Source organism: Bos javanicus, chromosome 11 (genome assembly GCF_032452875.1).
Source record: "Bos javanicus breed banteng chromosome 11, ARS-OSU_banteng_1.0, whole genome shotgun sequence".
Lineage (NCBI taxonomy): Eukaryota > Metazoa > Chordata > Mammalia > Artiodactyla > Bovidae > Bos > Bos javanicus.
This window is the reverse complement of record NC_083878.1, coordinates 66,365,809-66,437,897: the sequence shown is the minus strand read 5'-3', so window position 1 is coordinate 66,437,897 and position 72,089 is coordinate 66,365,809. Positions and strand designations below refer to the sequence as shown.

Sequence of the window (72,089 nt, the reverse complement as noted above, 5' to 3'; positions counted from 1 at the left end):
TTGCTACCGTCATCGTGTTGTGTAGCCACCCTTCTTACTCTGGATGAGATTAGGTTGCCAGGCTTCTCTTTCCACGGAACTCTTCCTTAGAGCTGGGCTCTACCCTGCAGGCCTTATAGGCTATATAATAAGTCCCTAGAAGGGCCTGATGCTGCTCCTGAGAGAACCTGGGGCATCGGGCACATGCTGCTCTCAGATCCGTTGGGACCTGCTGACAGCAGTCCTGTCCCTCATCCATCCAGGTGAGGACTCAGGGCTGCCAGAAAATGTCCCCTACCCCTCGGCCCCACACCCTGAATGCTGCCTGGAGTGTTGAGAAGTCCTTTGGCCTGTGGACTCCCCACTCTATCTTCCCTATGGGACTGGGCGGACAAGGGGTGGTGTGAAAACTCTTTTTTCTAGAATCTGTGACACTGTGTAGGGATCTAGAGAAGCCTGCCTCTGCTCAACCTTGAACCAGAAAAGTGGTGGGGTTTTTTTTTTCTGCACCACACAGGTTTGAGGATCTTCGTTCCCTGACCAGGGATTGAACCTGTGCAACGCCAGTGAAAGCGCCAAGTCCTAATTGCTGGACCACCTGGGAACTCCCACCAAAGAGTTCTTTATCAGAACAGCACAGAGGGAGCAGATGCAGGTTAGCCTCACAATCCCATGGCCATCAACACAGTGTCCACGGGTTTTGCATGTTTTGCATCAAACTTCAGGTTTGAAGGGAGGAATAGGATTTTGACTTTGTGTTCTTGCATCACAAAGGGAAATTCAAGATAAACATAACCTCTGCTCCCAGGAGGGAAAGCATACATGTCAGAAGCGGCTATGGCTCTGATCAAATACTGCTGCATTTATACAATAGTGCTAGAGCAATTTTCCTGAAGGATTTTTTTTAACAATTGAACTTTGCTTATGGTGTCTTGATCCAACTCTATCCTTAAGGATAATACCAGATCACCCAGTGCTGTCCTTCATACAGCATTCAATTAAATGTTGATTGTTGATTAAAAAAAAATGAAACAATGACAAAATGAGTAAAAATTCCACCTTATTACTTCTCATCTGTTTTTTCAAGATACCTCTATTGATACACAGATTCAGCTGCAGGTAACTGAGAACACAAAATATTTGTATTTTTCTTTTTTATAGCAATCCAGGGAGGTAATCCAGGCTGCTATGATGGCTCATAATAATGAGAGACCTGGCTCTTTCTCTTTTGTTTCTCCACCTTCCGCATGATCCATCTTTCTCCACAACACCCAGTGTGGCTGCTCCAGCTCCAACCATCACATCCATATTTTAGCCATCAGGAAAGTAATGCCCTGCCACTTTATAAAGAACACCACTTTTGCTTTCATTCCACTGAAAGGGGATCTTTATAGGCCATAGTTTGGTCATAACTAAAAGTAAGTCTGAGCAACATAGACTTTATTCTGTGCAGTGATATACTCAGCTGACAGCTGGCAGCTTTGGTACAAAGGACGACAGGGAAATGAGTATCAGAAGACATACGTGGATCTGCCACATAGTCAAGCGTAAACTCCCCCTGGCTAAGTTTTCCCATGAGGTGAAAACTATGGAGTGATCAATTCATGTGCTGCTGTCGGCCAGATCTGGGACCTGGAACCAATAGGACCATTGATTTGTCCTTCAGCTGGTATAGACAAGACATAGTAGAATCACTTGGTTTCCTGGCATGTTTAATCACTTTTATAATATTTCAATACATTCAGTGGAAATCTAGTCCATTACAAAAATTTCAAAGGAAAATTTTCCCTAAAACAAAACAAAAACACCTCTAATTTTCTATCCTAAATTTCTTGGGAACTTATTTTTACTCAGTAATTGCAGGCAGATTCTTTACTGTCTGAGCCAGCAGGGAAGCCCTTACTCAATGATAATTTACTATAAATCCTAAGCACTATTTCCATCCAGAGCCAGTCCAAAGACATGATCAGTAGAACATGAATGAATTATTTTACTTCGTGCATTTCTAGGGTTTCCCTGCTGGCTCAGCGATAAAGAAACCACCTGCAATGCAGGAGACACATGTTCAATCCCTGGGTTGGGAAGATCCCCTTGAGGAGGAAATGGCACCCCACTCCAGTATTCTTGCCTGAAAAGTCCCCTGAACGGAAGAGCCTGGCGGGCTACAGTCCAAAGGGTCACAAAGAATCAGACACGACTGAGTGACAGCCTGAGTAAGAGAGAATGCACTTCTATAAGCTCATGAAAGAAACTTGAAGGGAAAACAGTGTGTATTGGTACCTGCTTAAAATCACATTTGTTGATGATGTCGGTAGACAAATTTTGTATTTATATAGGAAACATTGTTTCTGTCAGTGTACACAAAATGATTTCAATCCTTTTTCTGCAGGAGAACAGCTAAGAGGTTTCTGGCAAACACTTAGGGCTTTCGGTTGTGCCAAGGCACCATCAGATCTGCCTCTTCACAACTGTAAATTAATTGTCCCCCCACCCCCACCCCCAGGCCCGGGAAGGAGGCAGTCTTGCCCAAAGCTGTGCATTCCCAATCGCGGGTTTTGCTGTTCACTACCCTGTGGTGCGCTGCCCCCTTGTGGTAAAATGTTAGTATTACAGACCTTTCATCACAGAAAATGGATTTCACCTTCAAAGGCAACTGACAAGCCTTCTCTACAATTCACAGTAGGCACACGCGTTACATTGGACCTTGAGAAAGACATTATCTTACAGAATTTTTTTTGACCTAACTTTATTTTCTTTTTAAAATTAATTTTTATTGGAGTATGATTGCTTTGTTGTTGTTGTTGTTTTTGTTTAGTTGCTAAGTCGTGTCCCACTCTTTGTGACCTCATGAACTGCAGCACGCTAGGCTTCCCCGTCTTTCACTATCTCCCAGAGTTTGCTCAAACTCATGTCCATTGAGTCATTAATGCCATCCAACCATCTCATCCTCTGTTACCCCTTCTCCTCCTGCCCTCAATCTTTCCCAGAATCAGGGCCTTTTCCAATGAGTCAGCTCTTTGCATCAGGTGGCCAAAGTATTGGAGCTTCAGCATCAGCATCAGTTCTTCCAGTGAATATTCAGACTTGGTTTCCTTTAGGACTGACTGGTTCATCTCTTTGCTGTCCAAGGGACTCTCAAGAGTCTTCTCCAGCACCACAATTCAAAAGCATCCATTCTTCGAAGCTCAGCCTTCTTTATGGTCCAGCTCTCACATCCGTACATGACTACTGGAAAAAAATAGCTTTGACTATACAGAACTTTGTCGGCAAATGTTAGTTTCTGCTGTATAACACTTAAGGAAATTTATCCCCAAAATGTGTGTTTATTAAAATACAAAACAAAACACTTTATCTATAACACTGCAGAGCACGGCTATGTTTATTATGCTTATTAAGCAGTAGATTTATTAGTCAAAAGTTGTCTAATTAGCTATATTACATGCGTCAACTTTACATTTAGCACACCATGAGTGCTGACTTCCGAGAAGAAATATCTGGCTTTTTATAAAGTGAGGGAATCATCTTGTAGAGTAAATAAATAATATGTGCTTCCCCTGCCCACCACTAGTTCATTCTGTAAGTGCTGATTGTAATGTGAAGCATTTCTTAAGTAAGGACTTCTTTATGTCATTACTTTACTTCCTGCAAATATTCTAGAATTTTCCCCCACCTTTCTTGCTCAGGATTTGCATGGGATAGTCATTGCTCTCACAAGCTATTTCTGCATGAACAAGCTGATGAGCATGAACAAGCCACTGTGGGCACCGTGGACCACACAGCCACACAAGCAACATCAAATCAGCAGTGCGGTCAAGAGAGACTCACGGTTCTCCTTCGCCAGAAGGCTGAAGATGCACTTCCTGCTCCTCATTTTAGATCTTCTTCAACTTCTCTGGTCGGTCTGTAGACTGAAAAAAAAAAATACGCAGTTGAAATTATGTTTTATTTGGTGGATTGCTGTGGACTCTAGTCCCAGGGGGCAGCCTCTGAAATAGCTCTGAGGGACTGCTCTGAAGAAGTAGTAAGGGAGGAGCCAGGATAGGAATTTTGGAACAAAAACCAGGTTGTCGAACTTCCCTGGTGATCCAGTGGTTAAGAATTCTCCTGCCAATGCATGGGATGTGGGTTCGATCCTTGGTCTGGGAAGATCCCACTTGCTGTGTAGCCACTAGGCTGGGGCACCACGGCTGCTGAGCCTTTGCTCTTGCGCCCTCCAGCTGCAACTACTGAAGCCCATGTGCTCTAGCGCCTGAGTGCTGCATTTGAGTCCACTCACCACAACTAGTGTGCCCGAGCGCTGCAACTGCTGAAGCGCGCGTGCCTAAAGCCTGTGCTCTGCAACGAGAGGCCACCGCAATGAGAAGCCTGCGCACAACCAGAGAGCAGTCCCTGCTTGCCACAACTAGAGAGTCTGTGGGCAACCAAGATCTCAGCCAAACATTAAAAAACAAACAAACAAACAAAAACCGGTTATTGGAGCATCAAAAGATTGCTGTTAATTAAAGAAAACCAGACATCTTAAATTAATGAATTTAGCACTTTTTTTTGTTTGTTTGTATGAGAGGATGCAGTAGTCACTAAAATCATCCCTTTGATATGCACCTTAACTATTGAGGGCCAGTATCCTGTTCTTCTCCACCCTGAATTCCCTCAGGGTGCACTCTAGGGGCAGCTGCAGTAGCTGATGGCCACAACACCTTGTGTTTCCTGATATGGCAGGCGACATTCTTCATCCACAGGCCCTAAGAATGCTCACTCAGGGGCCTTTCACAGCAAATCAGAATTGTCAGCTCTGGAAGAGGCGTCAGAAACGGCTGAGACCAATGCGTTCATTTGGAGACAGGCTGGGTTCTGCATCCCCTGACCCTGGCCCAGGGCTCTTCTCCGTGCACTGCCCAAGGAAGCGGCTCTACACTCCAGTCCCCCGGAACCAGGACACCTCTCGGGCCTCAAGCCAGAAGCTGAGATCAGATGTGCAAACCACACCATGCTCAGAGGCGATAAGAGTGAGCAAAGTGACTGGAGGAAGAAAGGCAGAGGCTTGGTGCTTAGCACCTGCAGATAAGTGAGTGACCTGGGCTGAACACATTGCTTATCTGGTGAGAGATAACAGTCACACTCCTGTGCTGTGGTAAGAAGCTGGCCTGCTCCTCACGGCCACTGAACAGCTGGCTCTGAAGGATAGACAAGGGGAGACTGTTAGCACCCACCCAGGGGGGCCCTGAACTCCTGGGAGGGCTCAGGAGGGGAGTCCTGGCAGCTAGGCTCCTTACTCATCATGAAGGGCCATCAGGCATGCGCTGGACTTCCCAAATCTGCTCAGTAAAGCTTCTTAGGAGAAACGTCCTAAGCCTCATCATATTTCTCGCTGTTCAGGCTCCCGAAGCTGAAGAAAGCTGTGAAGAATGAACCCAGAGGGAAAAAAAACATCATGAGTTTGTCTCTGGAGAGACTTGACCAAGGTAACATGAAAATAATCACATTGACAATAATCACAGCTAATATTTACTGCTTAGGAACTATGTGGCAGGCACTATACTGTCTCCCCTTCCGCAGTAACATGTTCACTCTTCACCACAAAACTCTGAGGTCAGCACTATTGCTGTGGACATTTGCCATTGAACAACAGGCTTCAAGAGGTTAGGAGGTTTACCCAAAGCCCCGCGGCCAGGAAGCAGAAGATCCAGAAGTACAGAAATGTGGTTCGGGGTCGGGGTGGGATGAATTGGGAGACTGGGATCAACACATATACACTGTTGATTCTATGTATAAAATAGATAACTAATGAGAATATACTGGAACTCGACTCAATGGTCTGTGGTGACCTAAACGGGAAGGAAATCCAAAAAGAGGGGAATTATGTATATGTATAGCTGATTCCCTGGTGGCTCAGATGGCAAAGAATCTGCTGGCAATGTGGGATACCTGGGTTCGATTCCTGGGTTGGGAAGATCCCCTGGAGAAGGGAACAGCTACCCACTCCAGTATTCCTGCCTGGAGAATTCCATGGACAGAGGAGCCTGTCAGTCCCCAGTCCATGGGATCGCAAAGAGTCGGATACGACTGAACAACTTTCACTTTCACAGCTGATTCACTTTGCTATACAACAGAAAGTAACAGGACATTGTAAAGTAATTATACATCAATAAAAATTAATTTAACAAATTGTGATGTAATTTACCTACTTTTAAAGAGGTTCCCTCTACACTACAATGGAAATGAATCAGAAAAAAAAAAAGAATACAGACATATACAAATATATAATTGAATCACTTTTCTGTACAGTTGTAACTAACACTATATTGTAAATCAACTATCCTTCAATCTTAAAAAATGATTTAAAAAAGAAATAAATGTAGCTTGTCCCTCTCTGGAACCTAGATTCTGAACTTCATTTTTTTGATGTATCGGTGGAAGCTGCTGATGCATTTGGGAGGAGTTCGGTGGGGAGAGGAGCAGGCAAGGAGCACGGTAAAGGGAGGAGGGAAGAAGGAAAAGCACCACTCACAGGTGGGCTGGGCAGCACTTTCCACCACACATAACAGTCCATACCCAGGGTTACCTCCTTCATCAGTGACAGAAGCCCAGTCTTTATCACAGTCTATAATGAAGATTACATTTGCCGGCCTCCCCTTCAGGTAGGTGTGGCCACCATAGGGTAGGGGTGGGGGACCCTGAGGAAGAGGGTAGAGCTTAGAGGATGAGGAGCCTGGGTCCTGATGACCTCAGAGCCGTGTTTCTTGTTTAAGCCAGTGACAGCTTGAGAGTCTCTTGTATGCATGGATACTAGTGCTAACTCCTAACTTTCACCCACTTTTTACAAAGGGGAACTCAGGCTCAGAATGAGTAAGTATCTTAATCCAAAGTTGTTATTATTACCTGGCAGAGTTCAGATTTGCTTCTGTCCATCTGACCCTAGAGTTTCTGTCTTTCTAGCACAGTCTATACTAACGAAAGGAACAGTAACATGCATGTATTTAGTGCTTTATAATTTAAAAACTTTTTTTTTTAATATTTTGAAAACATTTAAAAAACCATTAGGCAATGTGTATGGTTTGGGATTTAGGATCTGCAAGCAACAGAAATAGATTCTCCATCAGGAGTCCCCAGCCTCTGGGGTCTGAGGTGCCTGGTGACCTGAGGTGGATCTGATGTAATAATAATAGAAATAAAGGGCACAATAAATGTATTGTGTTTGAATCACCCCAAAACCACCCACACCCACGCCCTGCCCTGCTGGCTGTGGTCTTCCATGAAACTGGTCCCTGGTGCCAAAACAGTTGGGGACTGCTGCTCTAGATAACTTATACTAAAGAGCACTCTATTGGGAGGGTTTGGGATGGGTATCAGTTAGTGTTCCACCAGAGAAGCAGAGTGACTGCAGGCTTATTACAGGGGTTTGACATGCAATTGTGGGAACTGGTTAAGCTGGTTAAGTAGAGTCTGTAAGGCTGCTGTCCTCAGGTCTGATGCTGGAGCTTGGTGTCCACAGGGCAGACGGGGACCAAAAAACCTGTCTACATGCATCTGCAGTCTTGGTTGCCCAGCTGCTGCCCTGCTTCTCTGCCAACATAGCCTGACTTCAATGTGGGAACTACTGCAACCTTCATCTTGCTTGGATTTGTGGGCCCATGATTGGGCCTTGTTGATGAAAATAATTAATAAATCAATAAATAAGAATTCTGTAATAGAAATGCGAGAGTTTTATTTGAGCTAACTGAGGACTATGTGCTTGCGCTCAGTCGTGTCCGACTCTTTGTGACCCTGTGGAATGTGGCTCACCGGGCTCCTCTGTCCATGGGACTTTTCAGGTAAGAATACCGCAGTGGGTTGCCATTTTCTGTTCCAGAGGATCTTCCTAACTCAGGGATTGAACCTACATCTCCTTTATCTCCTGGACTGCAGGCAGATTCTTTACCAGCTGAGCCATCAGGGAAGCCCAAGGATTATGGCCTGGAGATAGCTCTCAGATGACTGAGGAACTCCTCCGGAGAAGCACCATGGTTCTATATCTTGTCTGAACAAAGAACATTAAATAAGTCAGGTACACATTCCATCAAGACGTCAAAAAAGCCAGAGCAGCACGTACACAGTAAGTCCCCACTATATTTTACACGGACATTCTTTACTTTGGGTCAGTGTGCCCTTTTCTCTAATAATTGAGGCAGATGTACAGCGCATGCTTCAGTTCAGTTCAGTCACTCAGTCGTGTCCGACTCTTGGCGACCCCATGGACTGCAGCACACCAGGCTTCCCTGTTCATCACCGATTCCCAGAGCTTGCTCAAACTCATTCCATTGCGTCAGTGATGCCTTCCAACCATCTCGTCCTCTGTCATCTCCTTCTCCTCCTGCCTTCAATCTTTCCCAGCATCAGGGTCTTTTCCAATGAGTCAGTTCTTCACATCAGGTGGCCAAAGTACTGGAGTTTCAGCTTCAGCATCAGTCCTTCCAATGAATATTCAGGACTGATTTCCTTGAGAATTGACTGGTTGGATCTCCTTGCAGTCCAAGGGACTCTCAAGAGCCTTCTCTAATATCAGTTCAAAAGCATCAATTCTTTGGCGCTCAGCTTTCTTTATAGTCCAACTCTCATATCCATACATGACTACCGGAAAAACCATAGCTTTGACTAGACAGACCTTTGTTGGCTGTCTAGTAATGTCTCTGCTTTTTAATATGCTGTCTAGGTTTGTGATAGCTTTTCTTCCAAGGAGCAAGTGTCTTTTAATTTCATGGCTGCAGTCACCATCTGCAGTGATTTTGGAGCCCCCAAAATAAAGTCTGTTTCCACTGTTTCTCCATCTATTTGCCATGAAGTGATGGGACTGAATGCCATGATCCTAGTTTTCTGAATGTTGAGTTTTAAGTCAACTTTTTCACCCTCCTCTTTTGCTTTCATCAAGAGGCTCTTTAGTTCCTCTTCACTTTCTGCCATAAGGGTGGTGTCATCTGCATATCTGAGGTTATTGATATTTCTTCTGACAATCTTGATTCCAGTCCAGCATTTCGAATGATGTACTCTGCATATAAGTTAAATAAGCAGAGTGACAACATACAGCCTTGACGTACTCCTTTCCCTATTTGAAACCAGTCTGTGTTTCCATGTCCGATTCTAACTGTTGCTTCTTGACCTGCATACAGATTTCTCAGGAGGCAGGTCAGGTGGTCTGGTATTCCTATCTCTTTAAGAATTTTCCACACTTTGTTGCTTGAAAGGCCACAAACAGGCTGTTTTAGTTGACATGGAATTCAAGTGAGCTCATCAATAAGCCAGAATAACTTTCTCAGACCTCAGTATGTGAACTTTTCTTTTATCAGCCTGAGTCCTAAGATGGAAGCACTCCTGCTCCCTGATCACTCTGGTTAGCTCAGGAGGGGCTGGGCCCCGCCAGGCCAGTGAGCCTTGGTCCCCAGACATCTGGCTCCATATCCCATGTTCCTTCTCCTACAAGCAGGCTAAATGACTCAGGCAACAATGAATCATTACTTAGAGCAGAGAGATCCCCTGGGTTTAATTGAGCTTTTGCCACACTTGATTCCCAATTGATAGGTTCTACAGCTCCCCATGGAGATTAAAAAGCAATTTTATTTGCTGTCTTTGTTTACTAGGAAAAGTGGGATTTGGTTCAGGACTCAGCTTACTTGTCAGACGCTGTATGTAACATTTGTCACCAGAAGGGCTCAAGCCCCTGCCAGGATCCCTCCAGGAAATGTGAAGAGAGTCACTCCTAGTTTGATATTGAAACTCTAACTAAAAACCTTAATTTATCTACCTAAAAAATATTTGTAGTATATAGTGGAACTATATGTAACCTTGTCCTATATTTTCCAAGTCTCCTGTAAATGTGTTATCATATTTTCATAATTTAAAAAATTTTTAAAAAGAGAAAAAAAGAATGTCACTCCTGCTTGATCCTCACCAGGGATAGGAGAGGCTCAGCTGCCAATAAAGGTCTATCAATCTTCAGAGGGCTACAGGCACCACATTTATTCAAGAGCAAATATGGATCATTAGGCAAAGCCGACCATAAGTTAGAACAGTAGTCTCTTAATTGTGCTATTGATATTCATCACTGTAATAAAATTGTCTAATTGAAAAAGTCCATATTGACAAACCAAAAAGAAGTGCATTGATTTAATAGTAGTTTTGAATTATTAACTCTACAAATTTTTATTCCATGGAGCTGTCACATTTTTTATCAGGCAGGTCATCTCTTAAAGGGGGCCAAAGGTTTATCCTGGAAAATTCCTGAGACTGGAAGATAAGGAAGTTTTGTGGATCCCAAGAAAAGCTGTTCTGTTTTTTGTATGCACTGGAGTGTGTGTGTGTGTGTGTGTGTGTGTGTGTGTGTGTGTGTGTGTCCACAGACTGATTTCCTTAGATGATCTGAGCCAAAGAGATGGGAATGTCAAGTTTGCTCGGTCAGTCCTATGGACTGAGATCACTTATGGGCAAGAAAGGATGGGGAGTCAGTGTATTAATACAAGCTCACATACCTGGTGGCCCTGACCTCTGTACGGACAGCCCAGTTTAGGGATGGGCAAGGGCATTGTGGTGATTATCCATAGCACTTGACTGGGCTCCTCATAGTAAGTACTCAGTAAAGACTGGCTTAATGGTTAAGTGTTTGGAAGCAATGGTATAACTTCGAGATTGCATTCAGTTGCACGTAACAAAGACCCAGACAGTCCTGGGTTTGTTCTCAACACAATAGCGGTCAAGATGAAGGCAGCCTAGGATTGCAGGGCGGAGCTCCGTGATGCTGCCTCCTCTCTTCTCCTCAGTGCCTGTACATGGCTTCTCTTCTAATCACTTCTTGGTCCAAGACGGCTACTGGGATGCTAGCATCTAACCACTATGCGGGTTGGAGGGAGAAATAAAGGCAGAAGAACCAAAAGACGACTAACTTCCAGGAAGCAGGATTTCAGAACGCTCCACACAACACTTGCATTCACAATTCTGTGGCCAGAAGGTAGCCCCGTGATCATATTTAACTGAAAGTGGGGCTGTGAAATGTAGGTTTTCGTTAGGTATACCACCACTCTGAAACTAAAAAGGAATCCCTTACTAAGGAATTAGAGGGAAATGTAGATTGTGTTGGTGTTAGTATCAATAGTTTCTATCACAAGCACTGTTACATTAGCATGGTTTTGGAGAGAGATGAATTGGTGACATCCATTAAAATGTGAAATATTCATACTCTTTAAACCCCCAAATTTATTTTGTAAATCCTTTCTATAGGTTCCTCTCACACATGTACACACATATACACATGATTATTATATCACTGTACTATTTATATAAGCAAATTGGAAATAACCTAAATGTGCATTGACTACTAAATTGTTAAAAAACACTGCGATAATATTATGGAGTAGTATGCAGCTATGACGGAGAAGGCAATGGCACCCCACTCCAATACTCTTGCCTGGAAAATCCCATGGATGGAGGAGCCTGGTGGGCTGCAGTCCATGGGGTTGCTACAAATTGGACACGACTGAGCGACTTCACTTTCACTTTTCACTTTCATGCATTGGAGAAGGAAATGGCAACCCACTCCAGTGTTCTTGCCTGGAGAATCCCAGGGACGGTGGAGCCTCGTGGGCTGCCGTCTATGGGGTCGCACAGAGTCGGACATGACTGAAGCGACTTAGCAGCAAGCAGCAGCATGCAGCTATGAAAAAAGAATGAGGCAACTGTAAGTATTGAGATGGATTATGTGCATGCTAAGTTGCTTAGCATGCTCTGCGCTACCTATGGGCCATAGCCCGCCAGGCTCCTCTGTCAATGGGATGCTCCAGGCAAGAATACTGGAGTGGGTGGTCATGCCCTCCTCCAGGGGATCTTCCAGACCCAGGGATTAAACCCACATCTCTCCTGTCTCCTGCATTGGCAGGTGAGTTCTTTACCTCTAGCGCCACCTGGGAGGCTCCCTGGGATGGACTATGATATGTTCTTAAACCAAAATGCAAGCTGCAGGATATTATACATCTTGTAATAAGTATAATATTATTCCATTAGTAACACCGTATTATATATGTTCCTGGAAATGTATCAGAGTCTTTGTAGACAGAGAAATGAGCCTGTGTAATTTGAAAGAGCTGCCAGAAATGCTAAAAATCAGTTAAAGACTGTGAGCTGAACTCCTGATAAAAATAAAAGAATCAAGTCTGTGGTCAGAGAAAGTGGAACCAATCTGGTTTACAGAAGAATTCTGCTGGGACCAAGTCTGCACCAAAATGTTGGATGGGCCAATCAGATATGAAGTCTTTGCAGCACATTTTAAGGGTGAAACTGGAATGCTGCTGGCAGAACGGTGAACAGATGCCCTGATGTGATATTCTGATGGCATTAGTGTGGGATAACAATAGGCTTTGTGAATATACTGAACTCTCACAAGAAACAGAGGAAGGGAATTCCCTGGCAGTCCAGCAGTTAGGACACTGTATTTCTACTGTAGGGGACATGGGTTTGATCCCTAGTTGGGGAACTAAGATCTCTAATGCCTCGAGGCAAAGTCAAAAAAATATAGAAACAGAAGGAAATTTCCAGCAATAACAAAACAATAGGACATACAGATACATGCATAGTGAGCTAAAACTAGAATCAAGGGAGAAAAGCAAACTGCAAGGCTTGGAGGATCAATGTCAGTGTCAGCCTCAAATGCAGGGATTGGAAGCTAAGCCCTGAGCCTGCTGCCAGGGCCCATACTTCATTATGAAATTTAAAAGCATCCCCTGTTGGTAGGATACACGACTCCAGGAAAAAGTAAATGCAAATCTCCCTTTTGGAGGGGAGCTCACTCGTTCAGTTGTGTCTGACAATTTTCGACCCATGGACTCTAGCCCACAAGGCTTCTCTGTCCACGGGATTCTCCAGGCAAGAATACTGGCGTGAGTTGCCATTTCCTTCTCCAGGGGATCTTCCTGATCCAAAGACAGAACCTGTGTCTCTTGCATCTCCCACGTCTGCAGGAAGGTTCTTTACCACTGTGCCAGGAAGGTGTCAATAATTCAGGATTTCAAGATTCCCACAGATTAAAGACAACTAAATAAAAGATAAAAAAAATTACCAAACAGTTCCAGATATGCCACTTCTACTTACTTGCTTGTATGACCTTGGGTAAATCACTTAGCCTCTTCAAGCCTCAGTATTCCCACCTTTCAAATAGGGGCAATAAATTCTTATCCCCTAGAGGTTTATAAAAGATATCAAACTTGTAGAGCACTTAGTAAATGCTCAGTAAATGCAAGAAGTAATTATTATTATTACTTTTATTCCTGGATATCCCTTCCTCTGGTCACTGTGCAATCAAGTCCACTGATTAGCATGTGTCTGAGTATAATCCACTCACTTTCGTCTCTAGGTCCCCAGTGCATCTCAACTTTGATGCCAGCACCCCGACCCTCTCCCTTCCACGCCCCTCTCACAAATATAAGCATGAACCATATCCACATGTGGTGTGGTGTGACCAAATATTTTTTTAAAAATAAATAATAACACATATATGGAGGCTAAGAAGGGAATCCTAAATATAAAGGGCCAGAATCTTTGTGCTGGGGTCCAACAGATGTGGCTTATGCTTCAGAATGTTTTTGGATGGTTCTCTCTGACTTTTGGGGGCTTCCCAAGTGGCTCAGTGGTAAAGAATTCTCCTGCCAATACAGGAGATTTGGGTTCCATCACTGGGTCGGGAAGATCCTCTGGAGAAGCAAGTGGTAACCCACTGCAGTATTCTTGCCTGGGAAATCCCAAGGACAGAGGAGACTGGTGGGCTATAGTTCATGGGGTCACAAAGAGTCAGACACAACTTAGCAACACAACAACAAAGATGAAAAAGTGGACACTGAGAGTCTGGCTCGTCTTCAGCCATCAGTCAGGTATTTGCTTTCACATCCAGGGCACTTACTGTTCTGTGCCCCCAGCACTGTTCACCTAGGCAACTGACCCCCGGCCCCGCCGCCACACACATCTGGGCATCTCATGGCTCTTATAGAGGCTCACCCTCCTCAGTCACAATCTTGGGTGATTTAAAACTGCTTCACCATGGTCCCAGAACCCTTTTCGTTTTATTAAAAACCTGGCCCATTGACCCTGTCTATGGGGCCTATGCTTGAGCCAGCAAGCATATATGAGTATCTTTCAGGGTAAGAACCTCTACGGCTTCCATATGTTAATGTTTAATTGTTGGTTTACATTTAGTCTAGAGCTGAAAACAACATAGACAGTGTCTTGGGTAAAATTTCCTGGAAGCAGAGCTTGATGCAGGGATCTGAGTGCGTATGAGTCACTGACAGAGTGCTCATCAGAAAATAAAAAAAAAAAAAAAAAGGAGACAAGAAAGTCAGATAGGGAAGCAAGACAGACCTTTGTGTGATCCCTAGGGGTAGACTCTGAAGCAGTGCTGTCCAACAGGAGTTTTTGCAGAAGAGAATGTTCTATGTAACTGGCAAAATACAGCACAGTTACCACTATCTACCTAGGGCCATTGAGCATTTGAAATATGACTCGCGTAACTGGCATATAATTTTTAATTAAGTTACATGTGTACTTTAAATAAATAAATCACATAATTTTAAATAAATTACATAATTTAAAATAAATTATATAATTAAATGTGACTGATGGCTACTATCAGACAATTCAGTTCTGGGATATGAACCTCAAGTCAGAATTGAGAAGAGGGAGTGAGCTTCTTGTGGTCTCATTGATGGCAGGCTGCCCTGGCTTTGGTGGGAGGGCAGGTGGGGCACGATTTTCCAGGCAAAACTGTTAGCAGTGCTTTTCTCTCTACCTTTCTCCTCTTAATCAACAGATGCTCTTCTGTGTCTGTGAATCTATTTATGTTTTTATAAATAAGTTACAGAAAACAAATTTATGGCTACCAGGAGGGATATATTTGTAGTCTGGGATTAAAATATGCACATTACTGTATATAAAATAGGTAACTGACAAGGACCTACGGTATAGCATAGGGAACTATACTCAATATCATGTAATAATCTACAATGGAAGAGAATGTTAAAATATATATATATATATATATATTTTAACATTCTCTTCCATTGTAGATAAGGCACATTGTAGCCAAATACTTTGGCTACATCAGGCTACATGCGTGTAAATACTTTGGCTACCTGATGTGAAGCGCCAACTCATTGAAAAAGACCCTGATGCTAGGAAAGATTGAGGGCGGGAGGAGAGGGTGACAGAGAATGAGATGATTGGATTGCATCACTGAATCAATGTACACGAGTTTGAGCAAACTCCAGGAATCAGTGAAGGACAGGGAAGCCTGACGTGCAGTCCATGGGGTGGCAAAGAGTCGGACTTAGCAACTGAACAACACCACCAATAATGGAATCACTTTGCTGTACATGTGAAACTAATACAACATTGTGAATCAACTATATTTGTATAAAAATTAAAAAAAAAAAAACTTTTAGCAGTGGACATTCAGACAGTTGGGGGCTTCCCTGGTGGCTCAGACGGTAAAGCTTCTGCCTGCAATGTGGGAGACCCAGGTTTGATCCCTGGGTAGGGAAGATCCCCTGGAGAAAGAAATGGCAACCCATTCCAGTATTCTTGTCTGGAAAATTCCATGGACAGAGAAGCCTGGTAGGCTACAGTCCATGGGGTTACAGACAGTCGGACATGACTGAGTGACTTCACTTTATTCAGACGGTTGAGAGGGTGTGTGAGTGTGCGTACTGGTCAAGTAGAGAGGATTAGACACTATCACGCCCCCTGCAGATCACAGAATGATCAGCTGGGTCACTGTGACACCCTATTTTCTTCCCATCTCACAGATTCTTTGATAACTGAATTATAGCCATAGAATAACCTGACGACAACACCTGGCCACTGGCTTCATGGAGCAGAACAAGTTTCCCGGTCCCCAAGCTGCTGGTTCCTCTCCCACCTCATTCTCAGATTGCCCCTGGCAATTCTACTGGTTTGCTGGTCCCGAGAGGAGCGTCATGATGTATTGCACAAGTACACAGAGGGAATTTTTCTGTGGGTTTCTGATTATTAGCTGTTTCAGCCATAGAGAGGAAATACATTTAATTTTACACTGTCTACTGCAACTTTGAGATGGCTAGCCCAACAGCTCTAAAAAAAGAAAAAAATAATAACTCTGCCCTTTCTACACTGAAGTATCATAGATATGAAGTTATAAATGAGGAAACCTAGGTTCATGTTTTATTTATAACTATTACCTTTGATTTATGGTGTTGAAAAACACATTCAACCTAATTTATGCAGGAATTAACTTTGGTAGAGATTAATTTTGGATCTATGGCCCTTTCCTAAAATATATCATCTCTATTCATAATCTTGGCTTGCAGACAGAGATGGGAGTGAGGAAAAGAAAAAAAAAAAAAAACCTTCCAGAAGGGAAATACTTTTAAGTCCTTAAATGAGGATAACAGAATGTTTTTAAAATTAAGATCCCTTGAAGTTCAGAGCCAGAATTTAGAATGAACCAAACGGTGTTTTCCACTGAGTTTGGACATTTGGTAGAGCATTTTATATGAAAATACATAAAATAGAAGATAATAAAAAACAGGACCATGGTATACATTAATGCTTAATAATAAGTCAATAATAACTCTGAAATATTTAACCAGTATTACTCTTATGTTATCTGTGTCATATCTTATAGACTACTGAGCACATGTGTGTCTGAGTGTGTGTCTTGGAAGAGGAAAAGGATAGGAAGGAGAGGGGAAAAAAATCAAAGGGAAAAATTTTAAAAAAATCAAAGAGAAGTACAAAATATAGCTCTGAGCCTCAGGACAGTCAGGGGAAAAAGGCTATAATGAGTGTCACGCATAATACAAGAAAGCATGTTAGTTTGCCAAGAGGGCTTAATTTTCAGAAAGTCGCCTTTGTTTTAAAAAACAAACAACATAGTAGATAGTGTCTCTTTTGCTTTTCTTTTCTTAGACCCCCAACTATCTTTGCCGTTTGACACCTCACTGGCTGAGATGAGTCACTCACTGACATTACCTGCCTGACCCCAGTGCGCACTTGTGCTTGTGACCCCTGGTCCTGAGGCTGCTGTTGAAAGCTCATCATGCCTCTTCCTGTGGAAGCCTCGGGCCAGTCAAAGAGCCACCAGGTGAGTAGAGGAGGAGACAGAGGGAGCCGTCCCCCACCCTTCCTGTGTCAGGTGACACCCTGTCTCCACAGCTGTTGGTGCTCCTCTCCTGAGTCCCCTGCGCTGTCGTCGTCCCCGCCTCCAGCCAGCACCCACATATCCAGGCCCTCGCTGGTCACGGGATGGTGTACCACAGGAGAGTGTCTGGGGAGAGGCCCCCAGAGAGCCTCCCTCGTCGGTGGGGTTGTGTCTATTAGTTTTCACTTGTACGGGAATGCAGGGGCATTCCCCTTGGCTATGTGTCTTATTGGACCCAAACAGAGAGTATATAATATTAAGTCACTGTCCTGGAGATTATCTGACCAAGGGAGTGATTCCAGTTGGCTTTAAGACTGTGTCCTTGGCAGTGGCATGCTTTAGTTCTGAAAGGGAAAACAAATCTCTCTCCTCTACCAGCCTGCCACAAAAAGCATTGTGCAAAGCTTAGTCAAGTGCGCAAATCTCTACTGTGAACTTTCCTGCCATATCTGGGGGAATTACCGGGCCTTGAAAGCTCCCACCAACAGATAAGGAGCAAGGTTATAACATGATTTGACACGCAGTTTTGAAGGCCCCACTCGGAAAAGTGGAGAGGGCGGCTTTCAAGGCACCATTTCAGGAGATTAAGATTCGAAATTGTGTTGCTTTATCTTACTGTTTTCTTTCACAGGCTTTTCCTTAGGTCTTTCTGGGGAGTCTTTTTTTTTTTTTCCCTTCATTTTTTCTTTCCCTGGTGTACATATGAAGGTTTGTAACGCTTCATGCTTGAAGACTAAAGGAAAACTGAGTAAATTCGATATGACCGACTTCAGAGTCACTGGCTTCACATGCATTTACTTGCTGTGAAGAGAAAACCATGTGAGGAAAATATATTGCCACTGCAGGAATGGATCTGTCCCACGTGTAATAGCTCATTTTTATCCACCCCTCGTGTCTTACCAGGATAGGTTACTAAAGAGGCTGGCCCTGCAGCACGGAGGCCTCTCAGCCTCAGTACTGTGGGATGGGCCTCATCCCCAGGCCTCCCTGCCTCCCCTGGGCAGACCCCACCTCCTTGACATTCTGGAGCTTCTTTCAGATCTATTTTTGTTTTTGGTTGTGCAGGGCCTTAGCTGCGGCACTCAGCATCTTTGTTGCGGTGCTCGTGATCTAGTTGTGACCAGGAATCCAATCCAGCCCCCCTGCATTGGGACTGCAGAGTCCTAGCCACTGGGGCATCAGGGAAGTCCCTTTTCACAGGTCTTGAGCCCCTGTGCTGTTGGCAGCTGAAACAAAAGCTGAAAGAAACCCACTCAGATCTGCCATCAGTGTACTGAAGCCCCATCCACAGCAAGGGGCCAAATCCTTCCATTTTTCATCCTGCAGAGGCTGGAGCTTCTGGGTTCAATCCCCGGGTTAATGGGCTTGGAGAAGTGGACCTGGACTCCAGGTCCAGAAGGAAAGAGAAGATTCAGCCCCAACACAAAGCTGCCTCTATTTCCTGAGAAGCAAGAGGAAGCAACCACTCACCTCAGAGTTTCTGGAGCAACCATTTCTTGAGCATCCTTATTTTGTGATTGATAAAAGTTCTTCTGTCAACGAGAGCACATGTTCTAACGGTGGCAGGGGTGAGGGGTGGAGAGGTTGGGAAAAATACGTCTAGGAGCAAACAGAAATTGATGTTGGAAAACTTTGTTCATAGTGTAGGGACTCCCTGCAAATATTAACATACTGTGTTACTAAGAAGGGCCATGGACCAGCGAGGCAGGAGGTTTGTTTATCTGTTTGGCTCATTCTCAGTTTCATCCTAAGTAGAAACTGGGGCTCTGATGAATGATGGGGACAGAAGAATGGCAGAGTATGGAGCTGGAAACACAAGCGAGGCCTGAAGCCCCTAGCTGTATACCATTTGGTGTCCTGGACAGGTAGAGGCGTCCAGATGGCGCCGGAGACCCTGGTTGGGGGGATGGGGAGACTCAACAGAATGATGGACTGGGAAAAGCTTTGCCTGTTCCCTTGTTTCACTTAAAGTGAAGTGAAGTGAAGTGAAATCGCTCAGTCGTGTCCGACTATTTGCGACCCCATGGACTGTAGCCTACCAGGCTCCTCCCTCCAAGGAATTCTCCAAGCAAGAGTATTGGAGTGGGTTGCCATTTCCTTCTCCAGGGTTGTTTCACTTAAGCCAACGTTAATTCCTGGGGGTTGTGGTCAAAAAATGCCACTTGCATATCAGTAAACAAAGGATGATGTAGCCCTCAAGCCATCAGCCACTGCAGCTGCCCCTGACTGTGAACCTTGAGGGGATTCAGGATGGAGAAGAAGGGATACTGGCCCCACATAGTTGAGGAGCATATCAAAGGAACGATTTTAATGAGCCCAGACTCTTGCATAGAAAACACTAAGTTCATTACCTTGAAACGGCTGCTTTTTCCTTTAACAGCTATCTGTTGATGTTTTGACTAGCTGGCTTTTTTAAACCCTCCTATATATGCTGGCTCCTCCCTCCTCTTTAGAACAGCCCCTCAGAGCTATCTACGAGTCTGTGTCCCAAGTTTAAGTCCCTGACAAGTTTGCTGAATAAAATAAAATTCTCAACTTTTAGGTTGTGATTTTTTTTTCAGTTGACTGATTGAACATCTGAATAATGAATTAAAATTTTTGCCATAGTGACCTACAATAGTAGTATCAGTGATGAGACACATTGCTGGGGCTATTGATCACTTCTAGCAGTCTTACTGGCATGTGTGTTAGCAGAGGAAGCGACACCAGTCTGGTGTGACCCTAGGATTTTGATCATCCAGCTCCAGTTTCTCTTTCCCAGTTCATCTTTTCCACCTTCCCACCAGTTCCTTGCTTTTGTCTTTCTGAACTCTTCCCCATTCCCAGGCACAACCTGCACTTAACGGCTGTGCTGAGAGGATTCTGTCTGGTAGAACTCCTTCCCTTTCTCTTCTCTGGAAAAGTCTTATCAACTGTTCTTCATGTTCCCAGTCAAGTTGCTTCTATAATGGTTTTTCTAGCTCCTCAGATGAAATTAATCCTATTCACTGAAATTTTTTTTGATGTGGACCATTTTTAAAAATCTTCATTGAATTTGTTACAATATTGCTTCTATCTTATGTTTTGTGGGTTTTTTTTTTTTTTTTTTGTCATTAAGTCATGTGGAATCAGCTCCCAACCAGGGATCGAACCCGCAGCCTGCATTGCAAGGTGAAGTCTCAACCACTGGCCTGCCAGAGAAATCCCTGAACTTTCACTTTATGGTACTATAGAATATGTGAATTATAATTATTCCTTCATTGGTGTTGCTCTGCTAGATCATGTATGCTTTTGGGGAGACCAAAGTTAAGCTGAATTGCCTTGTCCTGTATTAAACTAAACGAAAAGTCTGAAATAAGCAAGTATCTGGTGAAGTGAAAGTCGCTCAGTCATGTCCAGATCTTTGCAAACCCATGAACTATACACTCCATGGAATTCTCCAGGCCAGAATACTGGAGGGGGTAACCTTTCCCTTCTCCAGGGGATCTTCCCAACCCAGGGATTGAACCCAGGTCTCATGCATTGCAGGAGATTCTCAGATTCTTTACCAGCTGAGTCACAAGAGAAGCCCCAAGTATCTGGTAGGGGTTCATAAAAGGGGGAAGGGAATGGAAGTGGAGAAACTCTGTTTCTCTTATCACTGTTGGATGCTGGAATGCACTCACACAATGTGTATATATTCACATACACACATATAGATGTATTGAGCTATTTGCTGCTGCTGCTGCTAAGTCGCTTCAGTCGAGTCCGACTCTGTGCGACCCCATAGACGGCAGCCCACCAGGCTCCCCCGTCCCTGGGATTCTCCAGGCAAGAACACTGGAGTGGGTTGCCATTTCCTTCTCCAATGCATGAAAGTGAAAAGTGAAAGTGAAGTCGCTCAGTCGTGTCTGACTCTGAGCGACCCCATAGACTGCAGCCCAGCAGGCTCCTCCGTCCATGGGATTCTCCAGGCAAGAGTACTGGAGTGGGGTGCCAGTGCCTTCTCCATTGAGCTACTTACTATGTACCATATACTGTACTAGGCAATTTTACATGGACATTTTAATTCAATCCTCACAAGGACTTGTTTCGGGAGCAAGGAAAGAGACATGATTAAGGGTTTAAGTCATATGCCCAAGGTCCCATAGCTAGTAATAGAGCATAAATTCAAATTCAGTTTTAGTCTGACTCCAAAGCCCCCATTTATTATTAACGACCTCCTTTCGTCACAGCTCTAATGGACAGCTGTCATTCCCTTGGCTGCCTGCCTCCACTTTAGCAGCTGAAAAGCCCAGACATTGTCCCAGCCTCCCTTGCAGCTAAAACACAGGCAGATGGCCTGGCGTGGACTAAATGGATGCCTCTGCTACAGACTTTGAACTGAGAGCTGGTGACATAAAGAGGCAGGGACAGCAGAGAGTCCAGAGGCACTGGGGGAGTGGCACAGGAGCAGCACTGTCTGCAGTTCGGGTGTCTGTGGTTGCCGGGCAAACCGTGGCATCCATTTTTCAGAGACGGGTCAGTGTAGTGGCTCCCACTAGGTGGATTAGGTGATGTGTTTTATTTTATTTTGTTTATTTATTTTTTATTTTTTAACTTTACAATATTGTATTGGTTTTGCCATATATCAACATGAATCTGCCACAGGTATACACGTGTTCCCCATCCTGAACCCTCCTCCTCCTCCTCCCCTCCCTCTGGGTCATCCCAGTGCACCAGCCCCAAGCATCCAGTACCGTGCATCGAACCTGGACTGGCGACTCATTTCATATATAGTATTATACATGTTTCAATGCCATTCTCCCAAATCATCCCACCTTCTCCCTTTCTCACAGAGTCCAAAAGACTGTTCAGGTGAAGTGTTTTGTCTGGAGTCTACCTGTGGCACAGCTTCTCTCATCTGGTCTCCTTTTCTAGTCTGGTTTCAATCATTTTGGAAAGTCCTGGAACTATTTCACAACTCAGCAACAAATGCTTTTTTTCTGCTTAGTCAACCAGAATGAGTTTCTGTTGCTTGCAGCCAACAACACTGACTGATATAACATATACACTCATAATCTTGAATGCAGGTTGACTTTGCCATACATCATTTCTACCTGGAATTAAAAACACACATGGACACAGAATTTTATGAAAGTTCGACAGAGTGGAGGGTGACTGTGGGAGGTCATTGGGAACAATTTCTAGCTCACTGATCTATTTATAATTCATGTTATAGTTGGCATGGATGATTATGGAACTTTTCAGTGTGGTATTACAAAACTGGGATGCAGAAGTGGATTTTTACCTTTCAAGTGTAATTTGACTTCCAAGTCTAACTCTGAGCTTTAAAAATTTTGTGATGAATTTGGCCTTTGAATAATAAGAAAGAAAATTACTTAAATACATATCTTTCCTGTTATTATAAGCAAAATGGCTTCCCAAAATTGTACTACTTGCAAAACTAAGATCACAGAGGAAGTTGAACTGCTGAATTATTTAAAGTAATCTGACTCACTGGAGGCTTAGCTTCTGAGATGGAAGAAGATACGATAGCTTACAAAAAAGTTACTGATAAATTCCAAGATGTAATTCACTTTGAAGAGAGTGAAATGTGATTGGTGGGTAATGAATCTCTCTGACCTTATGTAATGAAAGAGTTGCATTTGCAGTTTGACAAAGGGGTTACAATTACAAGGCATCGCTGAACTTCTGGAAGAAGCTACTGCTGCAGATGGCCAAGTGGTCTACTGAGATGTCAGATATAAGACAGGAATAAACCTTACAGAGGTCAGAGGTTTGACCTTGGTAAGTCTAGACACACTAATATGATTATCATCACTCTAATCAAGTTAGAATGTAAACACACATTCTACAAAGCAAAGACTCCCTTGCGGTGATTATTTAGAGGAAGATGAAAAGCTGCTTTCTGTCTCTGCTGAGAACACAATGTGAAGAAATGAGGTGACTTTCATTAGGTCAGTGGCTTTCAACCAGGGATGATTTGGCAACGCTGGTAAGGAGAGGGGAAAGGCAGGATGTTACTAGCATCTAGCTGGGGGAGGCCTGAGATGCTGCTAAATATCCTACAAGGCACAGGGCAAACTCCCACAAGAAGAATTATCTGGACCAGAAATGTCAATAGTGCTGAGGCTGAGAAACCCTGGGCAAGATGGAAGAAAGAAATTTTTGAACCTGAGGTTGTATAAATCTCAGAATGGGTTTACAGCTCCAGGACTACTGTGGGGTGAATGAAACACTGGCCTCAGGGTGCATAATTTGAGAATGTCAAAAGCCCCAGTAATCAAGATAAATGATACTTTAAAAAAATCAGTGCAAAAAAATCCATGATGATCAGGGTATAAAAATTTTAAGTAAAGACAGGATCGAACAGAGATGGGATTTGAATAGAGGAAGTTAATATAATATTTATCTTGATTACTGAGGAAGGCAAGGACCTCAGTCTCATTCTAGTCCTGGCCTGTTGATTATCAAGGGTGTGGAATTGTTTCAGCTTAAAGGTGACTTGATTTGATTGTAATTAAGCTGGAGGTAGTTAAACCTGAGTAAAAGTGTTAGTCACTCGGACTCTTTGTGACCCTATGGATTGTAACCCACCAGCCTCGTCTGTCTAAGGAATTCTCCAGGCAAGAATACTGTGCTGCTGCTGCTAAGTCACTGTCCGACTCTGTGCGACCCCATAGACGGCAGTCCACCAGGCTCCCCCGTCCCTGGGATTCTCCAGGCAAGAACACAGGAGTGGGTTGCCATTTCCTCCTCCAATGCATGAAAAGTGAAAAGTGAAAGTGAAGTCACTCAGTCATGTCCGACTCTCAGCGACCCCATGGACTGCAGCCTATCAGGCTCCTCCATCCATGGGATTTTCCAGGCAAGAGTACTGGAGTGGGGTGCCACTGGCTTTTCCGAAGAATACTGTAGTGGGTAGCTACTCCCTTCTCCTGGGAATCTTCCCGGCCCAGGGATTGGACCCGGGTTTCCTGCATTACGGGCTTCCCAGGTGGCTCAGTGGGTAAATAATCTGCCTGCAGTACAGGAGACACAGGAGATGCAGGTTTGATCCCTGGGTGGGGAAGATCCCCTGCAGGAGGGCATGGCAACCCACTCCAGTATTTTTGCCTGGAGAATACTATAGACAGAGGAGCCTGGAGGGCTATAGTCCATAGGGTCACAAAGAGTTAGATATGACTGAAGCAACTGAGCACCCATGCTCACATGTTCCTGCATTGCAGGCAGATTCTTTACTGTTTGAGCCACCAGTAAGCCTTGTAGGAGGTAAATGAGAAGGTCTTTTCTGGTTCTAGAATTTTAGATTTCGGTAATTAAGTTAAATGAGGAAGTAACCCTCATGTTAAGCTGCATAGAATTTGTAACATGGCTTTTTAGTTTCTCTGATTTATAGTATGGCCTTGGTTAGCCAAGTCATCTTTGTTATGAAATGTAATGTGTGATGGCATCTCAAAGAAATCTGTGGCATTAACTGTAGTCTTTAGCAACACCTTTTTATTGCAAATTTCCCTGCCAGGAAAAACTGTTGTGTGACTTTCCCATTTTACTATTTCTCATCCTCTCCTCTTCCCAGTCCCCAAACCTACATACCATTATTTTCTGGGATACACAGATATTGCCATTCTTCTACATTTCTTGCTCCTTTTGTTCCCCCAAATGCCATGGATGGAATCTTTGTGTTTTGTATTTGTGTGTGTTTGTGTATGGGGGGAGGGCAGATTTTAAATATTTTTCCTTCTAATAGCCTTGGGGGGATAGTCTGTCTATATATTTAATGACTAAGTTTATGTATGTGGGCTATAGTGTACTTACAACAAACATAATGTTGATCTCCCAGAAACGCCAGATTAAAGCTTCAAAGATAATTTACTACTCTGGGCAGGGCAAGATAGGCAGTTATAAAAAATTTCAGTAATATTACTAATTAGGAGAAATGTGGTCTTGGAGCCGTATTAGAACAAACACTCTAACCTTTACAGATTGCCTTCCATTAATTTCCCTGGTTTCCGTCTATGAGCAGCTCCCGTTAAGAGTACCTGCATTCAGCAAATGTACTCTTGCATGAAGTAACTGGATATGGGACCTACCACTTCCCCACATCCTGTCACTTAACCTAACTGACATATGTACCATTCCTTTTGATCTATGCTAACCATCATTATCTCAATGCAGATCTCAACTTCCTATCTGTTATTTTAAAAAAATGCTTTAATCAGAGGGTAGCAACAAGTTGGGTTGAATTATAGGGTTTGTTTTGGATTTAGAATTTTTTTCATTCTATTAGAAACAAAGTAACATCAAACTTGGGCTCCTTCTTCCCAACCCCTTAGTGGTTGCTATTTTGATGAGCTATTTTGTGTTTATTTCTTGAAAAATGAACAAAAGGAAAAGAAAAGAAAAAGGAACTAAGTGGTAAATGGGTAGATGAAGAATAATTCTAATTTAATTGGAAGTACCAAAGCTGCTGCTGCTGCTAAGTCGCTTCAGTCGTGTCCGACTCTGTGCGACCCCACAGACATCAGCCCACTAGGCTCCCCCATCCTTGGGATTCTCCAGGCAAGAACACTGGCGTGGGTTGCCATTTCCTTCTCCAATGCGTGAAAGTGAAAAGTGAAAGTGAAGTCGCTCAGTCGTGTCCGACTCCAAGCTAGACATCTCCAAGTGCTTTCTTCTCTTTCTTCTTTATACTTTTCATTTTCATTTTTCATCCTGGTCCAGGGTGAACAAAAGTTCAAGTAGACTCACCACTACTTAAGCAAAGGATGCATTTAATTGTTTAGGATTTGGGACTATGAGCTGTCTGGGTGTGTACTTTGCTACAGAAAATCCACCAGGAGATCACAGGATCTAAATGATCCATGTGTGCCTAGGTTCTTCAGTTTTCAAGACGGTGATGAAAATGTTCAGTTTCCTTTATAATAAATAGGCTACCTGAACATTAGGTTTGTGGGCTTCCTATGGCAGAAAAGAAATGATGTCCCCTGGATAATTTTAGTTATATCCTCAGAAAGAAGATTAAGTGAGACAAATGGGGTGTTTCTTCTCTTTTCTATATTCCTGTTCTTTAAACAGTTGTTACTCCACCTATTTTATATAACCTCACAAACATATACTGAACAAATGGAGGAATAAGTAAATGAATCAGAGTTTATTGCAAATGATAAGGATTCTTTTAGAAAACTTTGATCTTGGTCATACATTAAGTATGAGTCACGAGGTAAAATGTATTTCTTTTTACAGTGGTTTGCACTAATGATTGCTTAAAAGAGAATATCATACAAACAACACCGCACCCCGCCCCCCAAAAAGAGAGAGAACCATACGACTTTTAAACAACTGCTAAATAAACTGTTACTTCTTTATTGGAGGCATCAACTTAGGGTTGGAACATTTTCCTTTAATCACTCTGCTCCCCATGTTAACAATATAATTTCATCTATGTTAAAAACAACTCCCTCCATTGTACTATTGTCCTTTTGTGCATGTTTAAAATTTTTCATAGAAAAAAAAGTAAAAGCTTTCCATCCACTGCACCAATTTATTGTTCATAGTAAATAAATCAGGGAGTGTCTCTCATGTCTAATACTTTGAGGCAAACCCTTTAAATGCCATCTGGGTCATCTCAGTGCCAGGTTCTGTGCCCAAGTTGCAGCTTCTGTTCAGGTCTGTTTCAGATTATGTCAGTAGGATGGAAAACAATCTGTTACCATAGTAAGTCAGTACCTTCTCAATATACAAGTTCAGTTATGATATTCTCACAGAAAGCTTCCATTGAAAGAAACTGACAAAAATAAATACTAGGCTCTCAGGGAATGATCATTTAGAGGTTGTCTCTTCTAAAAGAGTTGTTTTCTTCTCCTTTATAGATTTAATGGAAACTCAAAGGAGGGTGAACCTCACGTTTGTAGGACACTTGTACACCAGGCATGCTGCTAGGCGCTGTCATTCAGCACCTCCTTACTCTCCACTGCAAACGTGGGGTGACTGGTATCAGCCTCACCTTCCAAGTGAGAACTGAGGCAGCTGAAGTTCCGACCCCATTGCTTCTGGTGAGGAGGACCAATGGCAGACTAAAATACGGCTGAAAACTTGGTGAGGAAAGAGCTGTGTATCTACCAGGGGTGACAGGATGACAGGAGTCAGTCACCTCCTCCGGGAGGACACGAATGATGTTGGAGTCCTCAGGTTAGCCCCTCAGGAGGGAGAAGCCACCTTCCTTATTCGAGTGCTCTGGGTTTCACACAAAGGCCATCTCCTTTGGTGAGGTCTCAGAGTGCTGTAGAAGAGAATACTGACCTCCAGAAATGATGCCTCAGCACCCACATGTGCTAAATTTATTAGGATGATCGATTTGTTCCAGTTCACCTGTGACTGTCCCATTTTAAAAGTCAAAGTTGATGTATGGCAAAACCAATACAATATTGTAAAGCAATTAGCCTCCAATTAAAATAAATAAATTTAAATTAAAAAAAAAAAAAGTCAAAGTCCTGCATCCGGAGAACCCCATCAGTCTTTAGCAAACTGAGTTGGTTGGGTTCCGACGTGGCTTTGTAAAAGTTAGTCGTTTGATTTCCAACAATCACACTGATGTGAGTCTCATGAAACACACCAAGGCATTGTAAAGACACCAAATTCATAAAGGAAGGTTCAGTGGTAAAGAACCCACCTGCCAAAACAGGAGATTTGGTTTTGATCCCTGGGTCAGGAAGATCCCCTGGAGAAGGAAATGGCAACCCACCCCAGTATTCTTGCCTGGGAAATCCCATGGACAGAGAAGACTGGCAGACTGCAGTCCATGGGGTCCCAAAAGAGTTGGACACAATTTAGTGATTAAATAATAACATAAAGGAAATAAAGTATTGCATTTTCAATGACTCCTCTGCCACAGGAGAGACTAAGGTTCTGTGAGTTGGCTTTGATAGTGGTAAAATGTAGTCACCAGAGCTCATGCTGGCAAATCAACATAATTTTTGGGTTCCTCTAAACCTGAGGAATTGATATTTCTTTCACAGGTCAGTCCTGCCCCAATGACTTCACTATTCCTATTTGAATGAGTGGGTAGGCTGAACACATAAAACTTAACTTCATGTTATACCCACTATTAAATAAGGACAGAGGGTGTAATTTCATAAGATGGAGTGGGGTCCCGGGAGCCATTTCCATTTGACATCATAACAGCATTAGCTTGGAAAATTATCTGGAGCCACGCAGAGAATACACTGGGTTTAGTTCAAACCCACCAAGTCCAGCTGTTTATAATAGATTCCTTTATGCAGTCTCTAGACACTTGACATGAACTATGAAGTATATTTAGCAGATCTGCAAAAAGGGAAAAAGTATTTGGAGGTATTTAGTAAAGTGAACTCGTTGAAAAAGAAAAACAGAAAGGGTAAAAAATAAGTCCATCAGGATGAGAAAGGAAAAAAATAGGAATGGAAAGTACAGGGAAATACAGCAAGTTTTAGTTTAGATCTGTTAATTTATCTTTTTAAAACCTATTTTGGGCCTGAATTATGTTGTAGCCTAGGAATATTTAATCCAGACAAGGCTAAATGGTAAAGACAGACTGATTTTTATAGTAATTCATTTAGCATTAGATGTCTGTGTCATTTTCTTCCTGACTGTTTTTTATAACTGTGCTCTGGGAGTCCCCCAAGAGCAGTTTGGTCGTCAAGTCTTTCAACTGGTTTCAAATAATTTTTCAGATAGGCAAAAAGATTTGTCTTTCAGAAAACCTCTATTATTTTTGAATAATAATCAGTATCAGGGAGAGAAATCATCTACATCCTGAAGACAAAAAGAACTTAACATCTATTAAAATACAATCAGCATGGGACTTCCCTGGTAGTCTAGTGATTAAGACTTCAAGCTCCCAATTCAGGGGGCCTGGGTTCAATCTCTGGTCAGGGAATTAGATCCCACATACTGCAACTAGCATAGATGGATTGTCAGAGTTTACTTAAATACTGGGAGTTCTGTGAGTCTCAAAGTGTGGTCTGGAAACAGCAGTATGAGTGTCCGCTGGGAACCTTTCAGAAATGAAAATGCTTTGCTCCTCACCCCAGACATGCAGAATAATTAACTCTGGGGGAGTGGAGCAGAGAAGGGGCAGCAATCTGTATCACAGCCAGTCTTCTGGTTAATTTTGATGCACAGGCAACTTTGAAAATCACCAAATTCATATTCATATATCCATATATATATTTCCACAGTGGTGGTTTTATTTCCTAACTATTCTGTTTTATCACAAGGACAGGCTTTACCAACAAGGCAACGAAACCAGTTCACTCAATCTTCAAAGTTGGTCATGTCTTGCCTGATGCTGCCTCTGGTGGCAGCAGAGTCTGCAATCTACAGAATAGCTCTAGCATATGGGTCATATTGTCAATCATTATTAAAATACTTACTAAGGATTCTTTTCTAATTTCAAAATTTGTTGGGAAATAAATGACATATAACATTGTCTATATCCTGCACACGTTTTCTTTCTTACATTTTAAATCATCTCTAAATTAGTTATAATACATTATACAATGTAAATGCTGTGTAAATAGTTGTAAATACAATGTAAATGCTATATAAATGGGCTTCCCAGGTGGTAAAGAACCTGCCTGCCAATGCAGGAGATGTAAGAGACACAAGTTCGATCCCTGGTTCTGGTTTGATCCCTGGGTTTGGAAGATCCCTTGGAGGAGGGCATGGCAACCCACTCCAGTATTCTTGCCTGGAGAATCCCATGGACAGAGGAGCCTGGTGGGCTACAGTCCATAGAGTAGCAAAGAGTAGGACATGGCTGAAGTGACCTAGCACTCAGCACGCTATGTAAACACGTGCCAGTAGGGCGCGAATTCAAGTTTTGGTTTTTGAAACTTTCTGGAATTAAAAAAACTTTTTTTCCCCTTTGATTTGCCATTGGTTGAATCCTCAGATGTGGAACCTGCAGATTCGAAGGGCTAAATACCTATGTTTGTATCATGCAGGGCTTCTGCTTTTCTGGTTGAACCTTGACTGATACAAATTGGCAATTGTATCAAGTCCAACTCAAGGCATGCTTTTGTATGATTCCTGAGCCAAGAATGTCTTTTACATTTTTAGGGAGTTGTAAAATGAATATGTAACAGAGACCATATATGTCCTACAAGGCTGAAAATATTTACTCTCTGGCCCATTACAAAAAGTTTGCTGACCCTTGTAGGAAAAGTAGGAGTGTAAAATGCTATGGCTACTTTTTAAACAGTTAGACAGTCTCTTAAAAACATAAGCACAAATTTATCATATGGCCCAGAAGTCCTGCTCCTATGTATTTACTGAAAAGAAACGAAAATTCGTGCCTGTACAAAGACTTGTACCTAACTGTTCATAGCTATTTAATTCATAATAACCAAAAAATTAAACAACATAAAGGCCCATTAACAACTGTATAGATGGACAAACTGTGATACATTCATAGAATAAAAAGGAATTAACCACTGATACCCAACACAGAAAAACATAAAAAAAAATTATCCTAAGTGAAAGAAGGCAGAGACAGAAGAACGCATGTTGTATGATTTCTACTCCTTTTATATGAAGTTCCAGAATTGACGATATCAATCTCTAGTGACAGAAAAAGTGCTGGTTGCCTGAGAGGCCAGTGGAGTGTTGACCTGAAAAGAGCTTGAGTGAACAGCTCAAGGAACAGCTTGATTGAAAAGGTCTCACATTTGCCAAAACCCATTAAACTGAACAATTAAAGTGCATAAATTACACATCCATGAAAGCGTTATTCACTCAGTTGTGTCCAATTCTTTGTGACCCCATGGACTATAGCCCTCCTGGCTCTTCTGTCCATGGAACTGTCCGAACAAGAATACTGGAGTGGGTAGCCATTCCCATCCATCTCCAAGGGATCTTTCCAACCCAAGGATCGAACTTGGGTCTCCTACATTGCAGGCAGATAGATTCTTTACCATCTGAGCCACCAGGAAAGCCCTATACCTCCAAGAAGCTGACTTAGAAAAAAAAAGTCACAGATACACATTGGTTTAAAACCTAAACTTCCTATTTAGGCCACCTGTGTAACCTACATGGCAATTATTGCTGTATTAGTTTTCTAGAGTTGTTCTAACAAAGTACCACAAACGGTAGGCTTAAATGGCAGAAATCTGTCTCATAACTTTGGAGGCCAGAAATCCAGGATAAAGGCCTTGGCAGCATCGGTTCTTTCTGAGAGAACCTGTTCTGTGCCTCCCTCCTAACTTATTGGTTTGCCGTCAATCTCTGGTGTTTTTTGCCTTCAGATATATCACTCTGATTGCTGCTTTCTCCTTGTGTATGTTTCTGTCTCAATTTCCCAATTTCCCCCATTTCATAAGGACACCGGTCAAACTAGCCTAGGACTCACCCTAAGGATTTTGTCTTAGCTTGATGATCTGCAAAAATCCTATTATCAGATAAGGTCCCACTCACAGGTACTGGAGGTTAGGATTGTAAAATCTTTTGGGGGTGGGGGGAAAATAATTCAATCACAAATTGACAGTTGTTTACAAATTAATGTAGAGGTGTAGGACTTGGCCTCATGAATTTGGTCATCTCAACAAATTCCTCTTTTCCTTAAGCCATAAGTCTTCAGAATCTTTGCCCGCTTTCCTGTCTATCATGTTATCTTGATCTAGGCCAAGTTCTACAGGATAAGCATAATTGAATTGATTTGGGAGGAGGCAAACATTTACACAGAAAAAGACAAACATATGTATTCAATATGCAGCTAACTCATTCACTGATTTACATCAAGGCTTTAAAGTAAATACTACCTATTTAGAAAGGTCGCTTTACCTAAAATAGTATGGTTGCAGCCACCGCTGCCTTTACAAAGTCTATTTTTGAGACTTCTGAATCTGCCATAGCCACACGTGTGACCAATAAACCAATAGTAAAAATCATTTCTATTAATAATATTTTGCTTCCCTTTTCAGAGTGGAAAGTTTCTAAGGCTGACTTCTTCCTTGTCCATTTATTTTTAAACGAAATGCTCTAGAATACTTACTCTAAAATTCTCTAGTGAAAGAGTTAAGATGTTTTTAATGGACAAAGCTATATCTGCCTTGCTTTTTCTGTGCATCTCTTAATTTCAACATCATATAAAATTTTCACAGAATAGAATAATTCCATTGGAAAATAGAAGAAAAAGTTCATCCAGATGTAACTGTATTTTTCCTGAAATTCTGTACACACTCCATTTAGATGTACTGTACTGATTGAACATATTTTTTTCCTTCATAATATAGATGTTCTTCTTCCTGCTAGCTACTTTGTTAGTATAACATTTCCACTGCAGTTTTGTTCAGAGAGGAAAACAATGTCAGATTCCTTTCTTTAGATGAACCTGGTTCACACATTTCCTAGCTTTTTCTTTATATAATAGCTGAAAAGATGAATCTAATCATCAACTGTCCAATCAACGACTAGATGGGGTTATAGTAATGTTCCAGGCACTGAAAAGAAATTAGAGAGGGAGAAAAGAGGTCACTGTCCTTAAGAACGGGAAATCTAGCTGAGGAGTTTACAAAAGAAGTGTCAGATCTGCATGCAGATCAGATTCCCTGCTGTGTTTATCTGCATGGCATACTTCTACGCCACCTCCTCTGAACTGCTATTAGATGACGGCAGCTAAAGGTCAAAGACACTGATGACAGTGAGCATGGAAAGGAAGCAACAGAGGTGTCAGCCTGGGGAAGGTCCCCCGGGGCCTCTGTGTGTCACTGCCAAGGGAAAAGATTAAGTGCGACTTGATCTCCACAAGGTATTAGCTCGTGAAGCTAAACAGGTGCTTGAGAGAATGTCTGTGAAAATAATACTAATAAGCTAGTGAGATGTCACTTATAATTTAATATGAAAGGAAAAATATGTTATTGACATACTATATGAAAACAGAGATTCCTCTCCATTTGAAATGAAAGAAACTCACATTGACAGCTGCTAATGAAAAAGAAATTTCTACTACCTTCCCTGTGAGACAAAGCAAAACCAGCAAATAGAATCACATAACATCTACCCTTCTTTCACATTAAATACTTAATTTCTGGATGTGGAAAATTAATTATGCTGTAGATGAGATGAAGTCAATTTTTTTTAATTTGGATTTTTAAGCTCATGATATCTTCTATCCAGATGCTAATATTTCATTGGAGGGACAGAGGTTTTATAGATTTACCAGAAAAATGGGGCCCTCTCCATGAAGAATTTTTTTTTTTTTTTCTGATTAGTGGAAGTCAGGGCATAGAGCAAGTCCAAAATAGTGAAAATTACTAGAAATGCCTCTACTCAAACATTTCCAGCCTTGTTTGAGTCTGGGATAATTGTTTCCATGTCCTAGCTTAATTTGTTAGCATAAACAGTTTTTTGAGTTTATCTGAATTTTTTTTTTTTTAACTTTCCAAGTTCCTTTTGCTTACAGGGTCCCAGCCTTTATTTCTTTCTTTTCAATATTATTCATCCATTTGGTTGCACAGGTCTTAGTTGCAACATGTGGGATCTGTGATCTTACTTGTGGCATGTGAGATCTTTAGGTGGGGCATGGGGATCTAGTTCCCCAACCAGTGATTGAACCTGGGCACTCTGCATTGGGAATGAGGAGTCTCTAGACCACCAGGGAAGTCCCCTAGACTTTCTTTGGGGAAGGCAGGACTCACACCTTTTCAAATATTCACTGTGATTTATAATCCTATAAAACAATCTGCTTGATTAGGGCTGAGGTTCTATGGACTATGGACTGAGGTTCATGACATTGTACAGGAGACAGGGATCAAGACCATCTCCAAGGAAAAGAAATGCAAAAAAGCAAAATGGCTGTCTGAGGAGGCCTTACAAATAGCTGTGAAAAGAAGAGAAGCAAAAAGCAAAGGAGAAAAGGAAAGATATAAGCATCTGAATGCAGAGTTCCAAAGAATAGCAAGGAGACATAAGAAAGCCTTCCTCAGCGATCAATGCAAAGAAATAGAGGGAAACAACAGAATGGGAAAGATTAGAGATCTCTTCAAGAAAATTAGAGCTACCAAGGGAACATTTCATGCAAAGATGGGCTCGATACAGGATAGAAATGTTATGGACCTAACAGAAGCAGAAGATATTAAAAAGAGGTGGCAAGAATACACAGAAGAACTGTACAAAAAGATCTTCACAACCCAGATAATCACGATGGTGTGATCACTCACCTAGAGCCAGACATCCTGGAACGTGAAGTCAAGTGGGCCTTAGAAAATATCACTATGAACAAAGCTAGTGGAGGTGATGGAATTCCAGTTGAGCTATTTCAAATTCTGAAAGATGATGCTGTGAAAGTGCTTGACTCTATATGCCAGCAAATGTGGAAAACTCAGCAGTGGCCACAGGACTGGAAAAGGTCAGTTTTCATTCCAATCCCAAAGAAAGGCAATGCCAAAGAATGCTCAAACTACCGCACAATTGCACTCATCTCACACACTAGTAAAGTAATACTCAAAATTCTCCAAGCCAGGCTTCAGCAATACATGAACTGTGAACTTCCAGATGTTCAAGTTTGTTTTAGAAAAGGCAGAGGAACCAAAGATCATATTGCCAACATCTGCTGGATCATGGAAAAAGCAAGAGAGTTCCAGAAAAACATCTATTTCTCCTTTATTGACTATGCCAAGGCCTTTGACTGTGTGGATCACAACAAACTGTGGAAAATTCTGAAAGAGATGGGAATACCGGACCCTGACCTGCCTCTTGAGAAACCTATATGCAGGTCAGGAAGCAACAGTTACAACTGGACATGGAACAACAGACTGGTTCCAAATAGGAAAAGGAGTTCGTGAAGGCTGTATATTGTCACCCTGCTTATTTAACTTCTATGTAGAGTACATCATGAGAAACACTGGGCTGTAAGAAGCACAAGCTAGAATCAAGATTGCCAGGAGAAATATCAATAACCTCAGATATGCAGATGACATCACCCTTATGGCAGAAAGTGAAGAGGAACTAAAAAGCCTCTTGATGAAAGTGAAAGAGGAGAGTGAAAAAGTTGGCTTAAAGCTCAACATTCATAAAACGAAGATCATGGCATCTGGTCCCATCACTTCATGGGAAATAGATGGGGAAACACTGGAAACAGTGTCAGACTTTATATTTGGGGCCCCAAAATCACTGCAGATGGTGATTGCAGCCATGAAATTAAAAGACGCTTACTCCTTGGCAGGAAAGTTATGACCAACCTAGATAGCATATTGAAAAGCAGAGACATCATTACTTTGCCAAAAAAGGTCCATCTAGTCAAGGCTATGGTTTTTTCCAGTGGTCATGTATGGATGTGAGAGTTGGACTGTGAAGAAGGCTGAGTGCCGAAGAATTGATGCTTTTGAACTGTGGTGTTGGAGAAGGCTCTTGAGAGTCCCTTGGACTGCAAGGAGATCCAACCAGTCCATTCTGAAGGAGATCAGCCCTGGGATTTCTTTGGAAGGACTGATGCTAAAGCTGAAACTCCAGTACATTGGCCACCTCATGTGCAGAGTTGACTCATTGGAAAAGACTCTGATGCTGGGAGGGATTAGGGGCAGGAGGAAAAGTGGAAGACAGAGGATGAGATGGTTGGATGGTATCACTGACTTGATGGACGTGAGTTTGAGTGAAGTCTGGGAGATGGTGATGGACAGGGAGGCCTGGTGTGCTGCAATTCATGGGGTTGCCAAGAGTTGGACATGACTGAGCCACTGAACTGAAGTGACTGATTAGGGTGACTAGGGCAAAATTCCCCAATAAATGATTAAACACCTCAATGGGACACACTCCCCATCAAGGTGTTTAATGGAGCTATTAACTTTTAGTGAGAAGCAGCCGGAAACACTTCCATTTCACTCTCATGGCTAGCTCACTCACTGGGCATATGAGGTTGTCATAATGGCCTCATAAAACACAACTGATTGTCTCATTCCTCAGTTAACATCTTATAAAGTTGGCAATATGATTATGATAGAATCAAATCATAAGTGAATTTGCATTTTTGTCTGCACACACCATAGCTTCCTCAAAACAGTTTATGGAATAGTGTGGGTAGGAAGGGGGTTGTCAAGCTCTTTTAAACCTTTAAGGAAAATAGCAAAGTTTAGTGAGTGCAAACGGGTGCTGTCAATGGGAAGGAATCTTAGCCTTCTGACTCTTTAGCTAGTTTCTTCTCTTTAGCATATACTGTGTACAATAGCCAAGACCTGGAAACAACCTAAAGCCCCATTGACAGATGAATGGCTAAAGAAGATGCATACAGTGGAATATTACCCAGCCATAAAAAAGAATGAAATGATGCCATTTGCAGAAGCTTAATGGACCTGCTACTTTCTTCAACTTACTTATCATATTTACTTCAAAAAAGTGAAGTGAGACAGAGAAAGATAAAAATCATATGATATTGCTTATATGTGGAATCCAAAAAAAAAAAAAATGACAGAAATGAACTTATTTACAAAATGGAAACAGACTCATAGACATAAAAAACAAACTTAGGGTTACCAAAGAGGAAAGAGTGAGGGAGGAATAAATTGGGAGTTTGGAATTAACAGATACATACTACTATATACAAAAAATAGATAAATAACAAGCACCTACTGTATAGCTTCCCTGCTGGCTCAGATGGTAAAGAATCTGCCTGCAATGCAGGAGACCTGGGTTCAATCCCTGGGTTGGGAAGATCCCCTGGAGAAGGGAATGGCTACCCACAGTATAGTTGCCTGGAGAATTCCATGGACAGAGGATCCTGATGGGGTTGCAAAGAAGTCAGATACGACTGAGTGACCAACACTTTCTTTAATTTTCTTTCACTGTATAGCACTTCAATATCTTGTAATAATCTATAATGGAAAAGAATATGAAAATGAATGTATATATCTGGGGGCTTGGTAGCTCAGTGGTAAGGAATCTGCCTGCCAGTGCAGGAGACACAGGTTTGATCCCTAATCCAGGAAGATTTCACATGCTGTGGAGCAACCAAGCTCATGTGCCTCAACTATTGAGCCTGTGCTCCAGAGCCTGAGAGTTATAACTACTGAGGCACGTGCTGAAACTACTGAAGCCCTCACCCTAGAGTCTGTGCTCTTCACCAAAAGGAGCCACTGGAATGAGAAGCATGGGCACCACAACTGGAGAAAAGCCCGAGCAGCAACAAAGACCCAGAACAGCCAAAAGTAAAAAATAAATAATAAAATTAAAAAAATTAAAGCCTTTTTAAAAAAGAATATATAAACATGAGTCCTTGATCGTAAATCAAGAAAACTCAGGTTATTCTTCACGTGCGAATGGCAGGAGATAGCTTTGAAATCAGAGAACAGAACTACATGCAATTCACAGGGATGCAGTTCACAGGAAGGGTTCATTCTGAGTAATGAATTTATATATATATATATATATATTTTTTTTCAGTATGTCTATAAACATTGACTTTTTTTGAAGAATGCTATTAAACAGCTAGGTTTAAAGGAATATGACAAGAATAAATTTTTTAAAATAAGCATTGCCTTTAGCACAATTATTTTTTCAAGTGGCTAATTCTAGGAAAGTTTCCAAATCCTGTCTTATCCCATTTTTTGTGTGTAAATCTTTTAGGATAATAAAGCACAGAGAGATACAAATGAATGCTATGGTCTGGATGTTTACATATTCCCCAAATTCATACATTGAAAATCTAATGTTCAAGCTGAAGGTATTAGGAGCTGGGTGGGGCCTTTGGGAGATGATTAGGTCATAAGGGTGGAGCCCTCATGATGGAGTTAGCTCCCTCATACATAAGGCCCGAGAGAGCTCCCTTCTTCCTTCTCCAAGTGATGATATTAATACAAGAAGTTGGAAGTCCTCGACTGGAAGATAATCCTCATCTGACCATACTGACACCCTGATCTTGGACCTCCAGCCTCCATAACGGTAAGAAATAGATGTCTGTTATTTATAAGCCACTCAGTCTATAATATTTTGATGCCAGCATAAAGGGACTAAGACAATAAAGGAACAACTACCATTCTTCTGTTTTGGAATGCCTTATGATCTGACAACCTATTTAGATATTCCGATCTCACCAGAATGTTTCTGATCAATGAAATACTCTAACACAGGGCATTGGGGTGGGGAGAAGGAAGGAAAGAAGGACCAGGCAATAGAAAGAAAAAGAGGAAGTGGCTTATATACTGAGGTCATTTAGGCAAACAGTAGAGATGGTGAGGCAGCAATTCCTCACTCTTTAAAAACTCCTTTTGTTGGTTTCAAGAAAGAAAGTCTCACCATCTGGGCATTCTCTGGCAGCAATACTCAGGCATGACTCTGGAAGCTTTAAATGTTGAAATCAGGAATTATAGGAGAAAAAACTGTGGTGAAGGAAAAGAAGAGGGAAGAAAAGTGGATGAAAAGGGAGGAAGAGAAGACGGGGAGGTATTCCCCGTCTGTAAATTTGAATCTGAGCTCCATACCGAGGAGGGTGTTTTCTTCACTGCTCTACTTATAAGATGAAGAACAGAGTCTGTCATTTAATAGAGATTCAGTAAATATTTGTTGAAGAAATCATGGGATTGTGGTGCTACCGTGATGTGGATGGTTGGGTGTTCAGCAAGCAGTTCAGGAGGTGCACCCTCAGATCTCCCTTTAAGAAAGAATTTATCATTCAGTTCTACAAATTGACTGAGAATCACCAATTAGCTGAATCTTTAGGCTCTGCTTCAGTTTTTAAGTTGAAGGCACAGTCTTGCCAATGACAGACCAGAGAAGTGGGTGCCAGTTCCTGGCCATCTCTGCCCAATGTGGTCTCCTCTGTGGCGTTCTTTCCTCTGGAACTTATTTTAGTTGGAGTGGCCGAGACCCTATCAGATATACATCATGGTCTGACTCTGCTCAATCCTGCTTCCTCCCTCTTTATCTTTCAGAGACATCCCTACTTACCCCAATCCCAAACCTCTTGTACTAACTGCATTTCGGTGTTTGCTTCCACGACTTAGACCTAAAGGTGTGACGTTTTGCCTTGAAGTCTCATTACCACTTTGGTGCAGGATGAACTGTCAGGTTCTGAGTTATTCTGGGTGATGTTTCAGTTTTTCCAAATCTCAACAGTCTTCCTGGTAAGGTTATGTACCTAACTTTCAAGGATAGTGCTACTGAAAATGTGATTTCTGGACTGGTGCCAATCCCCAAACTATTTGTTATTACCTGTCCACAATAAGATGAGGGCAAAACTGAGAATAATAGTTAAAATTTTTTTTTACAATTTGGCATCCCTCCAGCAACCAAGATCAGAGAACTGGTTTTCTTGACTACAGTCTGGATGTTGTTGAACTCACACTGTGACTTTCATGTTGTGTGAATTGTGTACTAGTCATGTGTTGTAGGATCACACCATAATTTGTGAAATTTTAAGGTTAGTTTGTAATTATGACTCTCAGTTCAGTTCAGTCACTCAGTCGTGTCCGATTCTTTGCAATCCCGTGGATCGAAGCACGCCAGGCCTCCCTGTCCATCACCAACTCCTGGAGTTCACTCAGACTCACGTCCATCGAGTCGGTGATGCCATCCAGCCATCTCATCCTCTGTCATCCCCTTCTCCTCCTGCCTCCAATCCCTCCCAGCATCAGGGTCTTTTCCAATGCATCAACTCTTCACATGAGGTGGCCAAAGTACTGGAGTTTCAGCTTTAGCATCAGTCCTTCCAATGAACACCCAGGACTGATCTCCTTTAGGATGGACTGGTTGGATCTCCTTGCAGTCCAAGGGACTCTCAAGAGTCTTCTCCAACACCATAGTTCAAAAGCATCAACTCTTCGGTGCTCAGCTTTCTTCACAGTCCAACTCTCACATCCATACATGACCACTGGAAAAACCATAGCCTTGACTAGATGGACCTTTTTTGGCAAAGTAATGTCTCTGCTTTTGATTATGCTATCCAGACTGGTCATAACTTTCCTTCAAGGAGTAAGCATCTTTTAATTTCATGGCTGCAATCACCATCTGCAGTGATTCTGGAGCCCCCACCAAAATAAAGTCTGACACTGTTTCCAGTGTTTCCCCATCTATTTCCCATGAAGTGATGGGACCAGATGCCATGATCTTTGTTTTCTGAATGTTGAGCTTTAAGCCAACTTTTTCACTCTCCACTTTCACTTTCATCAAGAGGCTTTTGAGTTCCTCTTCACTTTCTGCCATAAGGGTGGTGTCATCTGCATATCTGAGCTTATTGATATTTCTCCTGGCAATCTTGATTCCAGCTTGTGCTTCTTCCAGCCCAGCGTTTCTCATGATGTACTCTGCATATAAGTTAAATAAGCAAGGCGACAATATACAACCCTGACGTACTCCATTTCCTATTTGGAACCAGTCTGTTGTTCCATGTCCAGTTCTAACTGTTGCTTCCTGACCTGCATATAGGTTTCTCAAGAGGCAGGTCAGGTGGTCTGGTATTCCCATCTCTTTCAGAATTTTCCACAGTTTATTGTGATCCACACAGTCAAAGACTTTGGCATAGTCAATAAAGCAGAAAGAGATGCTTTTCTGGAAATCTCTTGCTTTTTCCATGATCCAGCAGATGTTGGCAATTTGATCTTTGGTTCCTCTGCCTTTTCTAAAACAAACTTGAACATCTGGAAGTTCCCAGTTCATGTATTGCTGAAGCCTGGCTTGGAGAATTTTGAGTATTACTTTACTAGTGTGTGAGATGAGTGCAATTGTGCGGTAGTTTGAGCATTCTTTGGCATTGCCTTTCTTTGGGATTGGAATGAAAACTGACCTTTTCCAGTCCTGTGGCCACTGCTGAGTTTTCCACATTTGCTGGCATATTGAGTGCAGCACTTTCACAACATCATCTTTCAGGATTTGAAATAGCTCAACTGGAATTCCATCACCTCCACTAGCTTTGTTCATAGTGATATTTCCTAAGGCCCACTTGACTTCACGTTCCAGGATGTCTGGCTCTAGGTGAGTGATCACACCATCGTGATTATCTGGGTTGTGAAGATCTTTTTTGTACAGTTCTTCTGTGTATTCTTGCCACCTCTTTTTAATATCTTCTGCTTCTGTTAGGTCCATACCATTTCTATCCTGTATCGAGCCCATCTTTGCATGAAATGTTCCCTTGGTAGCTCTAATTTTCTTGAAGAGATCTCTAATCTTTCCCATTCTGTTGTTTCCCTCTATTTCTTTGCATTGATCGCTGAGGAAGGCTTTCTTATGTCTCCTTGCTATTCTTTGGAACTCTGCATTCAGATGCTTATATCTTTCCTTTTCTCCTTTGCTTTTTGCTTCTCTTCTTTTCACAGCTATTTGTAAGGCCTCCTCAGACAGCCATTTTGCTTTTTTGCATTTCTTTTCCTTGGAGATGGTCTTGATCCCTGTCTCCTGTACAATGTCACGAACCTCTGTTCATAGTTCATCAGGCACTCTGTCTATCAGATCTAGTCCCTTAAATCTATTTCTCACTTCCACTGTATAATCATAAGGGATTTGATTTAAGTCGTACCTGAATGGTCTATTAGTTTCCCCTACTTTCTTCAATTTAAGTCTGAATTTGGCAATAAGGAGTTCATGATCTAAGCCACAATATTATGTTATGTTATGAGTCATGTTATAACTCTAACAATATATAAAATGTGTAATCTTTCGAGATAATTCAAAAGATAAATTGTTTAAAGAATGAATTGTTAGAACTGGCAATAAATGAAGACTTGAAGGATTTTGGAAATGTCATAATTTGTGTTAGCTAAAAATTAAAAATGAATATTCTTAGCTTGCATAAATTGATGTGAAAACTCTTTCTATCCCTATCAACTTATTTTTGTGAAACTAGTTTCCCTGCTGCTGTTGCTGCTTTTAAGTCGCCTCAGTCGTGTCTGACCCTGTGCGACCCCATAGACGGCAGCCCACCAGGCTCCCCAGTCCCTGGGATTCTCCAGGCAAGAACACTGGAGTGGGTTGCCATTTCCTTCTCCAATGCATGAAAGTGAAAAGTGAAAGTGAAGTCGCTCAGTCGTGTCTGACTCTTAGCGAACCCATGGACTGCAGCCTACCAGGCTCCTCAGTCCATGGGATTTTCCAGGCAAGAGTACTGGAGTGGGGTGCCATTGCCTTTTCCAAGTTTCCCTACTGAGTGTAAAAACAAAACAGAGGAACAGTTTGGATACTCACCACCTTCAATCAGAAGCCTTTTTTTTTTTTTTTAAATTACTCCCACTAGATTGGAATAACAATTCAGATGAAAACTCATTTGCGACTTAAAAAACTTCAGATATTGATAAAATTCGTTTGTTCAAAGTGCTTTTATAGGCGTCTAAAATATGGAATCGCTATTTTATACATAAATTTGTTAATCATGATTGTGGAATAATGAAATCAGGAATGTAAGAATGAACAATACGAACCGTCTTCGCAATTCCCCCTAGGCCCGTTTGATTGTATTTGTTGAAATGTAGTTCTCTGTTTATTGAAATAATTTGAAGTCTGGGCTTGTATTTTGCCTATCTTTCCCCCACCCTCCGCAATTTTTCAAATAGCTTATTTTTACTGTATTTTACAAAAGTATCTCTAGGCGATGGATGGATCGGAAATCCGTCCTCTCACCATGGATAACTTGGGAAGCTGCTGTTGAAGCTAATAGAGGTGGAAAATAGTAATGTAATATGCCCTGAAATGAGTTTCAGCAGACGTAAAATAAAAACCAGGAGAAAGCTTTAGTGACTAAAATTTTTTTTTTGGTTAAATTGGCTCAGCTTGTAATGTGGTATGCGTTGAAAGTGTTAGTCGCTCATAGCTGTCCGACTCTGTGACCCCATGGGCTTATAATATAGCCCACTAAGCTCCTCTGTCCATGGAATTCTCAAAGCAAGAATACTGGAGTGGGTTGTCATTTCCTTTTCCAGGGGATCTTCCCCATCTAGGGATCCAACCAGGGTATCCTACGTTGCAGGCAGATTCTGTACGGTCTGAGCCATCAGGGATACAAATCTAGAAAAACGGACCGGCGCCCCGCAACCCCCAGCATACCCATTCCCTCCCACAGCTTCCGTCAGTGGGGCAGAGAAGATCGCCTTTGAGTGCAGAAGGGAAAGGGTTAAAGGGGTGTGGTGAGAAGCGTGAGGTCATCGGAGAGCGCCGCTCTCCACGGTCGCAGAGCTGGCGTGCCACTGACGTCACCATCGCCGACTGCTTTCCGGAAGGCAGACGTGGAAGGCCCGCGAGGTATTATTCTGAAGTGGGGTTGGAATTTTTCTCGTGCTTCTGTCTAAGTCCGCTTCTCCTGGGAGCCCCCAGTCACGCTCCCGCTGACTGTGAGGAGCGGGGCCGTGCTGCGTAGCCTTCCGCGAGTTCGAGTGTTGGGGTAACCTGCAATGGCGGTCCATACAGGACCCCCACTTCCGCTTTCTTAAGGCCGCTTGCTGACTTCGGCTTCTCTCGGCCCCTCTCGTTTCTTTGGGTCCGGCCTTTCGCTTTTCTTCGTCTGTTAGCTCCGCCTCTTAAGTATTGGTGGGCGGAGAAATTTAAAGCTCGTGACTTCTCCGTTAATTTTCTGGTGCTTTGAAACCTGATTGAGAGAGGAAGGCAGAAGTGGAAGATGTAGGAGAGTAGCTTTCCCTTGTCATCCGCCTTTATCATTTAGGTACATGATTATGCCCTGCCTGCTGCTGCGATATTAACCCACCTGAGATGGGAAGCTAATTTTGATCCTAAGTTGAAATCTAATGGAATCTTTTAACAGTGGTTTTTCTTTGTGGTCCAGGAATAGTGTGATTCAGATTTCTGTTTGAATGTATCTTTCGTGTCTTGCTGTTTGTTGACTGCAATTCATTTTTGGCTTGATAAAGATGTCTCTGTTCCAATGAGATGTTTGCTGCCCATCTTGGACTATCTGATAGTAGAGTGACCGGAGACTTAGCCGAATGTTCACTTAGGATCCGAAAATAACCAGATAATCCCTATTGAAACTCCGGGAACCGTTTGTGATTGATGGAAATGATATTTTTGAAAGAGAAAATAATGATAGTGTGAACAGTGGTTTTTCAAAATAGTCAAGACAGTTTATATGTCATATCTCAGTTAGTGAGTGTTTCCAAACTGTTGACCTTGCAAATACGGCTCTAAGCAGACCCCAGTGGTTTGGGTGTTTGAATATTTTCACATTAGTAAAATAATAACTAATATTACTAATTAATATATTGAGTCCTGAGACAGGCATTGTTCTAAAAACTTTACCTGTATTGTTCATTTAACCACAGTATACCTGAGATGAGAATCTTGTCATAAGCAAATTCCATAGTTTTGGAAGGTAATTTTGCTGCTTCACATGACTAATTTTGAAAACACTTCGAATGAAGCTTTGGAATTAACAATAGAATTAATTTCATTGTAATCTGATTTAACTGTTTGTCTCAATCTTAAGCAACATCTTTGTAATTTATATATTTTTTTCTGAGACCTCGGGATAATTTTGTTTTTAGAGGTTAGCATCTCTACCTTTTCTCTGGGATTTTACTCTAAATATGAAGGAAAGTTACAAGTGACACTAGCATGGACTGTCTGCTAAAGACAGTATTGTTGGAGAGGTCGTTGTATGGTCGTTTCACCGTTATTTTCTAAGGGAATGCTGTGCATCGGAGAAGGCGATGGCACCCCACTCCAGTACTCTTGCCTGGAAAATCCCATGGATGGAGGAGCCTGGTAGGCTGCAGTCCATGGGGTCGCTAAGAGTCGGACACGACTGAGCGACTTCACTTTCACTTTTCATTTTCATGCATTGGAGAAGGAGATGGCAACCCACTCCAGTGTTCTTGCCTGGAGACTCCCAGGGACGGGGGAGCCTGGTGGGCTGCCGTCTATGGGGTCGCGCGGAGTCGGACATGACTGAAGCGACTTAGCAGCAGCAATGCTATGCAAAAAAGTCATTATGTTAATAGAGTTCTGATGCAACATCTGCAGAGATCTCTCTAGTTTTCCCCCAAATAGTATATTGATTTGTTTCTGATTTAGTTCCTAATTGTATGTAACTCTGTTTGGCATAAGGATGGAAAGAGCCCTGGGATGTACATTATTGTATATCTTCTTTTGAATCCACATGGTGACTATCCTAATCTGGTATTGAGATTCTCCAAAATTTGGTTTCAGTTTACTTTCATTGTTTTTAGTTAGTGAACAGGTAGTTACCATATACTTAATACGTGGCAAGACTTTATGTTAATCTTGTGGAGATACATTGGGAAATAACCAGTGGAGAGTTTTGAGCAGAGGAGTGATATGATCTGATTTAGGTATTTAACAGGCTCATTCTGCCTGCTCTGTTAGAGCAGCTTGTTGGAGAGAGGGGTAGGGCAAAGCCTGGAGACTAATCAGGAAGGTGTTGTAATAATTCACATAAGAAGATAGTGTCTTCACAGCTGAAAGAAGTCATTGGTGAGTAGCAGTTCAATTTTGGATGTACTTCATAGGTAAAGCTAACAGATTTGCTTATGGATTGAATGTGGATTGTAAAAGAGCTGTCCAGGTTTGGGACTTTGAGCAACCAGAAGGGTTAATTCCCGTTAACCGAGAAGTGGAGAACTATGAGAGCAGCAGGTTTGTGAGGTAGAATTGGGCGTTTATTATGATATGTTAAGTTTGAGATGTCTGTTAGTTATCCAAGTGGAGATGCTATAGGCAGTTGAGGTCTGGAATTCAGTGGGGAATTCATTAGTGGAAAAGGTCAGTTGGGAGTAGTGATATGGTATTTAAAATTGGGAGACTAGAGGCAGTTGCGGAAGGACTGTAAACAGAAAAGCAGTAGACTTGAGTCCTGAGGCATTTTGGCCTTTATAGGTTTGGGGCGATAAGGACCCAACAAAGTAGACAGAAAGAACAGCCATCCGAGGACAAGGACAATTTTAAGAGTCTATTGTTGTGGATTGGCACTCCACTCCAGTACTCTTGCCTGGAAAATCCCATGGATGGAGGAGCCTGGTAGGCTGCAGTCCATGGGGTCGCTGAGTCGGATACGACTGAGCGACGTCCCTTTCACTTTTCACTTTCATGCATTGGAGAAGGAAATGGCAACCCACTCCAGTGTTCTTTCCTGGAAAATCCCAGGGACGGGGGAGCCTGGTGGGCTGCCGTCTGTGGGGTCGCACAGAGTCAGACACGACTGAAGTGACTTAGTAGTAGTAGTAGTAGTGTTGTGGAATTCAGGGTGAAGTAATGTGTTTACTGTTGTCAGATGCAGGTTATGGATCAGATAAGTGAGGATTGACATTTTCAGGTTTATCTTGATAAACATGAGAAGGAGTGTTATTGATGGATAAAGGACAACAGTATGGTAAATGTTAGGACAAAAAGGAAGAAGAGACTACTTTGGCTTGGGAGATATGGAAGCCTTTATAGAGAAGAGGGCATTTGACATGGGTTTTATTTATTTATTTATTTTATTTTATTTTTTTTTATGAGTACAGTTAGTTTGACCATTCTTTGGCATTGCCCTTCTTTGGGATTGGAATGAAATGTGACATTCTCCAGTCCTGTGGCCACTGCTGAGTTTTCCAAATTTGCTGACATTTTGTGTGCAGCACTTAAACAATATCATCTTTTAGGATTTTAATAGCTCACTTGGAATTCTGTCACTTCCACTAGCTTTGTTTGTAGTGATGTTTCCTGAGGCCCACTTGACTTCACACTCCAGGATGTCTGGCTCCAGGATGAGTGACCACACCATCATGGTTATTGAGGTCATTAAGACCTTTTTTGTATAGTTTTTTGTGTGTATTCTTGCCAACTCTTCTTTTTTTTTTTTTAATGCCATTCTCCCAAATCTTCCCACCCTCTCCCTCTCCCACAGAGTCCATAAGCCTGTTCTATACATCATTGTCTCTTTTGCTGTCTCGTATACAGGGTTATCGTTACCATCTTTCTAAATTCCATATATATGCGTTAGTATACTGTATTGGTGTTTTTCCTTCTGGCTTACTTCACTCTGTATAATAGGCTCCAGTTTCATCCACCTCATTAGAACTGATTCAAATGTATTCTTTTTAATGGCTGAGTAATACTCCATTGTGTATATGTACCACAGCTTTCTTATCCATTCATCTGCTGATGGACATCTAGGTTGCTTCCATGTCCTGGCTATTATAAACAGTGCTGCGATGAACATTGGGGTACACGTGTCTCTTTCCCTTCTGGTTTCCTCAGTGTGTATGCCCAGCAGTGGGATTGCTGGATCATAAGGCAGTTCTATTTCCAGTTTTTTAAGGAATCTCCACACTGTTCTCCATAGTGGCTGTACTAGTTTGCATTCCCACCAACAGTGTAAGAGGGTTCCCTTTTCTCCACACCCTCTCCAGCATTTATTATTTGTAGACTTTTGGATCGCAGCCATTCTGACTGGTGTGAAATGGTATCTCATAGTGGTTTTGATTTGCATTTCTCTGATAATGAGTGATGTTGAGCATCTTTTCATGTGTTTGTTAGCCATCTGTATGTCTTCTTTGGAGAAATGTCTATTTAGATCTTTGGCCCATTTTTTGATTGGGTCATTTATTTTTCTATGGGTTTTAAACGATGACATGGGTTTTAAACGATTAATAGGTTTTATTAGGCCCAGAAGACAGGGGAGGAATCGGGAGGAGGTATTCCAAGCAGAGGAAGAAGCCTTACTTCTCTCCCTTCAAGGCCACACCTCCCAGTCAGCTGTTAAAGATACTTTTGCAAGTCCTTTCTCTCGGGCCCATTAGCCAGTGCCTCATTTTGGATTACCATTCTTGCTCCAGGCCCACTGAACCCTGCTAAATAAATTCACAAAAGACCCAAATTAATGCTACCCTACTTCAACTGGGTCCTTTGTCGGTTGCCTGACAGTTGCTTTATTTATCCCTATTTTTTTCCCGGGTGGCTCAGTAGTAAAGAATCTGCCTGCCAATACAGGGGACTCAGGTTCGATCCCTGGGTCAGGAAGCTCCCCTGGAGGAGGAAATGGCATAATCCCATGCCATTCTTGCTGGGATAATCCCATGGACAGAGGAGCCTGACTGGCTGTAGTCCATGGGCTTGTAAAGAATTGGGCATGACTGAACACATATGCACAAACATTTGTGCATGAACACACGAACTCTCTTCCCACCACATACTCCTCAATGCTGTGTAACTGTATAACATTTACTTAGCATTGACTACGGGCTTCTCTGGTAGTTCAGGTGATAAAGAATCCGCCTGCAATACAGGAGACCCTTGTTTGATTCCTGGGGAGCAGGCTAGACAGGGTGGTGGCCGGGAGTCCCCCAACAACTCAGGGAGGAGTTTCTACAGAGAACGAGGCTAGAAAGGCTCTTGTACCTTGAAAACAGGGAGAAAGTGGTCTTATGGTAGCTAGAAAATTTAGGTGTAGGGAAGGCAATCCATTCATATGGTTCTTTGAATATAACAGAGCTAAAGAACGTAGGTTTGATTGTAATTGCTAAGCTGGGTGGAAATGACATTTTATCTGGCATATTTGCGACTAAAGTAAAATCAGAATTTCAGATAGTTGAAATTTTTGTTTATATACGTATGTACTATTGCATTACAGATATTATTTAGGAATCTTAATTCTGAGAGTATAACATAAAATGTGCTCCTTCACCGTACTCCTTTGTTTTCCAGAAATAACCCTAGTTAAGGGTCTCTTATGTATTTTTTAAGAAATTTACATAAAGAACTATACCTCCACACTCATTTCTTTTTAAAAACAAGTGGGTTGTACTATAAATGCTGTTCTTCAATTTTTGCTCACTTAATATATTTCAGGAATTGAAGCTCTGCTTATTTTTTTCTGCTACACAGTATTTCATTGAAGGAATATTTCATAAGTTATGTAGCCAGTTCTCCTAATGAGCATGGAAGTTGTTTCTTGCTTTAAAGTGTATTTTAAGAAGTGTTGCAGTGGACATCCTTAAACGTTACCTTGTGTGAAAATGTACATTTTCAGAAGTAAAATTGCTGGGTCAAAGACTTTGTGCATATACAATTTTAAAGCATAGTGCCAAATTTGCCCCCCAAAATGGTTGGTTTACACTCTAATTAATAGTGAATGAGAGGCTGTTTCTCCTCACCTTTGCCCATATTAAGTACTATCAATCTTCTTGATTTTTGCTTGTTTGACAGGTGAAAAATGGCATCTTGTTCTGGTGATTTATGTTTCTTTAATTATGAGTAAGATTGAGTAGCTTTGTTTATGCCTCTTGGTCATCTGGATTCCTTTATATGTGAACTGCTGATTTTCTTTGTTCATTTTTCTTTTGGGTTGAAGGTTTTTTTTCCCCCTGTTTTATTTATTTTTGTTGGAGTATAGTTGCTTTAAAATTGCAAGTATTTTTGTGTGTTGTTGATTTGCAGAGGCTTCTTTTATCTGTCTTTATGTTGCATATATTTTCCCCTAGTTTTTCATTTGACTGTAGGCTTGGTTTGTTTATTTTTGCATGCATACATTTTTGTAAGGGCCAGGTAAAATGTAAGCTGAGTCGCTTCAGTCGTGTCTGACTCCGTGCCACCCCATAGACGGCAGCCCAGCAGGCTCCCCCGTCCCTGGGATTCTCCAGGCAAGAACACTGGAGTGGGTTGCCATTTCCTTCTCCAATACACGAAAGTGAAAAGTGAAATTGAAGTTGCTCAGTCGTGTCCTACTCTGTGCGACCGCGTAGACGGCAGCCCACCAGGCTCCTCCGTCCGTGGGATTTTCCAGGCAAGAGTACTGGAGTAGGGTGCCATTGCCTTCTCCGAAAATGTAAGGCATCAGGGTTTTTTTAAGAAGGAAATTTGTGACATTATGGAAGTAATAGATACTAGAACAAAGCCTTTGTTGGAAATGTTAGTAATATAAACCTTATTTGAGGCCACTGGCTCTGTCTTATTTTTGTAAGTTGTTCGGCAACTATCACAGCTGGTGAACACCCAGTAACCTATGTTCCCCTGACCCCAGATTATATTTGGAGTTGGAATGAGATTGTAGTCGAGTATTCTAGACTATACTTTCTATGTAGGTATTCCCCATTTTTTGGACTAGGTTATATTCAAAAAGTTAATTGATGGGTTGACTATCTAATATTTCTAATAGGAATATTGTACATGGGTTATCTTTGTTCTCAAAGCATGATTAATCCGTGAAGACCAGCTTTTTTTTTTTTTTTATTAAGGTAAATTCAACATGTTCTATAATTTTACCCTATATACATTAGTGTGTTTGTGTGTGTGTGTGTGACTCTTTGCGACCCCTTGGACTGTAGCCTGCCAGACTCTCCTGTCCATGGGATTTTCCAGGCAGGAATACTGGCATGAGTTGCTGTTTCCTCCTCCAGGGAATCTTCCTGACCCAGGGATCAAACCTGCATCTTGCATTGCAGTCGGATTCTTTACCACTGCACTCATGTGTATCAGTGTTCATTCTTAAGTGATAGGAGTATTTTCTTATGTAACTGTGAAGCCATTTTTTATAGCTGAATTCTAATTTCATAGCAACATTCTCAATTTCTTAGTGTCATCCAATACCTGATCCAGATTCAGGATTCTTTCTTTCAAAGATATCTTTTTACACTCAGTTTATTTGAATCAAGATCCAAACAAGGTCTGCGCATTCCATTTGATTGTTAGATCTAAAGGTAGATCTCTTCTTTCTCTCCCTGCTCTCCCTTTTCTTAGTTTTTCTTCATGCCATTTACCTGTTACGGAAATCAGGTCAGTTTTCCTGTACAATATTTCTCATTCCAGATTTGTGTATTCGCTTTCTTGTGACCTTGTCTATCTTCCATATTTCCTATAAATTGGAAGTTAGCTCCACAGGCTCAATTATATTCAGATTCAGCTTTTCTGAGGGGAATCGGAAATGCTACACAGATGGAGCTGTGTTTGTCACATTGCTTCACATCAGGAGGTTCATGATATGTTTATGTCCTACTTGGAGTGGTGCAGACTCATCTGTGGGTTCAGGTAAGCAGTAAGCAGAAGCTTACTCTTCTGCTGTAAGCTTCCCCTTTTATCTGTGATCATTACCTGAATCAGTAATTTCACTAGGGGTTACAAAATGATGATTTTTTTTTTTAAGTTACCATTTCTTCCACATTTGTTAACTGGAATTTGAACTCTAGTTTTGTTACTTGGGTACCTAATGGTCATCAATAACGTGGCTATTGTGGAAAAACGGTGTCAGAGCAGCAGTTTGTGATGCCAGGAACATACCTTTCCTGGCTGTAGATCTGGAGGCTTACAGCAGTGGATGGTCTTTTGATTCATCAGCTTGGCTAGGCTGCAGCCCCCAGACATTCAGTCCAGCACCACACTAGGTATTGCTCTGAAGGTATTCGTAGATATAAGTGAAATACACAAACAGTTGACTTTAGGGAGATTATTCTAGATAATCTGAGTGGACTTGATCCAGTTAATTGGAAGGCTTTAGAAGCAGAGCTGAGGCTTCCTTGACGAAAAAGTTCCACCTGTGGACAGCAGTTTTGGCTTGCAGCCAAGGGTTCCAGCATGTTCTTTCTTGCTTGCCTGCCCTGCAGATTTCAGTGTTACTTAGCCAGCGTCCACAATTGCATGAGCCAGTTTCTTGCAGTACATCTCTTCAAACTACCTCCGAATGGTTCTGCTGCTGTGGTTGAACCCCAGCTGGTACTGGGAACCACTTCCTCAGCTCTCCTGTTCTCTGACAGTTGGGTGAGGAGTAGTGGCAGAGGTCAGAGAAGCCCCTTTTGTTTAGGGTGACCCTATGATTTGTTGCTCAAACTGGGACTTCTGAGAGAGAAATAGAGAGCAGAGCAGATGGTGAGCTGAAACAGCAGCATAAACGAGGACTGTCTTGGGCGAGGTGGGACATAAAGCCATTCTGGTGACACATCAGTATGACAGCGCCTCCTCAGGGAGCCTGTAGTCAAAGGGGAGTTAAGTAAATCAACACGTGTCACCAGATCGTGTTTTAGATGACATGACAACTTGTAGTTGTGCTCACCTAGACAGAATGGAAGGATGTCACTCAGAGAAGTCTTATCCACTAAAGGAAACCTGATCTTACCTGCAAAGGTTAGTACAGAGTGAAGTGGGAAGGGTGGTTCCTGTGTCGAGAACCAGATGGGCAAAGAATATTTGGAAAGCTGCCATGGTGGCTATAGCCGTAGGATTGGAAGAGGGGAGAAATGAAAGATGAGGCTAGTGAGACAAATAGGGACCACTGGAAATGAGCTTGACATCCATACAAGAGGTTTGGAGTTTATCTTCAGGGTAGCCGGGAGCTAAGGCAGCATTTGAAGTAGGGGTGTACCATGACCAGACTGTCGTTACAGAAAAGTCATGTTTTGTAGTATCTTAAAATTGAGAGTGGAGAAAAACTGACAGGAGGGAGACTACTTTAAATGACTTTGTGAAATTTAGTGAGAATGAAGGAGAGCTTGTGGCTCAAGGAGATTAAGAGGCCAAACTGACAGGACTGGTGGGACTGGGACCTGAGGACGGGGTGCGGGACGACTCCCAGGTTCCTGGCTGCACTGAGCTCCCTGAAGCAGAGGGTGGAGGGGGGAGAGCAGGGATGGTGTCCTGTCCCCCTCCTCTTCTCTGGTGGTGTTGCGGCTCTCATCACTGGCAGGGAGGGGAGGGAAGGAATGGCAGTTCCATCCTGTAGGGGTTGCTGGTAGGGATTCTCCCCTCTGTCCTTGCGTCTCTGCCAGGCATTCCTGAGAGATGGAGAGAGGCAGCTTCTCTCTGGCTCTCTTCCACTTTCTCTACTTCTGTGGTCGACACTTTAGAAGGAAGGTGGAGGGGTGAGGAATGCCTTTGGCACCAGGCAGGGAGTGAGGAGCAGTGGGTTAGTTCTCTTTTTCTTCTCTTCTTTGGAGTTTTACCATGCACAATCTTGGGCAAGTTGCGTGTGGTTCCATTTGTAGTCTGTGAGGAGTAAATGAAGAAATGTGTGTGGATGCTTAGAGTAATGCCTGGTTCACAGGCAGTGGAGTTCAGATGTTGGCTATTGCTCCTGATAGTGTCCATTCACAGCTTCATCGTGGCATCCGAGTAACAAAGGGGACAGAGGGCAGTGACTGCAGCTCCTTCCTTGCAGTGCTTCCTGTGGAAGGAGCAGATACTCGGGAACTGTCTGTGTAAAATGTTAGAAGAAATCTTTTGAATTGGAGGTAATTTCTGGTACTAGAACAGTCTTTATTTTCCAGTCTACATTGCCTTTGTTTTTTAGTTAGGAAAAAGGCAAGTGGTTTGGTTCAGATTTAATGAGAGTCATTATTCTTACTTACTGCCTTGCTTTTAGTGTTCACCCTAACCCATTTCAACAATAAATAACTACTTGCTTATTGGGGCTTAGGGACAGGGAATAATTGCAGGAAAAAGTCTCCGTCATGATTCTTGAGGGGAAATCTTTTCTAACAGAAAAATCGGATGAAAAATTTCACATTTAAATAAAGGTCTTGTGTTTTTTATTCTTACAGTATTTGTTAAAAACCAAAATACATTATTAAAGTTTGCCTTTTAAAATTTAATGATTTTTTATTTTTATTATGATTTTAATACATGCTTTTTGAAATAAAATTTAAACAATGACGAATGAAGAGTGAATAACATGAGTCTGCGCTGATCCCATTCCCTAATTCCTGCCCCTTCGGAGAGAGAATGTCTGATTTTATGTGTCTCCTTCCAGAGGTTTTTCAACATTTGTTGTTGTTCAGTGACTAAGTCATGTTCGACTCTTTGCCTCTCCGTGGACTGCAGCACACCAGTCCTTCACCGTCTCCGGAGGTTTGCTCAAATTGACATCCATTGAATCAGTAATGCTTTCTAACCATCTCATCCTCTGCCACCCCCTTCTTTTGCCTTCCATCTTTCCCAGCATCAGGGTCTTTTCCAGTGAGTCAGCTCCTCACATCAGGTGGCCAAAGTATTGGAGCTTCAACTTCAGCATCAGTCCTTCCAGTGAATATTTAGGGTTGATTTCCTATAGGCTTGACTGACTTGATCTCCTTGCTGTCCAAAGGACTCTCAAGAGTCTTCTTGAGCACCACACATCTACATATATACAATGGCATCTGTGTTGTGTGTTATATACTATGTTCTATGACTTTTTTCACCACTAACTGTGTATTACTATATAAAGATTGGGAGAAGGAAATGGCAACCCACTCCAGTGTTCTTGCCTGGAGAATCCCAGGGACAGAGGAGCCTGGTGGGCTGCCATCAGTGGGGTCGCACAGCGTTGGACATGACTGAAGTGACTTAGCAGCAGCAGCAGCATATAAAGATTAACTTCTTTATTTTTACTATTATCTTGGATAGATGTGGTGTAATTCACTTAACCGTTCGCCTGTTAATGACTATTTAGATTATTTCTTAGTTTTTGTTCTATATAGTTTCTTCATTCAACAAATGTGTATTGACTGCCTGGCAGTGACACAAGACACAAGACACAAAAATTCCTGCTCTCATGTGTCAATGTTTACTGTCTTTTGGAGGTAGACAGACAATAAATGAAATATGTCAGATGCTGTTGAGGACTGTAGGAGAAGGAGATAGGAAGCTCTGGAATGAGAGGAGGGGTGTGCATTTTAAATAGGGTGGTCAGGAAAGCTTTACGAGTACACAGCATTTGAGTAGAGATGTAACAAAGGTGAAGTCGTGAGCTCTGAAGCCACTGGTTCCGGAGAAATGTTTCTAGGAAGGAGAGGAGTCCAAAGGCTCTGAAGTAGGGGTGAGCCCGATAAGAAGAGCAGTGAGGCCTTCATGGCTGAAGTGGAGTGAGCTGGGGCAGAGTGAGAGGAGATGAGGTCACAGAAGAAGTAGCAGAGAGTCAGGACTTTTTCAGTCTCTTCCTGAGTGAAGCAGCAAGCCTTTAAAGGTTTCCAAGCAGAGGCTTGTGGGAGTCTGACTTAGATTTGGGATGATCATTTGCTTTCATTTGCTTTCTTGATAGTAAACTGTTGGAATAGAAACAAGGAGGCCATTTAGGAGGCTGTTGAAACAATCCCAGCAAGACACAATGATGGCTCAGACTAGTTTGGACCAGGGTGGAAGCAGTGAAGGTGGTAGGACGTGGTTAGATTCTGAATATGTTTTAAAGATAGGGCGGGAGAGGAGTCAAGGATCGTTCTGTAACTTTAGGCCTGAGCAGTTGAAAAGGTGGAGTTGCCATGAAATGGGGAAGACTGCAGTAAGCAAGATTAGTCTATTTTTTTTTTTTAATTGAAGTATATGTGTGCTCAGTTGCTTCAGTCATGTCCACCTCTTTTGTGAGCCTTTCCAACTCTTTTGTGAGCTTATGGACTGTAGCCTGCCAGGCTGCTCTGTCCTTGGGATTCTCCAGCAAGAATACTGGAGTGGGTTGCCATGCCCTCTTCCAAGGGATCTTCCTGACCCCGGGATTGAACCCTCGTCTCCTGTGTCTCCTGCATTGCAGGTGGGTTCTTTACCCACTGAGCCACCTGGTAGAGTTGATTTATATTGTAGTAGTTTCAGGTATATAGCAAAGTGATTTGATATGAGTTTGTTCTGAAAGGGAGATGGAATATGGACTTTAGCTAGAGGTGGGGATATGAAATCAAGGTGTTTGTTTCTTGTTTAAGATGGAGGAGGAAAGGTTTTAAGTTGATGAGTAAGGACCCCACCAGGGAGAAAAATGGGTGAGAGGCAGAGTTCCCACTTGAAAAGTTTGAGGAGTCCATTTTAATAATTTTTTAATGCATGTATACAAGGATTTCTGTAGCGTGCTTTCTAAAGAGAATTTCCTGAGTCAAAGAGTGTGTGCATTTAAGAAATCTGTACCAATTTATATTCTGCCTCTAGGGTAAACCCTTGCTAATGCTGAACTTTGCCAGTCTTTAAAATTATTGCCGGTCTTCTGGGTGAGATTTTCATTATCTTAATCTTTTATGCTTTGTAGGAAGTTTTTATATCATCTAACTAATCTTTTGTTGTGTTTTGGCAAATATTATCTCTCAGACTATTTCTTGCCTTTTAACTTTGCTTAAGGTATGCTTTTATAATACAGATTTTTTTTTTTCAGTTTTTATGTAGTTAAGTCTGTCAGCCATTTCCTTTTATAGCATTTGGGTTTCATTTGGATCATGTAAATATTTTATATAATCTTTAATACATTTATACAGAATTTGCCTTTAAATTCATCTGGAGTTTATTTTTGTGTATATCATAAAATAGGTATCTAAGTTTTCCATCTCTTTCTGTGTTCTTAAACAGTTAAATACCATAAGAATTAACTGTTTTTTGAAGATTTGGAAGAAATTACCTGTAATATCTTCTAGACTTGGAACTTTTTAGGAGCATAGATTTTTGACTTCTTAAAAATTTTTTTGGTCTGTTAATGATCTGTTTGGTTTATATACTTCCTTTTAGGTTAGATCTGATAACTGGCCACCCCCCCCCCCCCCCCCCGTACCTCATCCTTATTAGTCAGATTTTTCAAATTTATTGGTTTAAAATTCTGCGTAAAGAAAAATACCATCTTTGTATTTACGTCTTACACCTTTATCTGGACAGTAGATGCTGGAGCTGTCCTTTCGCAGGTCTGGAGGTTGGCTCAGCTCCTTTCAGTCCTTGGGGCTCAGCTCTTACTGTCCTGCATCCTGTGTTTGTTCCTGGGCTCTCCTGTTTTGTTTGGAAGGGGTTGCATTCTCCTTGCTTCTGTTTCCTATCAGTCTAATCTCATTTGCTGTTAAGTTTATAAAAATGTCTGCTGTTGAGGTCTGCTGATGGATAGGTACCCTTCTTTGTTCCAGCATTACTATGGATTTATTTTTGTATTTCTTCTGTCATCTTGGAGAGTTTTTGGGGGGCGGGATGAGAGGCAAATCCATGGTTTTAGTTATTAGCCTTTTGAAATAGGAAGTCACAACTCTCTCCTGTGTGGTTTTCTTTTCTCATAGTCCTTTGTTTAATGGCTGTTTGCACAGTAGTTGATAGTAATTTTACAGCATGTGTAGTGATAGTCCCCTGGACTTGATCTTTTTTTTTTTTTTTTTTTTTAATTTTTAAATGAAACCAGATGTCTCTGTGGACTTTATTTGTTGAATCGAAATGTTGATGTATTATGACTAAATAATCAAATAGTACTTTTAAAGCTTAAATGACATAGTCATAACATTTAGAACTATTAGGGACTTTACAGATCATTAGACCAACTGCCTTTTTTTATGAATGAGGTGTTTGGGGCCCAGAGAGATACTGTGATTTATCTAAGGTGACAAAAGCCAGTGACCAGGCAAGATGGAAAGCCTGAGTCTGTTTACTTCAAATTGGTTATGTTGTTTGCTATTTTACACATTCTTGATGTTCTCCTTAGTGATGTAATGAAGGAGGAATTTTCAGCTAATAAAATTTTTTTAACCTAAGGATGGTACATATGGCTTTGAATTGCTTCTGAAATTTGATCTTAGATAATGTTATTAACAACGATATTAACGATTGGAGAAGGAAATGGCAACCCACTCCAGGGTTCTTGCCTGGAGAATCCCAGGGACGGGGGAGCCTGGTGGGCTGCTGTCTATGGGGTTGCACAGAGTCGGACACGACTGAAGCGACTTAGCAGCAGCAACGATATTAAATACAGTGATGTGGACTTTTCTTTTTCTCATATAGATATCAAATATTGTTATAATTTAAATATGAATTTTACAGAATGAGTTGTGAAGGTATGCTCTGGCCTAAATAAAAACTATATAGTTTATTTCTCCTAAGTTTCTTCTTTTCTGCTTATAGGCTTTGTGTGATTTATGGCCTCTTGAATTTCATATTAATATTTTAAGCTTAAGGAATATGTATATATAAATATAGGCTTGAAAAGTGATTTTAGTGATAAATGATTGTAAGGTACTTCAGACCCAAGATTTCTAATTTTTTGGTTTAATATGCTGTTAGATCAATGCCTGAATTTAGAAGTGCTAAAATATATGTTTCCAAATAAAAAAGAGCTTTGCTTATCATTGTTTTCAATAAGCATTAGGGGGTAGGATATATTGACTTATCACACTTCCATTGCTTTGCTTAGTCTTTAACATCAGCCAGCCCTTGGCTTCCCTGGTGGCTCAGATGGTAAAGTGTCTGCCTGCAATGCAGGAGACCTGGGTTCTATCCCTGGGTCAGAAACATCTCCTGGAGAAGGAAATGGCAACCCACTCCAGTACTCTTGCCTGGAAAATTCCATGGACAGAGGAGCCTAGCAGGCTACAGCCCATGGGGTCGCAGAGTTGGACACGACTGAGCGACTTCAGTTTCTTTCTTTACTTTCTTTAACATCAACAAATTTTTTTAAAAATGTTTATCATTGATATAACATATTTGGTAGTCATGTCTCAGTTATTGAGAAGCATTGAGGGATTGATATGTGTAGCATTAATGAACTTGGGTGGGTCCCTTCCTGGGACTCCTCTCTTTCTCCCCCCCCCCGCCCCCGACCCCACCAAGCAACTTAAGACGAGGGTAAGTTTGAACATGGTTGCTCCAGAATTATATTCTAAGAAGATTAGTTAAATTATCTTCAGATTTTAACTTTTAGAAGTTTTGAGACACATGATATGACCTATTGATTTTTTAAATAACCTAGCGAGCAATCTCTGTCTCCAATATGAATTTTAAGAATTTAATTTTTTTTCCAGCTGATCATAATGGCAGGTGAAGGAATTAATGAAGACTATCCAGTAGAAATTCATGAATATTTATCAACATTTGAGAATTCCATTGGTGCTGTGGATGAAATGCTGAAGACCATGATGTCTGTTTCTAGAAATGAGTTGTTGCAGAAGGTATTTTAAGTAATTTCTAAAAATGTAATTCCTAATACTGAGTGCTGTATTGTGAAACATACAGAAGAAGAAACAGATATGTGATTTATGCCCCTTTCTCTCCTTTTTCCCCCTCTATGTTTTTAAGTATTTAGATATCTTTAGGGGAAAATACAACAAATCTCCAACCTTAGGAAATGCCTCCTAACTATATTTTTATTTTGACTTGGTTTTGAATTAAAAAAAGCACTCCCCACATTCTTTCTGACAGACTCTTATCTTTGACCTTTTAAGTATTACTATGATGTTATCAGGGTTTCTGGAAACTCTATAGGACAGAAAGAGTAAATTGACTTTGACAGTCTAAAACAAATCTCATTATGTTTCTTCTGTCTTTGGTATTGCCTAAGCATTTTAGCCTGCTTCTTATACATAAATGCATCATGTACAATGTTTATATTGACAAATTACTTTTGACATACAAAGCCCAGATTGTAACTCCTGAAATTAAAGTAATTCAAAAGAACTTTTTTTTTTGGTTTTGAATTTTACACATTCCTTGTTTAACTAAAGATGATACCCTGAAGTGAAAATTTGTGGGCAAAAATCACCAGTTAACAAAACTTTGCTTTCTCAAATTATTTCCAGATTATTTGGTTATTGGATTATAGGAAGTGAAAAAAACATTTCTTTGATACATTGTGCTTGGTGAAAGTTTAAAATATTTGATGGTACTCAAAGTTTATATTTATTTTTTCTTTCTTTTTTTTAATAGTTGGACCCACTTGAACAGGCAAAAGTGGATTTAGTTTCTGCTTACACATTGAATTCAATGTTTTGGGGTACGTATATTACTTTGGAATTAATTACAAAGCAGATTATTTATTGTGTTAAAGATGACATTTTAAAAATGCTAACAATTTATATACAATTATACTTTATGGCAGTTTTAACTGTCAAGTATTTATTTCTTTTAAATCAGAATACCAGATGCCTATGAGCCACACATACATTTAGAATTACAAAGAGTTTGAATAATTTAAGATTTAATTAATCATTTGTGTGACGTTTCTTTTTTGTAACAAGTTTCTTTAATTAATGCCTTTATTAATATATACCCATTTCATTCCATGAAATCTTTCTCTTGTAGTTTATTTGGCAACTCAGGGAGTCAACCCCAAGGAACATCCAGTAAAGCAGGAACTGGTAAGATTGCTGTGGATTGATTTCTTTTATTTCACGTGTATTTCTGTTGTAGTGTTCTTGCAGTTAAAATTAGAGTACCTTTATCACCCTAATTGTGGAGAACAAAATTATTTAGGGTTGAAATTATGAAAGTGACCCAGATTTCATTGTGTCTTTAGTTTCTCTTTCTCTTCACCTTTGTCAGAGAATGGTGTTCCATATATTATATAAATCTCTGGATGGGAAAATGTTACGATTCTAGTAATTATTTATAACTTCTATATTATTTTTCCTATAAATTCTTGAAATCCTGTTCATCTCTACAACTGCCTTTTTAAAAAAAAAAAAAAAACCCTTACACAATTCTTAAAAGTATATTCTAGTTGATTTACTAGCAAAGACGGGAAAGTTTCTCCTCCACCTTTTCAATTCTTCCATTAATTCATTTTCTCAGCAGTAAAGAATCCAGCTCAGCAACAAAGCTAAAAGCTTTTTTGGCACCAGTTGTGTGTGTACTGTCCAGTAATTCTGCGTTAGTGACATATTTACAACCTGTAATAAATCTTCAGGTTTGTCTTTGTATTCCATTTAGATGTATAAGTACAGTATATAAGGTCTGGTATCTTGGAGTTTTTGCTGACTTCAAAAATTAAATCAAATCATTCAGTTTGAAAGAAAAAATTTAGAAATCAAACTTAAGGTTACCGTCTTGACTTGGCTTTATGAATAAGAATGTTAATAAATTTATTCTTTGTGTTTATAAAATATAAGGTAAATATATATGTGAAATACACTTGACACTGTATTATTGTTCTAAAGTCTTAAGGTGGTTGATATGTATGTATTTTATAACTGAGTAAAGCACTTGGTCATTTATTAAAAAAAAAAAAAAAGAGTAAAGCCAGATATGTTGTCTTCAATTTTTAAATGTATAGACTGAGACCTTTTTTTCTTTTAAATTTCTTGGAGGAAAAGTAAAAAAGTAAATATTTTTTAAAATACAGAAATTGTGAAAAATACTTAAAGCAAAATATATAAAGCAATATGGTCCATAGATCTTGATTTGACAAATGAGATTGGCCTTAAATCATAGGAAGAATGCATTGTATCATCTGTGTTCAACTTTCTAATGTAGCCTTTACGTTTATAAAATTCCTCTTTTTTCTCTTAAAAACAAAGTTATTTGGAGTAGTTTAGTGCTTGATTCTGTCATCTGTCTTCTTTTTTCCTCAGAATCCACTTTATGGAGAAGTGCATTCATATTTTAGACAAGGGTTAACAAATGAACAGCATCCATAAACCTGTTCCCCTTTTCTGACTCTGTGACAGATGTCACTGATTGACACAGAGTTAGGGTGTGAGAGGAAGCCTGTTTGCTGTCTATATCATGAATAGGGAAAGGCATTGAAAATAGTCAATTCATTTATTCAAGAAATATCTTGAGCGCCCACTAGAAGCCAGGCTTTATTTCCAAGCGAGATAGTTCCTCAGTGTATAAAGCCACCAAAATATCCCTGCCTTTGTGGCAGGTGCCACACTATCTAGTGGTGGGAAACAAGCAACAAATAATACATATGTAAAGGCTTCCCTTGTGGCTCAGAGGTTAAAGCGTCTGCCTCCAAGGCGGGAGACCCGGGTTCGATCCCTGGGTCGGGAAGACCCCCTGGAGAAGGAAATGGCAACCCACTCCAGTATTCTTGCCTGGAGAATCCCATGGACGGAGGAGCCTGGTAGGCTACGGTTCATGGGGTCGCAAAGAGTCAGACACGACTGAGCGACTTCACTTCACTCACTATGGATATATAGTATGTTAGAAAGTTATATTGTGGGAATAAGGAAAAAATAGCACAGGGTAAGGGGCATTGGAGTACTTGAGTAGGATTGCCATTTTCAGTCATTACTATTGAACTATTAGCAAGGTGAACATTTGATGGGATTGGAAGGAAGAGAGGGTGTGGGTTTTTGAGGGATGATCAGTTTGGGGAGGGCTAGGCTGGGTGTGTGTTGTGAGGACTTTAACTCATGAGAGGGTTTTGAGTACAGTTGTTAGATTTTTAAACTTAAAAAATCCTAAGGTTCTGCATTTTTATGTGTATGTTTGTAAAACTATTTTGATAATTTAATGAAACTTGCTTTTAAGTGGTGATCAATCATTTACTATTTTGTGGCTCTCACACCTTTATTTCTCTAATTGAAGTAGGGAAATAAGCCTTTTTTCTGATTAATGGCCTCAGAAGATTCAAAGTGGTACAGAAACCTAGTATGTTTCTCACTGTGTAAAGTTTGATAATAGCTGTAGATTTCATTAGAAAATATCACGTTCTTATCAGTCAGAACTATGACATTGGCTAAAAAGATCTTATATTTTCACTCTACTTAGTTTAATTGCGACACTAGAAGGTAACAAAAAAACAAATAGTTAAAATGCTGCCAAAGCCATTTCCTGTTTCACATAATTTCTGGAGAATTTAGTTTGTATATTGTAAGACTGTGAAAGTTCTATTTTAGATTATAGACTTCAGATACAAGGCAGTTAGTATATGGATTTAGGTAAATTAAAAAATTTAGTGTAACCACATATAAACAGTTCAGTGTTTATCTCTGTGGTGTCTAGGTTTTCCTCTTTTCAAACACTCAGAACACTTCTGAAATGACTTTCTAATGTCTGTGTTTCCCCTAGACTGAGACTTCAGGAGAACGTGGAGTGTGTTTATCCTGTTCACTTGGCACTTAACTAGCACCACTCAATAGGCAATAAATACACAGCTGTTGAATTTAACTGAGGTGTAGTATAATACAGCTTAGTGGTGGTGAACAGCTTGGTAAATCTATTGCCTTTCTTTTTTTTTTCTCTTATCTTTAAGGAGAGAATCAGAGTATACATGAACAGAGTCAAGGAAATAACAGACAAGAAAAAGGCTGGCAAGCTGGACAGGGGTGCGGCTTCAAGATTTGTAAAAAATGCCCTCTGGGAACCAAAATCTAAGAATGCATCCAAAGTTGCCAATAAAGGAAAAAGTAAAAATTAACCTTTCAGTTTCAATGTACACATATTTAAAAAGTACATAATTTTTATTGTTTTCCACAAAATGAATGATGATTATGTGGCACTGTAAGGTTTAAAAGTATTCCTTACTGGAATCATGTACAAAACTTGCATTTGAAATTTGTAATGCTAAGAACTGTTTCCTCCAGAAAGATTATCTTTATTGGTTTTCCTATAGAACACTATGAGGTTTTTAACATTGTAGTATGTGTGTGTGTGTATATATATATATAAATATTTTATTTTGTATGGGAGTACAGCTGATTAATAATGTGACAGTTTCAGGTGAACAGCGAAAGGATTCAGCCCTACATGTACATGTATTGATTCTCCCCAAACTCCTCTCCCATCCAGGCTGCCACATAACACTGAACGGAGTTCCATTTGCTACACAGTTGGTTATGCATTTTACATTTATGCATACATTTACAGCAGTGTGTACATGTAATCCCAAGCAAAATTGTAGTGTATTTTATATTTATACTTTACTGTCTCTTGACCAGACTCTGATTTGCTTAGGTCAGTCTTTCATGTGCCATTTTATAAGCAACTATGAAGTTTAAGTTAAATGTTCCTCGTAAACATTTGTCTATTTCGATGAATAATGATTTTATGAAGTATGCCGAAGTTATAAATACATCTGTTCTCACTATATAATATTAAGAAAGAGTGAAATGACTTAAATGTCCATTTTTTTCTGTGTAGTTATTTCATTATGCTGTCATGATTTTGGGAATTACTGCTTTTTGTGATATTTGAAGTATGAAATTAAGACTTTAAGGTTATTCTTTAATTCTTGGCACTTTGCCACGATGTCCCATTTAAAGTAAAATACATTCTCATTAACTTTAGATAGGAAATGAGGTTGTATATTGATGGCTGAATTTTGGCATAATAGCTATACCCTATCAAAGCTGTTAATGCATGGCTGACCTGTTTTTTATTTTTCTCTTTTGTGTAAATTTTTCCTTGAAATCAGGAAGGTAGGTTTTAGAAGTCCTTAGAAATGGAGGAATTCATGAGCTTTTGTTCCTTGTGCGTAGTGCCCTTAGTTCTCTTGGCCTCAATTTTTTCAGATGTTTTTAATATTTATGAGACTGTAACAAGTATGTACAAGTATTTTGGAACAACTTTGTATGTTACATAATGTCACTTAATCAGAGGAGGAATCTGAAGGAGAGTACATTTTATTTATATTCTGTTTTATTTTTCTGTAATATTTATTACTGAGAATTCTAAATATTAAAATTTTTTAAATATCTAAGCCCATGAATTTTAATTATATACCCTTAATGCTTTCAGTCTTTGAATTCACATCATTATGTATAGGAGTGCCAAATACAGCAAAGTACTTGTACTTTAATTTTTGAAAAAGAAGTTGTTAAAATTTTCTGTGTGATTAATTCTCCATAAGTAACCTTGAATAAATGGATTTCTTGATTTATGATAGCAGATATTGGAAATGGTCTTAAAATATAATGGATTTTGTAAAGCATGTTGAACTCTTTCTGTGACACATGAAGGAATCACTGATAGATGCAGAAAGTCTGGCTCAGATGTCAGGCAATTTTTGAAGTAGAAGCACATTTATAGTTATTTCATTCCTTGTTTTACCTTTATCTCTTCTAAATTCCAGTTTTTTTTTTTTTTTAAGTACATGAGAGAAATAAACGTTATTAAGATCAAGTGTAGTGGCTTTGTTATTTATTGCAAAGAAGGTTATAACTTGCATTTCTTTATGTTTTCTCATTTCATCAAGAAAAAAAGATTAAATGAAAAATGTCATAGAGTTGCAGAAAATCATTGGCCAAATTATTGGGTTGTGAAAGTCCAGCTCTTCATTCTCTTATATTTTTTTAACTATTTTATATTGAAGTATAGTTGACTAACAGTATTGTGATAGTTTCAGGTCTGCTTTTTATTCTCTTAAACTCGAGATTCTTTAGTGAATAATTCTTTTAAGTGTTTATCAGAAGTAAAAAAAAGCAGTTTAATTGTATTCCATTTTATTAGGTATGATTTTAAATACTATTTCTTAGCACATAGTAAAGAGCTGAATGATAGTAAGTGCATTGGGTTGCTTATTTTCTATTTATTCATTTCACAGATATTATACCTAATGACATTTGCATTGCTAAATACAGTGTTAGGTTCCAGATAAGACAACTCCAGCCTTTATTCTATTTTAAGAAAGTATTACAAAAAAACTAAATCTTTCATTAAATTCAGTTTTTCAGAGTTATTGGAAAATTTATGAGAAGTTGTGCTCATTAAACTAGTCAGAATCATAAAGGGTGATGGGTTGATCTATTTGACCATGAAACAGTTATTGTTAAAATAGTTTGTTCCAAATGACCGTCTGCTCTAAGTTTAGATGTTAATTACATCTTGTATTAATCTCTTTGGGAATTAACAAGTTGGAGAGGTTATAGCTATAGATATTTTTTAGATTAGAATTATGGACTGTTAATCTAATACTAAATAATGAGATTTGGTCTTTTAATATTTTAAGTACAATTTTCTTCTTGTTCATGATTGCAAGATGGGAAGTCATTTTTGTAAAGTTGAATATGTTAAGAGGAATATTGAAGCTTGAATTATGGTTTACATTCCTGGAATTTAAGGTTATGTCAACTTGATTGGTTTTTAAGATACCCTGCAGATTAAAAAATTGTTCTACTTGGCAGTTAGAAATGGATTAGTGTTATTTCTAAATAAAACTTAAAAAATTGACTAGAAGTGTAGGAAGTACTTAAAAATGGACAGTATATTGAATACAGATACTTTTTCTCAGATATAGGTTATTGGATAAAAAGCTGTTCTGGGAAGCAGTTTATGATATAGTTAGACCATAGTTTTATGCATTTAAATTATCAGAAATTCTGGCTTTAGTGAGTGACATTAACTGAGAAAGGTTTGAATAGTGATTCTGAACTAAGTTTGGTAGATAAAGTGGAGAAAAAGAGGCACTGGCATCTCATTTTCTCACTTCATAGCATAGTTAGTAAACTTGCTCTGATAAAGATTCTTTAAACTGAATAGTAACCTATTTTATATAAATGTGATCTGAATGTACTTAACTAACATTTCCTTTTCCCTATATCCTGGTCTAAAATGTATCAGTTTTGGAAATACAAACCATATTTTGTTGATTTTTGTATATTAGCATTTTATAGTTGTCATTAACAATTATGTTAGGGGTAAAGTATACAGGGTTTTATTCTGTTTGTTTTATTTGATTAATTTGCTATTATGTTGCTTGTGAGTAGGATTTCAAGAAAATGCTTTGAATGATTTTGGTTTGCAGATTCATTTTCCCTTCAGAGAGCAGCCACCCTCTGACTTGACTTTTCAAGTGTTTATTTTATGGTATAATTTCAGTATAACTAGAAAGATTAGTTAAAGCTGTCCGGGAAAGGGAGTAGTTATAGTGATATCTATTGGCAATTGAGGCTTAATCTTAACTCTGTTACCTCCTACCGCCCCCCGCCTTAGGCCAGAAAGCAAAACCAGCCTAGCTCTTTATTACTCATCTGTTATAAAAGGTTGAGAAAAGATGCCAGTCCTCCCCCCGACTCCCCACCCCTGATAAACCTTGAAGTCTGGCAAATGTGTCATGGCAGAATAATTGCAGGTAAGATGTCAGTTTTGTAAAGTGATATATTTCAGATAGTACACAAAATTTGATGGCAGGAAAAATAAGCTTTCATAAATGAAACATTTAAGAGACTCTTATTATTTACTTTCAGTTTAGTGTTGCCTTTAAGGTGTGCCATTTCAGTTTGGCAGCTACAATAAATGACTGAAGGAAATTGAAGATGATAATTCAGCATTTCAAGATGCTCCTGCTGAAGTGAATGTAGACCTATCCAGGGCTTGAATTGAAAGTTTATAGTAATACAATATTTTAAAGCCAAGTACCCAGGAAATTCATGGTGATAGGATTTGAATGAGATGATTAGGAGAAATAGAAAAGAATTCCTTCACTTCCTTATTAGGTGGGTATTAGCTATTGAGAGGCTGTGTTGAAAAATGTTATTGTAAAAAGGATAGAGGCTTTTTATATGCAGTTTTCTATGGAATATAATTCATCGTGGACCTTGTCCAAAAATGTTTGGTTATTAAAATAACAAATGATTATAATAAGGAATCACTTCTGATTTAGTGTTATAGCATTTTGTTGCCTGTAGACCATGTTGTGCTGTATTTGGGTGGTACTGTTTCATTTAGTGACTTGATTTCTCTGTTAACACATTCCTTATTTAAATTGAAATTATTTACCATACCTTTTCTGATCCTTCTTTGTTATTCTTCCCTTGAGAAGGTAATCATTATTAAAAGTATATAGAAACATTTGGGGTGCATGTTTTTTTTCAGATTACTGATTTAATTTTTTTCAAGTATAAAACCAGGAGTGGAATTGCTGGGTCGTATGGTTAGTTCCATTTTTAAGTTTTTCAATGTCTACAGCAGCATTGTTTACAATTGCCAAGGTATGGGAGGAACCTAAGTGTCTGTCAACAGATAAATGGATAAAGATGTGGTGTATGTATATACAACGAAATACTACTCAGCCATAAAAAGAATGAAATTTTGCCATTTGCAGCAAATGACGATTTAGAGGGTATTGAAGTGACTTAGCAGCAGCAGCAGCAGCATGCTAAGTGAGATGGGGAAAGACAAATACTGTATGATGTTACTTAAATGTGGAATCTAAAAAATACAATAAACTAGTGAATTAAAAAAGCAGACTCACAGATACAGAGAACAAATCAGTGGTTGACAGTGGGTAGAGGGAAGGGGGAAGGGCATTATAGCATGGGGAAAGGATGTATAGTTGTTGCTGGGTTTTATGGGTTTTGACACATGTGAGTTTCAGCATTTATGATTTTGACTATTGGTGAGTGACTTTAGATGTCCATGGAGTGTATAGTATTTTGCAATTTTGCCAAGGCATAATCTTAATTCTTCCTAATTAAGGCCTTGTTCAGTTAATGATTTAGCTTAGCTAACTTCATCATCCAAAGTTGTCTTTCCTCACTTGCAGTCACGTTCATTTATCCACTCATTCGGTCAGCAAGTATATTGAGCTCCTCATATGCGCCAAGTTCCGTTACAGGCATGGGAAGTTCAGCAATTATCCCAGCAATATTTTGTGACCCCATGGACTATGGCCTGTAGTCCACCAAGCTCCTTGGTCCATGGAATTCTCCAGGCAAGAATACTGAAGTGGGTTGCCATCCCCTCCTCCAGGGGATCTTCCCAACCCAGGGATCAAACCCAGGTCTCCTGCATTACTGGCAAATTCTTTACCGTCTGTGCCACCAGGGAAGCCCAAGAATACTGGAGTGGGTAGTCTATCCCTTCTCCAGGGGATCTTCCCAACCCAGGGATTGAACTGGGGTCTCCTACATTGCAGGTGGAATCTGTATCAGCTGAGGTACCGGGGAAGGTAGGAGATATCAAACTTTATATGAAAAATGGCCACTCTGGATTGAATTGTGTTCCCACAAAATGAGTATATGGAAGTCCTAACTCTTAATACCTCATAATATAACCCAGAAATAGGGTTGTTGTGGATGTAGTTCGTGAAGAGCAGGTAATAGAGTGAGCCCTAATCCAATATGGTGAATGTAGACTCACACCTGGCAAAAACACCATGTGAAGAAGGCAGAGATAAAGGTGTTGCTTCCATAAGCCAAGGAACACCAAAGGTTGCCTTCACGGCACCAGAAGCAAAGCGAGAGGCTTGGAAAAGATGTACAGCTCTCAGAGGGAACCCATCTTGCCAACAGTGATGGACTTTTATTAGCTTCCAGAATTGTGAGGCAAATATATTTCTTGTTTTGTAAGCTACCCAGTTTGTGGCACTTTGTTAATGGCAGCTCTAGCAAACAAATGGCCACTTCAGTTCCGTTCAGTTCAGCCGCTCAGATGTGTCCCGACGCTTCGTGAACCCATGAACCACAGCATGCCACTAGCTGAAATGAATTTAAAAGGTTAAAGGGGTGGGATGGGGTGGGAGGTGGGAGGAAGGTTCAAGAGGGAGGGGACATGTGTACCTATGGCTGATTCATGTTGATGTATGGCTGAAACCAACATAATATTGGAAAGCAATTATCCTCCAATTAAAAAAATAACTTGGATGTGAAAGTATGTGTAAGAACTTCATGATGCAGGATGAAAATGTAATTCTTAAAAACAGGAAACTGTAAACTTATCTAGGACTATTTTTGAATATGAACAAAGTTCTCAAAATTTAGAACTTGAAATTTCAAGGATCTGTTATACTCTTTCTAAAGTCAGAAAATTCAGATCTGTAGCAGACACTGTTTGTTTTGATGGAGTATACCATCTTTTTCTTTTTAGCCACACTGCAGGGCGTGTGCGATCTTAGTTCCCAGACCAGGGATCAAGCCCACACCCCCTGCATTGGAGTCTTGACCACTGGGAACTCTAGGGAAGCCCCTTGAGTGTACCATTTTTAAGCTTTTTCTTGGTTTGAAGAAACTCATTTCCCTGCAGGAAAGAAAACCCTGTCAGGTTTCCATGGAGGAGAGATTTTCACCAAGACTATTACCATGTGCCATGTGGTCTTTTCCTAATATAACACAGCAGTCCGGTTCAAATAATGAAAATAAATACGTAAAACATCTTACACAAGTTGTATGTAATTTGTGCTCATCCAAGAGTACAAACCACTTAAAAAATCGCTTATTGAATTCATCTGGATACAGACTGTTTTAAAGCCCTAAAACATTTTTTTTTCCGCCTGCAAATTCTTAACTCTATAGTGTACTGTCCATTTTTTTGTTGTTGTTTTCTTTAAAGTTAGGTATTAGCTAACTCAGAAGTGGGTTTTTACTCTTAAAGATTTGGGACCAATTAAAAAAAATAAATGTTGCTTACTGGTTTTCAGCTTTTACAATCAACCAGTAGATTAAACAGAAGACAAGAATATAAAGGAAGACAACCTTGATGATGTAGAAGTGAAGGTGTGGTAGACTAAAGCAAGTTATAAATGGCCAGAAACGCAGATGCTACACAGACTGATGGGTGAATGTGCTTTTAAATAAGTTGTAAAGGTAATAACTATATTTTTTCTTTCTTTTTTAAAAGTTGAAGTACCGTTGATTTACAATATTGTGTTAGTTTCTAGTGTACATGCAAAGTGATACACATGCACATATATATATATATGTATGTCTTCATTCTCTTTAATTCTGTCAAAATTTGGAGGAGTAAAGTCAGGGGAGTAGTATAAACTAAATTCTCATCTTTAGGATGGGAGTCAATAGATGAGGGCCAGCAAATTGGTGATGTAGGTGTGTGTTGTGAAGGTAATCAGCAGAATTAAAGACCAGTTATTTAAAAGATACAGTCCCTCGCATGAACAGAAGTAAAGTGAGAGTGAAGATTTTTCTTTTCTGTTTTGTTGTGTACATGATTTATTTGGTAAAAAGAAATGAGAAAAAAAAAGTTATGCCGATCAACATTTGCTCAAATAGCACGAAAATCAGATAATCTAGGAAGCACTAGTTATTTACTTATAGCTTGCATAAGTAAATATACTATAAGCCAATAAGTAAAATCCTTCTGTGACAAGGAAGTAACATAAGAAACTGGAGTGTAATAGCAGATATTTCATTGTCTTTAAAAAAAACACATTGCATATATAAAAATATCTACCAGCATTTAATATATTAATTTTCTTACATGTGGGCCCATTTATTTTTAATTGTAATGTTAGACAAATTACATTCAGATACAGTCAGAAAAATGAGAATTCTTATTTGAAAGGGGCTCATTTTCTAGCCTGTTTCTATACTCTTTTGAAACTTCAGCATTTATTTATGATAAGGTTATATGCCACAAAAATAGGGCTATATGTAAGTGATAGTGTGCGATCTTTGCTTGACTGTTTTAATGCTGACTTGGAAAAGGGAGCTTATTGCACCTATTTTTGTAAAGGGAGGTCAGCTTATAGGAAACATGCTTATAAGTTTTTAAAGATCTGTTTTCTCACTGCAGTCTAACTGGATTGTCATTGAAATTAATTGTTCAGTATCAGAAGTTATACATGTCAGAAGTGTAGCAAGATATAAGACCTGTGTTAGAATTTGTTCTAAACACAATTTAAAGGAAACCTTAAGGGAATTGAATTGCTAGATTTTTATCTATCACTTTTTAGATTTGTAAAGACAGTAATAAAGACCAGCATAACAGTGTTTCCTTAATTATTGACTACATAAATTTTTATTTTAGTATGAGTTATTTGAGCTACATGACTGTAGCCTCCAGGCTGCTTTGTCCATGGGATTTTACAGGCAAGAATTCTGGAGCAGGTTGCCATTTCCTTCTCCAGGGGATCTTCCCAGTCAGGGCATCAAACCCACATCTCCTGCATGTGGTGCATCAGCAGGTGGATTCTTTACCACTGAGCCAACTGGGAAGTCCCACGTTATATATAGTTAGCTACGTTATACTGGAATACATAATATTGGAAATATTCGTGATTAAATTTCATTCACCTACTTAGCTAGGCACTTAAAGTAACTTAAAGTAATTTAAATATACAACATTGAAAAGAAATGTTAAAATCAGCTTTTGGGAATAGTGTTAATGTGTGTTTTAATCCTTTAAGGGAAGTACTATGTACAGCTTAATAGATACCTTCTTAGACTGTGACTTGTTTGTTAGGCTTAGTTCTTATGTGCTGCCTTGAAATTTACAGTAACATTTGAAATAATCATCTTGAGGGAAATAGATGGGGAAACAATGAAAACAGTGAGAGACTAATTTTGGGGGCTCCAAAATCACTGCAGATGGTGACTGAAGCCATGAAATTAAGAAACGCTTGCTCCTTGGAAGAAAAGTTATGACCAACCTAGACAGCATATTAAAAAAGCAGAGACATTACTTTGCCAACAAAGGTCCATCTAGTCAAACCCTTTTCCAGTAGTCGTATATGGATGTGAGAGTTGGACTATAAAGAAAGCTGAGCACGGAA

At 40.4% G+C, this 72,089-nt stretch overlaps 1 protein-coding gene and 1 long non-coding RNA gene across 4 annotated transcripts; one reads left to right on the top strand and one right to left on the bottom strand.

Moving 5' to 3' along the window:
- Positions 1-1,674: 1,674 nt before the first annotated feature.
- LOC133257232 (uncharacterized) lies at positions 1,675-7,288 on the bottom strand. Its single transcript, XR_009739463.1, has 3 exons — positions 5,253-7,288; positions 3,805-3,887; positions 1,675-3,207 (listed from the first exon to the last, which is right to left on the bottom strand). It is a non-coding gene; the product is annotated as an uncharacterized LOC133257232 (long non-coding RNA).
- Positions 7,289-43,217: 35,929 nt separating this feature from the next.
- Positions 43,218-67,432, top strand: C1D (C1D nuclear receptor corepressor). 3 transcript variants are annotated; one of them, XM_061432828.1, is made up of 5 exons: positions 43,218-43,318; positions 58,723-58,869; positions 59,624-59,690; positions 59,999-60,054; positions 62,898-67,432. In XM_061432828.1, the coding sequence occupies exons 2-5, from the start codon at positions 58,732-58,734 to the stop codon at positions 63,060-63,062; spliced, it is 426 nt and encodes a 141-aa protein (XP_061288812.1). In that variant the 5' UTR covers positions 43,218-43,318; positions 58,723-58,731; the 3' UTR covers positions 63,063-67,432. The 3 variants fall into 3 exon arrangements, with proteins under 3 accessions (XP_061288812.1, XP_061288814.1, XP_061288813.1); XM_061432830.1 differs by lacking the exon at positions 43,218-43,318 and adding an exon at positions 43,652-43,736; XM_061432829.1 differs by lacking the exon at positions 43,218-43,318 and adding an exon at positions 49,800-51,052.
- Positions 67,433-72,089: the final 4,657 nt, after the last annotated feature.

Coding starts and splice junctions, on each gene's coding strand:
- C1D (XM_061432828.1), top strand. CDS start 58,732: ATGGCAGGTGAAGGAATTAATGAAGACTATCCAGTAGAAATTCATGAA. Junction 58,870..59,623: donor GAAATGAGTTGTTGCAGAAG/GTATTTTAAGTA, acceptor TTTTTTTAATAG/TTGGACCCACTTGAACAGGC. Junction 60,055..62,897: donor ATCCAGTAAAGCAGGAACTG/GTAAGATTGCTG, acceptor CTTATCTTTAAG/GAGAGAATCAGAGTATACAT.